General features: G+C 52.1%; 1 protein-coding gene across 3 annotated transcripts; it reads right to left on the bottom strand.

Moving 5' to 3' along the window:
- Nucleotides 1-5,201: 5,201 nt before the first annotated feature.
- Nucleotides 5,202-52,628, bottom strand: LOC125448683 (lysine-specific demethylase 6B-like). 3 transcript variants are annotated; one of them, XM_059642701.1, is made up of 23 exons: nt 52,308-52,628; nt 51,366-51,673; nt 38,383-38,483; nt 37,192-37,321; nt 34,411-34,503; nt 32,244-32,463; nt 31,178-31,258; nt 30,399-30,584; nt 29,297-29,452; nt 28,694-28,987; nt 25,664-27,153; nt 22,597-22,723; nt 18,189-18,294; nt 16,425-16,630; nt 15,553-15,629; nt 15,351-15,419; nt 14,466-14,614; nt 12,774-12,888; nt 11,379-11,566; nt 10,606-10,747; nt 9,620-9,746; nt 7,285-7,455; nt 5,202-6,574 (listed from the first exon to the last, which is right to left on the bottom strand). In XM_059642701.1, exons 4-23 carry the CDS (start codon nt 37,314-37,316, stop codon nt 6,548-6,550), a joined length of 4,149 nt encoding a protein of 1,382 aa, XP_059498684.1. In that variant the 5' UTR covers nt 37,317-37,321; nt 38,383-38,483; nt 51,366-51,673; nt 52,308-52,628; the 3' UTR covers nt 5,202-6,547. The 3 variants fall into 3 exon arrangements, with proteins under 3 accessions (XP_059498684.1, XP_059498685.1, XP_059498687.1); XM_059642702.1 differs by having other exon boundaries at nt 52,354-52,628; XM_059642704.1 differs by lacking the exon at nt 28,694-28,987.
- Between the last annotated feature and the right edge of the window lie 692 nt (nt 52,629-53,320).

The following is a 53,320-nucleotide window of genomic DNA, read 5'->3' as shown; positions in this document are numbered from 1 at the left end:
TTGAACTCGATACCTCCACTAATGAAAGCTAACACACCATGCACCTTCTTAACAACTCTATCCACCTGGGTGGCAGCTTTTGGGGAACTGTGAACATGAACCCCAAGATCCCTCTGCTCCTCCACCCTGCCAAGAATCTTTCCGTTAACCCTGTATTCTGTTTTCAGGTTTTTCCTTCCAAAATGAATCACCTCACACTTTTCAGGGTTAAACTCCATCTGCCACTTCTCAGCCCAGCTCTGCATCCTTTCAATGTCCCTTTCTAACACAGAACAGCCCTTCGCACTATCTACAACTCGACCCATCTTTATATCATCCACGAACTTACTAATCCCACTTCTTCATCCAAATCATTTGCAAAAATCACAAATAGAAGAGGACTGAACAGATCCTTGTGGTACACCACTCGTAACTGCCACATTTCCCCCCATCCCATTTATCTAACTTAAACTCCACCTGCTACTCATTGGCCCGATGGCCCAACTAATCACGATCCCACTTACTCGGAGGAAACCTTCTTCGCTGTCACTAACCACCAAGTTTTTAAAAAAAATTAGGATTCCTGCAGTGTGGAAATGGCATTTGGCCTAACAGCTCCACACCAACTCTCTGGTGAGCATCCCACCCAGACCCACCTTCCTACCCTTTTCTGTGTACCCTACACTTTCCATGGCTAAAGCACCTAACCTACACATCCATGAATACTACAGGCGATTTAACATGGCTAATCCACATCTCTGGACTGTGGGAGGAAACCCATGCAGACACAGGGAGAATGTGCAAACTCCACACAGTCGCTCGAGGGAGGAACTGAACCCAGATCCCTGGTGCTGTGAGGCTGCAGTGCTAACCGCTGAGCCACAGCGCCACCCTGTTGTCATCTGCAAATTTACTAACCATATCTCCTATATACACATCCACATCATTTATATAAATGACAAAAAGCAGCACCTACAACTGCCCCAATCTCACTCTCACCCAGCTCCGACACCGCACCCTGAATCTGTAACTCTTATCAGTCTCTACACCCCTCTCTACGTAACTCTCACCAGCCTCTGTGACTCTCACAGCTCCAACACCCCTCCCTATCTGTGTAATTCTCCCCAGCCCCGACACTCCTGTCTATGTAACTCTGACCAGTCTCTATCGTCCTCCCTACCTCTATAATCTGTTCCAAAATCTCCCAATTCCCATCAGATTCCTATCACTGACTGTGCCATCAGCTGCCTAGGCCCCAGCTTTGGAACTCTTCTCTCTCCTCCCAAGATGGTCCTTAAAGCTGACCTCTCTAACTGGTACTTATGACTGAGTGTTAAAGCTAAAACATATATAACACTCCTGCGGGGCACCTTGGAACTTCTGTTGCGTGAATGGTGCTGTATAAAATATTGTGGGTTTAGTACGTGTTGCAATTACCCAACTAATGACATGTTAAGGTTAGCAGATATGTTGATTACATGATATTGAAGGGATCAGAGAGTTATGTTGACAGTAAAGTCCACAATTGTGGAATTGAAGCTCCAGCCCGTATCATAGTCATAGAGTCACAGAGGTCTACTGCATAGATGAAGATTTTTCGGCCCAACAAGTCTGCATTGGTCAAAAACAAGCAACCAGTCCAGCTCGTTCCCACCTCCCTAACCTGTTCCTCCTCTCACCCATCCCCTCCTCCCACCTCAAGCTGCACCTCCATTTACTACCTACTAACCTCATCCCGCCCCTTGACCTGTCCATCCTCCCCAAACTGACCTATCCCCTCCCTACCTATACTCTCCTCTCCACCTATCTTCTCCTCTATCCATCTTCGGTCCACCTCCCCCACTCCCTATTGATTCCAGAACCCTCACCCCATCCCCCTCTCTGATGAAGGGTCTAGGCCCGAAACATCAGCTTTTGTGCTCCTAAGATGCTGCTGGGCCTACTGTGTTCATCCAGCTCCACACTTTGTTATCTCGGATTGTCCAGCATCTGCAGTTCCCATTATCTCTGATCACAAATCTAACTATTCTAATCCCATTTTCTAGCATTTATATTTGTATGCCATAGTCACAGGTTGCCAGTTTGAAAATGTCCTATTTATCCCCAGTATCTGCTTCCAACTCTCCGCTTGCTCTACACAGCGAGTCAGTTCCAGGCATCAATCCTTCGGGACAATACTTTGGCTTCAGCGGGAACACAGTGTTGATTTCCCAGAATTTTTCCTGAACTGCAAGGGTTTTAACTACAGAGAGAGAAATTAACACACTAGGATTACGAGGGTCCCCTGGGATTGAGGAGGGTTTAGCAATGATTTAATCGAATGTCGACAATATGAAGGAGGATAGACAGTGCTGACAGAGGGAAACTGTTTCTGAGAAGCGTAGGATTAAGGGTCTGAACTCTGTAGCTGTGAAATAGAGAAATATTTCTACAGACAGGTTGAGAGGCATTTGTAACTCTCTTCTACAAATGGCAGTTATTCTCCAATCAATTTTTTAATCGTAAATCTGACACTGATTGCTTTTTGTCCAAAGCTATTAATGGATGGTAAAGCTGTCTCTTATGGAGCTAAGTAATCTCACTGAAACAGCGATCAAGCTCGTGGGGCTGAAATGGCCTCCTGTTTCTATGCTGCATTTGATGCCTTACCCTCCCCTGCCCCTGTTATTTTCATTATCATCCTTTACTGATTTATAAAACTTTCCCAAGCCTTCATAGAATCCCTACAGTGTGGAAACAGGCCATTCGGCCCAACCAACCCTTGGAGCATCCCACCCAAACCCATCCCCCCATAACCCACCTAAGCTACATCCCTGAACACTACAGGCAACTTAGCATGGCCATTCCATCTAGCCTGCACATCTTTGGACTGTGGGAGGAAACCGGCACACCCGGAGGAAACCCATGCAGACACGGGGAAAATGTGCAAACTCCACACAGACAGTTGCCCCCGAGGGTGGAATCGAACCTCAGTCCCTGGTACTGTGAGGCAGCAGTGCTAACCGCTGAGTCACCGTGCCACCTTTCAAGCAGACAATTCCTCTTGAGAGCATTACAAACTGCTTCGTTTAATGTAACATTAGGCTGAGTAGCCTGTTTAGTCATGGCTGTATGGGTGGAGCATATAATTACAAATGATTTCTTTAAACACCTTTCCACTGTCTCTTAGTTTCATATACTTTCTGAATCGACATCTGTTAGCACGCATACCTCTGTAGTTCACTTTAAATAAAGAATCCTAGTTTCAAATTTCAACACACTTTCCAACTCCATGAGATTCAATATCGTGATCACTCTTCCCCAGGGGATCCATCCTGGGTTTACTGATTAACCTTGTGAGATATTAGATCTAAAAAATTCTGTTTACTTGTTGATTCTTTAACATATCACATATCTGGAAAACACTCTGAAATCTCTTCCATTATCTCATCTGCCAAGCTTCTTTGGCTAGCTTGGTTTAGCCAGTTAAGTGAAGATTAAGATCCCCATAATTATCACATCGCCTTTGTACCATGCTCCTCTAACATTCTAACCTATTCCTTGTTCAAAATAATGATTACCAATAGGGAGCTGATAAACAGCCATCACCAGTGCTTGAAATTATAATTTTAAAAACTCCGCTAACCCTGATATTCTGAACTTTATCACTTCTTTTGTTGTTAGGGCCACTGGGAAGGTGATGGCATAGAGCAATTATCATGAGACTATTAATCAGAAATTCAGCTAGCGTTCTGGGTGCTTGGGTTTGGAATTTAAATTCAATTTTTAAAAAAATCTAGAATTAAGAATCTACTGATGACCCTGAATCCAGTGCTGATTGTTGGGAAAAACCCATCTGGGTCACTAATGTCCTTTAGGGAAGAAAACTGCCATCCTTACCTGGTCTGGCTCCTGACGCACAGCAACATGAGACTCTCAACTACCCTCCGACATCACCAAGAAAGCCAATAAGATCGATGGCAGCTCGGGACAGGCAATAAACGCTGGCCAGCTGAATGATAAACATAAACCTACTGCAGCAAGCTCAGCTTTGGCTGCTGTGTCATGGGATTGTTATTTGCAAAGAGTCAAGGCACGGGAGGAAGCTAGTTCACCTTTTGGGATGCAGAAGAGGAGGAACACCCGAAATGTTGACTGCTCCTTTCCTCCAGATGCTGCCGGGCCTGCTGTGTTCTTCCAGCCTCCTGTTTGTCTACCAAACAATTTTGCCCGCCTGCCTCATGGAGCATCTGATCCAACAGTTTCACCTGATCAGTTCTTCAGCTTGTCGAAGAATTTGAACATCAGGGTCACATATTCAGGCACAGTGCTGCTTTAAGTGAGCAGGTTGACAGGGACAGAGGTGGACGTGGGTAATGCACCCCCACCTTGAATCCAAGATTGAGAACATCATGTTTGGCGACACTGCCTTCTTCCCTTTCACCAGCCAATCGAGGGTGAAAAACGTCTCCCTCATCCTTGCTCCTGCCTTTTCACATGAAATTCGGGATTGTCCACCTTATCCGCCCTCTAGCCCAAGCGAGCTGTTTGAGCCTGGGGAGCATTAATGCGCTGGGATCCCTGCACAGCAGGAACGGCCCAAATGATATCCCCTCTGCATCCAGGGCGCAGAGTCTGCTCATGCCAGCTCCCACCCCTATCCCGAACAGACTGAGGCCACTTACCTCTTACTGCCCATTGATGAATGGCTCCAATGTCTGAGGCATGAGGTGGTGAGGAGATGGGCCCTTCGAACCTCGTGACCCAGTGGAGCAAGAACGTGGGGTAAATGGGCCCAAATCCGCACTCAGTGACGGGCCGAGTGCCCAGGGGAGCGGCTGCTCCAGTGAAAGGGGTGGGGGATTGGTAAATGTTCCACTTCAAACCAACCTTTTCACAGCCAACTCTGACCCAACCCCATCCCAAACCTACAAACAGCCCCTGACCTTACCTCAGCCGCTGCTAAAAAAAACGCCCATGTGACAAAACCTCACTGTTAAATCCCCATCCCCTCAAAATCTTCATGTTCCTCCTTTCTCCAAATAAATTCCCCACCTGGTTTCCCTGGGCACTTCAGGCCACTAGAGCCTGTGACTCCATCTTTTCCTAGTGGCATTCCCGCCCATCATTCCGACCTCCCCCTCACCCAACTGGACCCCCTGCAGTTGCAAACTTAGCCTCTCAACTTGAGGAAAACATTTTGCACCACCCCCACCCTCCCCAAGTGAGGGCGTGAGATGAAATAAAGTTTATCAAAAGCTTTATTATTCATGTCACACAAATTCACAAAGTTAAGACAGTTCTGGCTCAGTTTGTCTCAAACAGTGCAGTCAACTCCAAAACAATATTCTCATCATAAAACCCAAAAAAAAACAAAAAAAAGCTACCCTCCAACTCCGTCTTAAAACGTAACCTCGTGTTCTTAAAAAAGCCCCGAGCAAAATTTTAATTAGAATTAAAATAGCACACAATTCAGGAAAACAAACTCACTCATATTGAGTTCTCAGCTGCTCCTAACCACCTGGGAATGGAATAAAGGCAAGGCCAGTGAGGAACAGAAGAAAAGGGGGGAAAGACAGCAGGAGACAGAGAGAGGGACAGACAGACACACAAACAACAAGGCAAAATAAGAGATAGAGGGACAGGGAACAATGGAAGAGAGGCTAGGGGAATGGGGTAAGGGAGGGAGATGCCAAAGGGGAGAAGATAGATGTGACAAAGAGGGACACAGTCAGAGACAGAGAGAGAGAGAAAGAAAGAGAGAGCAGAAAGTGAGAGACAGAATGAGAAAGCGTGAGAGCATGAGACAGACAGACAAAGTCTAGCACACCAACCTTGTAGTTAGAAGCATTTTCCTTAACAAAACAATTTTTAAAAATGTGAAACCTTAGGGGAGACAAATAGAGTGAATAAATAGAGAATTTCATAAATAAAACCAAAACTGTACATTAGAAAAAAAACTTTTTAAAAAATGGAGGTAATTTGAATGATGATGTGATTGATAATTTAAAATGTGGAAATTTCACTGTGGGATCGTATGTCTAAATTAAAGTGACACCATACATAGAAACACATACAAGAAGCTACAACAAAAATAATTCTTGCTATAACCCGTATTTAGCAATCCAAAACCACTTCTTAATGCTTACATTTTTTTTGATAGGAAAAAGTTTATTTTTAATTCCATTTTCTTTCTCTTCCTCTTCCCATCTTCGAAGGCCAAAGTGGTATTTGCTGCAATGTCAAGTGACAGAGGTTCAAGAAAATTAACTGCCAATTGGCCGCCTCGGTGTCGCCAAATGCGGGGAAGGGGAGGGGCAGCCATCTTGTTGTTCCACCTGAGGAGGCGGCCATCTTGTTGTTCCACCTTGTGCGGCCAATCAGCAGCTGCAGCTGCTGATGATAAGGTTGAGTAAACACATAGTTGATTGGCTGATGCAAAGATCCGCATAGTGATTGGGCGAGCCCGGTCGCTGGTTGGACAGTCCATGGCAGGGGTGTTTGGTGGGGACAGAGGGTTGCAGTGCCATTGGACTGGAGAGGAACCTCAAACAGTGAGAAGCATTTGGTATGGCTTTTGAAGATCTCGTCATCTGGAGGAGCTAGACTGAGGCGCCTACGAGAGGAACAGGAATAGAGTGATTGAACAGACAGGCCTGACTCTCTTAAAGATCCCAAACCCCACTCCTGCTGTCCCCAACAACACCAAACGCAATAAATTAAACCTTTCAAATTCAGCCACCCTCACCATCTCTCCTTAATGCTGGCCGAAACAGGTATCCCAGCTAAGAGGCCCTCTTTGTGACTTCAAAGACAGCTCTTTAATCAAATAAGTCATTTCCCACTGCCTGCATTACCACCAATCACCACATGGGGCAGGCCTGAGCCTCTGTGCTTGATTTCACACCTGCATTATCACTGACCACCCCTTGGGGCAGGCCTGAGCCACTGGGGTTGATGACATTACCACTGGCCACCCCTTGGGGCAGGCCTGAGCTACTGGGGTTGATGGCATTACCACTGGCCACCCCTTGGGGCAGGCCTGAGCTACTGGGGTTGATGGCATTACCACTGGCCACCCCTTGGGGCAGGCCTGAGCTACTGGGGTTGATGGCATTACCACTGCCCCGCCCCCTTATGGGGCAGGCCTGAGCCACTGAGCTGACTACTGCCACTGAGAGGTACCATGCAGCACTGCAGCTCCCTGGCATCTCCTGGAAGGTCCAAGCTGTTTACAGCTTCCAAAAGCTCCCTGGGGTGGGGATGGGGGTGTTGATGTGGTCCCTCTGCACCCTGCCTCCCCTCCTGGCCACTCCACAAACTCACCAAAGTGAAATGGTCATAGACCTGCACCAGGTCTTCAATCTTGTACTGCTCCAGGATGACCACATTCTGCAATGGGGGGGTTCGCTGACGGGCACACTCCTCACAGTGCACTATGTAGGACTTCCGACTGCTGTTCTCACTCGTCACAAACAGGATGTTAAACACCTCCAGCTGCAAGGGACACAGGGACAGTCAGTGAGAGAGAGAGAGGGAGGGAGGGTCAGCAAGTGACGGGAGGGAGGTCTACGGAGAGTGAGAGGGGAGGTACGGAGAGAGAGAGAGAGAGAGAGAGAGGGAGAGAGAGAGAGAGGGAGGGAGGGAGGGTCCGTGAGTGAGCGAGGAGGGAGGGAGAGAGAAATATTGACTGGGGTAGTGCAAGTAGGGGAGAGAAACAGCGAGTGAGTGAGGTGGGGGGAGAGAGGAAGACTGAGAGAGAGAAAAAGAGAGTCAGTGAGTGGGGGTGAGTGAGACAGAGTGAGTAATGGAGGGGGAAGGTAGGGAGAATGAGTGAGGGGGAGGGACAGAGAGAGATGATCGGGAGGGCGAGAGAGTGAGGGAAGAGTGGGGCAAGATGTAGAGTGAGGGAGGAGGGGGCAGGATGTCGAGAGTGAGGGAGAGAGAGGAGGTGGTAGGGAGGGAGAGAGAGTGGGGGAAGAGGGGGACAGGATGTACAGATTGGGGGGGGAAGAGAGAGAGAGACAGATGATAGCGAGGGAGAGTGTGAGGGAGGAGGGGGGCAGGATGTAAAGAGTGAGGGGGAGAGAGAGAGGTGGTAGGGAGGAAGAGTGAGGGAGGAGGGAGAGACAGTGAGGGATATGGGGGACAGGATGTACAGAGTGAGGGAGAGAGAGAGGTGGTAGGGAGGGAGAGAATGTGAGGGAGGAGGGGGGCAGGATGTAGAGGGGGAGGGGGAGAGAGAGAGAGAGAGAGAGAGAGAGAGAGAGAGGTGGTAGGGAGGAAGAGAGAGTGAGGGAGGAGGGGGACAGGATGTAGAGAGTGAGGGGGAGAGAGAGGTGGTAGGGAGGGAGACAGAGTGTGGGAGGAGGGGGATAGGGTGTAGACAGTGAGGGGGAGAGGGGGAGAGGGGGAGGGAGGGTCAGCGAGTGAGGGGGGTATGGTGAGTGAAGGGTCTACGGAGAGTGAGAGGGGAGGTACGGAGACAGAGAGAGAGAGAGGGAGAGTCAGCGAGTGAGTGAGGAGGGAGGGAGAGAGAGAGAAATATTGAGTGGGATAGTGCGAGTGGGGGAGAGAAACAGCGAGTGAGTGAGGTGGGGGGAGCCTGAGAGAGAGAGAAAGAGAGAGTCAGTGAGTGGGGGTGAGTGAGACAGAGTGAGTAATGGAGGGGGAAGGTAGGGAGAATGAGTGGGGGGAGGGACAGAGAGAGATGATAGGGAGGGCGAGAGAGTGAGGGAAGAGTGGGGCAAGATGTAGAGAGTGAGGGAGGAGGGGGCAGGATGTCGAGAGTGAGGGAGAGAGAGAAAGGCGGTAGGGAGGGAGAGAGTGGGGGAGGAGGGGGACAGGATGTACAGATTGGGGGGGGAGAGAGAGAGAGATAGAAATGATAGCGAGGGAGAGTGAGTGAGGGAGGAGGGGGATAGGATGTTGAGAGTGAGGGAGAGAGTCAGAGAGGTGGTAGGGAGGGAGTGAGGGAGGGAGCAGGATTTAGAGAGGGGGGAAGAGAGAGAAGTGGTAGGGAGGGAGACAGTGAGGGGCAGAATAGACAGGTGGGGGGGGAATAGACAGGTGTGGGGGAATAGACCGGTGGGGGGGGGGGATTAGACACAGGTAAGGGGGTGAATATACGGGTGAGGGGGTGAATAGACGGGTGAGGGGGTGAATAGACGGGTGGGGGAGGGAATAGACGGGTGGGGGAGGGAATAGACGGGTGGGGGAGGGAATAGACGGGTGGGGGGGGAATAGACGGGTGGGGGGGGAATAGACGGGGGGGGGAATAGACAGGTGAGGGGGGGATTAGACACAGGTAAGGGGGTGAATAGACGGGTGGGGGGGGAATAGACACAGGTAAGGGGGTGAATATACGGGTGGGGGTGAATATACGGGTGGGGGGAATAGACGGGTTGGGGGGGAATAGACGGGTGGGGGGGGAATAGACGGGTGGGGGGGGGAATAGACGGGTGGGGGGGGGGAATAGATGGGTGGGGGGGAGGAGAGGTGGGGCGGGGGGGGGATCAGAGAGCAGGAAACAGAACACATATCAAGCCGAGAGTCTGTGTAGGGAGCGATGTCAGCAAGTGTGGGGTGGATCCTATTCTCAGGATGGGAATCTGTCCCGGCGGGATAAGGTGGGGTACAGGTCTCAGGGTTTCACTCCTACCTCACACTCATTGCAGTAATACGCTGGCTCCTCCTTGACCCGACTCTGGAAGATGATCTTCTTGCCGCTGTTGGTGAGTGAATCCCGCAGGAGCTGACACTGCTTCAGAGAGGTCATCAGGCAGAACCTACAAACAAGAGGGCACAGCTTCAACTCTCCCTTCATCACTGGTCAGGAGCAGTCTCGGGCGGCCTGCTGACCCACCGGCACGCTGCTGGGTCAGCGTGTTAGATATTGCATTTCCATATCGCCCTTCATCGTCTCAGGGAAACCCCTGAAGGACGGCTCTGAAGTGTTGTCACAGGAACCCCCAAATCCCCAGGGGCAAAGGCGGTAAATCTATCGACAGATCGATTGCAGGAGATCAAGAACTTGGGGGGTTGTGTGCAGCAGAACCACCATAACACTGCAGATGGGCCGAATGGCCTGTTTCTGGCTGATACATTGTGAAAGAATCACAATTCACTTTATATTGGGATTTTCAACAGACAAAGAGCTGAAATAAATTAAGTGCCAAACTCACAAAATAATGAGACAGAGTTACCTAGGAAAGGCACGTAGGCGTCCAGAAGCAACGCTTAAACGGCAACAGGCATAAACTGGAAAATACTACACTGTGATGGGAGACAGAAACACAGAGAGAGAGAGAGAGAGAGAGAGACAGAAAAACAGAGACAGTGTGACAGAGAGAGACAGAGAAAAAAGTGAGTGGGTGAGAGAGAGACAGACAAAGAGAAACTGTGTGTGTGTGAGAGAGAAAAACCGTGTGTGAGAGAGAGAGAAACAGAGACTGTGCGTGAGAGAGACAGAAATAGAGACTGTATGTGTATGTGTGGGAGAGAGAGAAACTGTGTGTGTGAGAGAGAGAAAAACTGCGTGTGAGAGAGAAAGAAACAGAGACTGTGCGAGAAAGAGCGAACGAGAGAGACACAGGGAGAGTAGGCTGTTTAGGTGGAGGGAGGGAGTTTGAATGTAGAGCAGCTTACTTGATCATTCGGTACAGGTCGGGGTCAGTGATTTTAACAGTGCGAGCTGCATTCCAGCTGACGTGGATCATGGGTACAATCGACTTCACTTTTTTCACTTTGTTCCACTCGTATCGTTCGAGAGCGAGCTGGTACTGATAGGCTGCGGGCAGAGACAGTGTGTGAGATGGCGAGGACCCAGCACTGCTCACTGGCACTCATTAACCTCACTACCTGGGGAAATCCCTCACAGGCTCTCCCACCACATACACAGTTCAGGGGAATAGTCAGGGAGCAGGGGTCACTAAGTCCCCAAATTCCTGAGAGGGACTGGGAGAGAGTGAGAAAAGTGGGCCCTCCCAATCCATTCACCTAACCCCAATTCCCATTATCCCAGCACAGGGTTAGATACAGAGGAGAACTCCCTCTACACCATCCCCTTCAAACACTCCCAGGACAAGGAGAGCACAGGGTTAGATACAGAGTAAAGTTCCTTTTACACTGTGCGCCAATTAAACACTCCCAAGACAGGGACAGCACAGGGTTAGATAAACAGTAAAGCCCCCACTACACCGTCACCCACCAAACGCTCCCAGGACAGGGTTAGATGCAACATAAAGCTCCCTGTACTCTTATAAACTTAAAGTAAAACTCCCTCCACAGTGTCGATGAGTCCCAGGACAGATGCAGCACAGGATTAGGTGCAGAGTAAAGCTCTCTCTACAACGACCCCATCAAACACTCCAAGAGCAGGTTGAGGTGCAGGGTCGCGTTCTTCGGGCACTGACACTAACCAGTGAGGGGGCCCACGTTCCAGGCGATGTTGTTACACCATCCGGTTGCCTGTACCCAGTGCACCGTACCGGCATTGATCCAGACCAGGTCTCCCGGCCGTTGAATGAAGCGGTAAACGGGGATCTTGGATGCGTACAAGTCATCCAGGACTGGCCACCATGACCCTGTCAGGTAGTCGACATTGTGCCTACAGCAAAGAGAGGGGAGAAGACGCTGTGTGTCACTACAACATTCACATCAGGAACACCCCGAGAACATCACTGCCAACATCAGCCGTTCATTGTCATGCAGCAAACCTGGCACCAACACTGTACACAGCAAGATCCCACACACAGCGATCACACATTGACCAGGTGATCTTGCTTGTGAAACATAAATGTACATACAATGACATTAAGAACAGCCCCATCTTGTTAGTGACTGCAGAATCTTTGACATCCACCCAGGACGGCAAAAATGGCCCTCAATTTAATCTCTCATCTAAAATGAATAACCCCAAACTGTGCGGCACTCCCTCAGCACTGACCCTCTGACAGTGCCCACTCCCTCAGCACTGACCCTCCAACAGTGTGGCGCTCCCTGAGAACATGACAGAGGGTGTGGAGGAGACTTCCACAAATGGTTCCAGGGATGATACTGTATGCAGTTTGTTCTCACGGTGCCTGCTGGGTTTCTACCCACAGTCCAAAGATGTGCAGGTTAGATGGAATGGCCATGCTAAATTGTTTGAGGTGTGTAGGATGTGCAGACCAGGTGAGTTAGCCATGACAACTGCACATATATGCTGGGTGCAGATTCCATTGGCAGAATAGCCTCTTTCTGCATTATAGGCAATCTAAAACAACAGTATTGAAGCAAGAGGCTGGGTTCAGGAAGCTGGCCTTGTTCTCCTCAGAGTGCAGAGGAATGATGGAGACTTGTTCAAGGTGGGGCGTGTCAGTGTGTGTGCCTGTGCATGTCTCAGTGTGTCAGTGAGTGTGTGTAAGTGTGTGAGAGCGAGTGAGTATGCAAGAGTGAGTATGCAAGAGTGAGTATGTGAGAGTGCGAGAGCGAGAGTGCGAGAGCGAGAGTGCGAGAGCGAGAGCGAGAGTGCGAGAGCGAGAGTGCGCGAGAGCGAGAGCGCGCGAGAGAGAGAGCGCGCGAGAGAGAGAGCGCGCGCGAGAGAGAGCGCGCGCGAGAGAGAGCGCGCGCGCGCGAGAGAGAGAGAGAGAGAGAGAGAGCGCGCGAGAGAGAGAGAGCTGCGGCGAAGAATGGGAGAGACTAGAATGGTGTACAGAGAGCTGGAATGAGTCAAACCTGCCATGTTCCAATGACTGTACTGTGAGTGACAGCATGGCATGTTTGAGACTTCAATGCACACCTCCCGAGTGAGGACAGCACAGAAGGTGAGTTACCTGTCACAAAACTCACTGATGGTTTCCCAGTAAGCCTCTGGTACAGCAAACCACTCGCAGTCCCCAGGACCGATGTTAATATTCACTGAACAGAAATTGTTATTCTCCTGGTGGCCTGTGCAGGAGAGGGTACACAGTGAGACACAGTTCAAACGGCCAAGCAACCTCACATCTAGACACTCCCATCGAATCACCTCATAGGCATCATCATAGCCTTTTAAAACCTTTCTTTGTACAAAGCACAAGACATCAGTAAAACAGCCGAATGGAAAAAGGAGAAGGGCATGAGATTCAGATAAATTAGGGGTAGGGGGAGGTTATTCACACCCTCCAGGCAACTTCAGAATTCGGTCAGTTCAACGCTGATCTGGCTGTGGGTTCCATGGTACTTTTCTGTGTCTGTCCCCAAACTCAAATTCTCATTGATCTATCCTACTCGGCCTTAAATATATGCAATGATCCAGCCTCTACTGACCTCTAGGGGCAAGTGCATTCCTAGCACTGAGGGGGGGGAAAAACTCCTCATCACATCTTAAAGACTCCTTACATTTAAACTGTAGCCCCCTCACACCGACCCTCCCACTCCAGATGCCCCGACGACGGGGACAGGCCTAAACTCTCAGCTTTCGCCCAGGATTCAGCCTGAGTGAACCTATTTCTGAATTGGCTCCAACGTGAGTCTATCCCTCTCCAAGTGAAGAGCAGAACAGTACACCTGGGGCACTTTCAGTGAGGCTCTACATTACTTTAGCAAGACTTCCCAACATTTACACTGCATCCCCCCTTGCAAACGAGGCCATTTGTCTTCCTAACTGATGTACACATTGACGCTTCTTTTGATTAATTTACAAGGACACCCAGATCCCTCTGTAACACAGCATTTCAGGGTCTGCGTTGATAATACTCTGCTTTTCCATTCCTTCTGCCGAAACTCTCGTTTTTCTACATTATTTTCCATCTGCCAAATGCCCACTCACTGGCCCAATATAATAGCCCTTTGCAGGGATTTTGTATGCTCTGTGTAACTTGCTATCCCACCTGGTCTTTACACTGTAAGCGAGTTTAGCTACAATCGAACTGGTATATTCACTCAAGGCTCGAATGTGGATCCTAAACAGTTGAGGCACCAAAGCTCCAACCTGAAAACTAACAATTTATTCCAATTCTCTGTTTGGGGTGGCCAGTCCATCGTCTATCCAGACTGACATGTTTATAGAATCACAGAATCCCTACAGCGCGGAAACAGGCCCTTGGCCCCACATGGTGCACAGGGCATCCCACCCAGACCTACTGACACTTCCCTGAACACTTTTGGCAATTTAGCATGGCTAATCCACCTTAGCCTGCACACCTTTGTACTGTGGGAGAAATCCAGAACACCCAAAGGAAACCCATGCAGACACAGGGAGAATGTGCAAACTCCACACAGTCGCTTGAGGGTGGAATTGGACCCGGGTTCCTGGCGCAGTGAGGCTACAGTGCTAACCGCTGAGCCACCGTGCTGCCCCACATCCCCACTAGGATGGTGAGCTTGAGTCCTTTATGTGACACCTTCTGAAAACCTAAATACACCAAACTGATCCACCTTTTAAATGCACGCAGACCTGTCAGAAACTTTAAGGGGGGAAGGGGAAGGAGTAAGGGAATGGAGCTGTGGGGAGGAGGGGCAGGGTGTCCCACAGACTGCCTTACCTGGAGTTCGGCTACCTGGAACTTTCATATAGAGCTGCACAGTGTTCATGCCGTAGATGGTATGTCCCACATGGCTCAACATGTTCCCATTCGACGAGACACGCATGAATGCTGGTAATTTCAGCAGCTCCTGTAACTGCGGCTTCCAGCTGGTCAGGGGGAGCAGAGAGAAACGGGGAGGTAGGGCGCAACAGAGAGACATACAGCATTAACAACGGCATTAATCAGAGTGCTCTGGGCAATTTACCACCTGTTTCTAACCCCGTGCTGTCCCTGTCCCTGTCTCTGGGAGTGTTTGATGAGGGACAGTGTAGAGCGAGCTTTACTCTGTATCTAACCCCGTGCTGTCCCTGTCCTGGGAGTGTTTGATGGGGGACAGTGTAGAGGGAGCTTTATGCTGTATCTAACCCTGTGCTGTCCCTGTCCTGGGTGTGCTTGATGGGTTCAGTGTAGAAGGAGCTTTACGCTGTATCTAACCCCGTGCTGTCCCTGTCCATGGGAGTGTTTAATGGGGGACAGTGTAGAGCCAGCTTTACTCTGTATCTAACCCCGTGCTGTCCCTGTCCCTGGGAGTGTTTGATGAGGGACAGTGTAGAGACAGCTTTATGCTGTATCTTACCCCATGCTGTCCCTGTCCTGGGACTGCTGCTTGGAACACTGGGTGTCTGATACACAGTGCACCCTGTCAGCGAATTCCTGATCCAAACAAGATCATGTTGAAGTGTAAATTCTACATCCACCTCGCTAATCGACTAAGTGTGGCGTCACACTGGGGCTAACTCTGTCCTCACCTGACACTGAGCAGCATCCTCCTGACCCCTACCACACTCCCCTCATTACTTAACTACAGAAAGAAGCCGCAGACGGGCAGCAAGGCTCACTTACAGTTTCGGGTCCGACAGATCGATGTTGGTCCCGAATTTGATGACCTTCAGTGGTACCTTCTGTCCGTTCCTGCAGAGGAGGAGAGAGCGTTAAAGGTATACAGAAACTAAAATGCCGGAGGGAGGGAGCACATCCCCCCCCATTCCTGTCTCCAGGGCACTGTGAGAAACACGAGGCCGCTCTGTAGATACGATGTTTGTACCTGTGGACTGTCTCTGGAACTTCAGTGCATTTCTCTGGCTCAGGCTCCCCGTCATCCTCATCACTCTCCTTGTCTTCCTGTTGGAAAAACGACACCAGGTAAGGGGTTACTCAGTGGTCCAAAGACTGGGCCATAATCTGTGCGCCTTCAGTACCGGTCCCCCGAGCGCCTTCCTCCATCCCATCCCACCAAAGATATCGCCATGTTAACAATGCTCCCAAGATGTTTTCTGGCTGAATATGCACCTCCCTCTAACTTGCTCCTTACTACAAACACCTCACCCCCTCGCATGCAGTCTGCTAAATTTAATGTTAAATTCCAGCAGGGACAGAATTTCCAGCTCAAATACAGACCGTTCAGCCCATCTGTTCCATGCTGGTGTTCCTGCCCCACACACACCTCCTCCCACTCACATTGTCACCTCCCCTATTGGTATGCCTTCCTGCTCTTTTCCCTCTCAAGCTTTCCCCCTTCCATGTGTTGGTGCTATTCTCCTCTCCCATTCCCCGCAGGATCGAGTTCCGCAATTTCCCCCACTCTCTGGGCGAAGATTTTTCTCCTCAATTCCCAATGGGATTTGTTAGGGACAGCCTGAGTCCTGGTCTCCCCCAAAAAGGTGGAAGCATCTTTTCTGTGTCAACCCTGTCGATGCCCCTCTGTCATTTTAAAGACCACCATCAGGTCACCCAGCCTCCCGAGGGAACAGCTCCATGGCTCTTCAGCCTTTCCTAGTCGTTCTCCCCCAGCTCTGCAATCACCCTTGCAAAGTTTTACTGCCAAGCAGCCTCCCTCTCATTCCTGACCCTGTACCCTACAATTTGACCTCTGGCCCTTGTCTGAGGGGCAGGGACTGGGTGGTAGGCAGAGCTAACCTGCAGAGACTCCTGGAAGGACGAGGCCTGGTACTGGGCGTACTTGGCAATGGTGGTGTGGGAACGGCTGCTCTCGCACGGCCAGGTCTGGTTGCCTCCCGAAGGGTCCCAGTTCTCATCTGAGGGCTGCTGCAGTTGTGTACGGACTTCGACCGTATGCTCCCCATTGGCTTCCACCAGCGTCTTCGTTGAGAAAAGGCCCAGATCTATGGGTGTGTGTTGTGGGGTTACGGAAGGACGTTAGTTTCAGGGGTGCAGGAGAAAGGGAGAAGAGCATTTGAAACAGATCCAGGCAAAAAAAATCCAAGCCCGGCCAATTTTAATTCACCTTGCCCCATGCCCAAACCACGCCACTCCCAAAATGGCACAACACTGAGGAAGCATGTCCCTACCCACCCCAGCACACACTGTGAATGGCCCTGCCTACCTCACACACTCTCCCCCTTCCATGCAGTTGCCGCTCTCGGCAGCCTCAAGTTGCCAGAGATCTCTGGGGCACTGGGCGTCGACAACGTCCTGGAGGACTTGAGCCATTTTCAAATTTCTTCCACGGGATGCGGGCATCTCTGACTGGGCCAACATTTATTGTCTGCCCCCTTGGTTGACCTGGAGAGTGCAGTGGTGAGATGCGGACCACATGCTGTAGGTAGGCCCTTTGGGAGGGAATTCCAGGATTTTGACCCAGCGACACTGACAGAGTGACAACATATTTCCAAGTCAAGATGGTGAGTGGGAGAGAAGCTTGCAGGGGGTTGGTGTCCCCATGTATATGTTGCCCATGTCCCTCTAGATGGTAGAAGCATGGGGGACATATCAATGCAGGGCTTTGCTGAAGAGTCAGTACAGAGGAATGAAATCCTATTGTCACAACTATCACCCACACCCCAATCCAGCCCACCCTGCCCTGTGACCAGAGCTCAGGGTCAGGAAACAGGCTGACCTTTCACCTCCCACCAAGATGACCTCCCAGCTATGCCGAAAAATGATGGAATGTGACCTACCCGAACCTCTGGGGACCACAAATCACTTCGCAGCCGAGTGTCACATCGTGGGGACCACCCCCCAATCCCTAATTGTGGTGGAGGGAACGTGACAGCTAAGCAGCGCACAACCAGATCCCACAATCAAACACGCGCCCCGGACCCAGGTCACCTGTTTCTCCCAGGGTTGGTTGAGGGATAAGTATTGGCCGCAGTGGGAAAGCTGACCTTTAGACACACTCCCCACAAAATCTCTCCTGCCTTCTGTGCAAATATTGGCTGTGGGCTCATTTACAGTCGCCCAAGGGGGGATGCAGACAGGGCCTTAGTCACTCGGTCCCTCTGACGGAGTGGCACTCCCTCAGTGCCAATCTTCATCAGGGCCTCAAACAATGCAGTCACAAAGCCCCAAGTTCCTGACTTCATTTTCCGTGGAACCCACCGGGCTTTTTAGAAAGTCTCTTGTTAAGAAAAATATCAGGGGGTGATCCACTTAAAAACCAAAATGAGGCAACATGTTCTCCCACAGACAACCGTGAGAATTTGGAAATCTTCCTGAAATGGAAGCAGATTCCTTGAACATTGTTGGGGCAGAGGTGGACAGATTCTTGATAAGTGAGGGGCTGAAACATTGTCAGCATTAGGTCCAGCAGTCAGATCAGCCACGAGCTGGCTGAATGGGAGGGCAGGCCCGAGGGGCTGAATGGTCTACTCCCACTCCTTACTGTTCGTTTACACACACAAACAAACCCAAACACACACAAGCACACACACAATTACTCACTCAAACGGAGAGATCCAGCTAGGCCCCTTATCACAGTGATTGGTGTCTTCGGGTCTGTACAGAACTGCTGAAGTACAGGTGAGAATGCATCTCGCTTGCTCTCTAACTGCGATAGATTGAAGAACAAAACAGAAATAAATGCAAAAGTCACTAACGCAGCTAAATTCTACAATAATGATCTGCACAAAGGGCTCCCCCTTTCAAACAATCTCAAGGGGTGGGGGGACGGGGTGCGGGGGGAACACCAGCTCCTGTCTCTCTCTCGCTCTCTACCCCCAGTGGAGGCCAGGTCAGACAATGCCTGTTTTACCCTCGGGACCTGTGTCAGAATCCAAGGCAACAAGCACTGGCACGTCTATCGCCTCCCCGAGGTAGTGAAATATTGCCAGGGAGTGTCACCAAACAAGATCTGACACTGAGTCAGAAATCCAATAAGAGGGCTCACCCCTACCGAGGGCAATTAGGGACAGACAACAAACAGTAACCCAGCCAGCAACACAGAGAGAGATAAAAGGAGATCTCAGTGCAGTGTAACAGCTAGAGGGGGTTACAGGGATAGGGAGGAGGTGGAGGGGGTTACAGGGATAGGGAGGGGGTGGAGGGGATTACAGGGATAGGGAGGAGGTGGAGGGGGTTACAGGGATAGGGAGGACGTGGAGGGGGTTACAGGGATAGGGAGGACGTGGAGGGGGTAACAGGGATAGGGAGGACGTGGAGGGGGTTACAGGGATAGGGAGGACGTGGAGGGGGTAACAGGGATAGGGAGGAGGTGGAGGGGGTAACAGGGATAGGGAGGAGGTGGAGGGGGTTACAGGGATAGGGAGGAGGTGGAGAGAGTTACAGGGATAGGGAGGAGGTGGAGGGGGTAACAGGGATAGGGAGGGGGTGTAGGGGGTAACAGGGATAGGGAGGAGGTGGAGGGGGTTACAGGGATAGGGAGGGGGTGGAGGGGGTAACAAGGATAGGGAGGAGGTGGAGGGGGTTACAGGGATAGGGAGGAGGTGGAGGGGGTTACAGGGATAGGGAGGACGTGGAGGGGGTTACAGGGATAGGGAGGACGTGGAGGGGGTTACAGGGATAGGGAGAGGGTGGAGGGGGTAACAGGAATAGGGAGGGGGTGGAGGGGGTTACAGGGATAGGGAGGGGGTGGAGGGGGTTACAGGGATAGGGAGGGGGTGGAGGGGGTTACAGGGATAGGGAGGAGGTGGAGGGGGTGGAGGGGTAACAGGGATAGGGAGGTGGTGGAGGAGGTAACAGGGATAGGGAGGGGGTGGAGGGGGTTACAGGGATAGGGAGGGGGTGGAGGGGGTAACAGGAATAGGGAGGGGGTGGAGGGGGTAACAGGGATAGGGAGGGGGTGGAGGGGGTTACAGGGATAGGGAGGGGGTGGAGGGGGTTACAGGGATAGGGAGAGGGTGGAGGGGGTTACAGGGATAGGGAGGACGTGGAGGGGGTAACAGGGATAGGGAGGGGGTGGAGGGGGTAACAGGGATAGGGAGGGGGTGGAGGGGGTTACAGGGATAGGGAGGGGGTGGAGGGGGTTACAGGGATAGGGAGGAGGTGGAGGGGGTTACAGGGATAGGGAGGGGGTGTAGGGGGTTACAGGGATAGGGAGGGGGTGTAGGGGTAACAGGGATAGGGAGGAGGTGGAGGGGGTTACAGGGATAGGGATGGGGTGTAGGGGGTTACAGGGATAGGGAGGAGGTGGAGGGGTAACAGGGATAGGGAGGAGGTGGAGGGGGTTACAGGGATAGGGATGGGGTGTAGGGGGTTACAGGGATAGGGAGGAGGTGGAGGGGGTTACAGGGATAGGGAGGAGGTGGAGGGGGTTACAGGGATAGGGAGGGGGTGTAGGGGGTAACAGGGATAGGGAGGAGGTGGAGGGGGTTACAGGGATAGGGAGGTGGGGGGGGTTACAGGGATAGGGAGGGGGTGGAGGGGCTGGAGGTGTTACAGAGATAGGGAGGGGGTGTAGGGGCTGGAGGTGTTAGAGAGATAGGGAGGGGGTGTAGAGACTGGAGGAGGTTACAGAGATAGGGAGAGGGTGTAGGGGGCTGGAGGGGGTATAGGGGCTGGAGGGGGTTACAGAGATAGGGAGGGGGTGTAGGGGCTGGAGGGGGTTACAGAGATAGGGAGGGGGTGTAGGGGCTGGAGGAGGTTACAGAGATAGGGAGGGGGTGTAGGGGGCTGGAGGAGGTTACAGAGATAGGGAGGGGGTGTAGGGGGCTGGAGGGGGTTACAGAGATAGGGAGGGGGTGTAGGGACTGGAGAAGGTTACAGAGATAGGGAGGGGGTGTAGGGGCTGGAAGAGGTTACAGAGAGATGCTGGGTGGTTATGAAGAGAGTATTTTTTTCTGTCTGCACCATTAATCTGTATTAGACCAAATGCTATCTAATACAAAGCATCATATGGGCTCATAATTGCTCACTGTGATGCCTTCCTTAGCCGAACAGCCCAACCATACTGGACACGTAGATGCACACACTCTTGATGGATGGTGGATAATGATCATGGGATAGTGTAAAAAATGACGTCTGTTGTAGAGTGTGTGTGTGTGTGTGTGTGTGTGTGAGAGAGAGACAGAGAGAGAGTGTGTGTGAGAGGCAGAGAGGGAGTGTGTGTGTGTGTGTGTGTGTGTGTGTGTGTGTGTGTGTGTGTGTGTTTGTGTGTGTGTGTGAGGTGCAGAGGGAGTATGTGTGTGAGTGGCGGAGAGAGTGTGTGTGTGCGCGCGCGCGCTTGCGCAAGAGAGAGTGAGAAAGAGGCGGAGAGGGAGAGTGTGTGTGTGAGAGAGGTGGAGAGGGAGAAAGAGTGTGTGTGAGGCGGAGAGGGAGAGAGAGAGAGAGTGTGTGAGAGAGGCGGAGAGGGAGAGCATGCACGTGTCTGGCGGACAGCGAGAGTGTGTGTGTGAGAGAGGAAGAATGTGTGTGTGTGTGTGTGTGTGTGTGAGAGAGAGAGAGAGAGAGAGAGAGAGTGTGTGTGTGTGAGAGGCAGAGAGGGAGTGTGTGTGTGTGTGTGTGTGTGTGTGTGTTTGTGTGTGTGTGTGAGGTGCAGAGGGAGTATGTGTGTGAGTGGCGGAGAGAGTGTGTGTGTGCGCGCGCGCGCTTGTGCAAGAGAGAGTGAGAAAGAGGCGGAGAGGGAGAGTGTGTGTGTGAGAGAGGTGGAGAGGGAGAGAGAGTGTGTGTGAGGCGGAGAGGGAGAGAGAGAGAGTGTGTGAGAGAGGCGGAGAGGGAGAGCATGCACGTGTCTGGCGGACAGCGAGAGTGTGTGTGTGAGAGAGGAAGAATGTGTGTGTGTGTGTGTGTGAGAGAGAGAGAGGCGGAGAGGGTGAGTGTGTGTGAGAGACAGATGGAGAGAGAAAGTGAGAGAGACAGGCGGAGAGGGAGTGTGTGTGTATGAGGTGGAGAGGGAGACAGACAGCATGTATATGTATGAGAGGGACAGAATGAGAGAAAGTGATTGAGAGAGAGTGCGTGAGTGTGAGAGAGAGTGTGAGAGTTAGAGAATGTCAGTGAGAGAATGAGAGAGAGTTAGAGAGAGAGAATGAGAGTGAGAGAGACAATGTGAGAATGAAAGAATGTGAGAGTGAGAGAGACAATGTGAGAATGAAAGAATGTGAGAGTGAGAGAGACAATGTGAGAATGAAAGAATGTGAGAGTGAGAGAGAATGTGTGAGAGAGAGAGAATGTGAGAGAGAGAATGTGAGAGTCAGAGAGAATGAGACAGAGAGAATGTGAGAGTGTGTGAATGTGAGTGAGTAAATCTGGGTTTGAGGCAGTCTGGGGGTGAGTGTGCATGTGAGAGAGTGAGTCCGTGTGCGCCAGTGCCTGTGTACGCACATCAGTTGTGAAAATTCCTTGAACAGTCAGGAGCAAACCCAGGACAGTTACAGTGACACCCTCCTGAGATTCTCGTTCCTAAACACAGGAAGAACTGAAGTGAGTCACACATACACCTCCCCCCCAGCAGTGCCTGGGAGAAGGACTGTCCCTCCCATTTAATAGGCTCATTGACTTTACTCAATGTCCACTGAATGCCATTTCAATATGGTGACCCTCAATCACCTGGCTGTTCAGCTAAGGGGACCATCACAGGAGTATCCCATACTCAGTCCTGCGGGAGGTATTGGTGACAGATGATTGGCCTCCTATAAAAACATGCCACATTCCTACCCCACCCCACCCCACTGCTTAGACAGCCCCTGGAGGGAAGGCGATCCTGGTTTTTGAGGATGTGGCTGTGGTGGGGGACAGGAGATTAGGGGTCAGGCAGGAACACGCGAGGCCAGACCCAAGGCACCTATGAGGGGGGCTGGGGGCCTCGAGCCTGGATACACAGCTGGAGTGATGTCGGGGTGGGAGGTGAGAGAGAAGGTGAAGGAGGGTCAAGCAAAGGAGGGACGGGACGTACGTAAATGCTGGGCGTCGGAGGGTTGAGTTTATCACGGACGGCCTGTTGCTCTGTCAGGCAGCCTGGCTTCACTGAATGTGCTGGCAACACAAACGAACTCATGAACTTCCCCTTTAGCTTCGTGGACCTGGAACACAGAGAACAACATGTGGCTAGTTAACTGGGGTAGGCAGCACTGGTCTCAGTACATCTAGATTAGGAACCAGTGCAGAGTGTGTATTTGTACATGTGTGTCCTATGTGTGTCTGCCCATGTGCATGTGCGTATGATCACATGTTGTGTGTGTATGTTCCTGTCTGTGTGCAGTTGCTGTGTCTCTGCCAGTGCATATAGACGGGGTGTAGTGGAGGAGCATGGACAGACAGGAATCAGAACGGGTGGGGAGAGAAAGTGGGTACTGAGACCGGCAAATACAGATTTACTATTCATACGCTCACACTCCGTAACCCCTCTCCCCCACCATCTCCCCGTGTTACTGACTGTATCTGTGCTGATGTTAATCCCTCTCCCTCACACTGTCACTCAGTAACCCCTCTCCCCCCCAGCGCCCTGTGTTACTGACTGTATCCCTACTGATGTTAATCCCTCTCCCTCACACTGTCACTCAGTAACCCCTCTCCCCCCCAGCGCCCTGTGTTACTGACTGTATCCCTACTGATATTAATCCCTCTCCCTCACGCTGTCACTCAGTAACCCCTCTTCCCCCCCCAGCGCCCTGTGTTACTGACTGTATCCCTACTGATATTAATCCCTCTCCCTCACACTGTCACTCAGTAACCCCTCTCCCCCCCAGAGCCCTGTGTTACTGACTGTATCCCTACTGATGTTAATCCCTCTCCCTCACACTGTCACTCAGTAACCCCTCTCCCCCCCAGAGCCCTGTGTTACTGACTGTATCCCTACTGATGTTAATCCCTCTCCCTCACACTGTCACTCAGTAACCCCTCTCCCCCCCCAGCGCCCTGTGTTACTGACTGTATCCCTACTGATGTTAATCCCTCTCCCTCACACTGTCACTCAGTAACCCCTCTCCCCCCCAGCGCCCTGTGTTACTGACTGTATCCCTACTGATGTTAATTTCTCTCCCTCACACTGTCACTCAGTAACTCCTCTCCCCCAGCGCCCCGTGTTACTGACTGTATCTGTGCTGCTGTTCATTCCTCTCCCTCACACTGTCACTCAGTGACCCCTCAACCCCAGCGCCCTGTGTTACTGACTGTATGTATCTCCACTGAAAATGCACAGAACTGACTGCAGTTATTAACAACAAGAACGGACGTTGCTGGAAAAGATCAGCAGGTCTGGCAGTTCTGAGGAAGGGTCACTGGACCCGAAACGTTAACTCTGTTTTCTCCTTCACAGATGCTGCCAGGCCTGTTGAGCTTTTCCAGCAACTTTGTTTTTGTTCCTGATTTACAGCATCCGCAGTTCTTTCAGTTTTTACTGACTGCAGTTATTCTTAGTTATTCGGGTGTTCTAGGCTAGGTTTGCAAAATTAGTGAACAATATTAAACACAACATGTTGCAAACTGTGTGGAAGATACTTTCAAACATCAAAAGGACAGACAGAGGCTGGTGAAGCAAGCGGAGAGGTGTCAGATGAAGTTTAACACAGAGATGTGTGACGTTTCCCATGTTGGTTCGAAAAATATTAGAAGATGGAACGACAGAGGTCGAGGGGGGGACCTGATAGAGGTCTACAAGATTACGAAGGGCACAGACAGACTGGACAGTCAGAAGCTTTTCCCCAGGGTGGAAGTGTCAGTTACCATGGGCTACGGGTTTAAGGTGCGAGGGGCAAGGTTTAAAGGTGATGTACGAGGCAGGTTTTTTTTACACAGAGGGTGTGGGTGCCTGGAACTCGGTGCCGGGGGAGATCGTGGAAGCAGATATGATAGCCACTTTTAAAGGATGTCTTGACAAATATATGAATGGGATGGGAATAGGGGGATACGGTCCCCAGAAGGGGTAGGGGCATTCTCGTTGTGATTGGCAGCATGTCGGTGCAGGATTGGAGGGCCGAAGGGCCTGTTACTGTACTATAATTTTCTTTGTTCTTTAACACAAAATAGGGATACAATTCTATAAGTGGTGCAGGGTAGAGGGAGTGGGGTTGAATATGGTCAGGATAATTAAAAAACTGTGAATAATACCTCCACAGGGTCACAGACGAGAAGAGCAAGGGGGTGATGCTGAACCTGTACCAGATGGTGATTCAGGCCCAGCTGCAAGATTGTGTCCAGCACTGGGCCCTACACTTCAGGAGGATGTGCAAAAGTTCAGGAAAATGGCTCCAGGGATGAGGACAGATTGGAAAACCTGGAACTGTGTTCCCTTGGAAAAGACCGACAGGAAATTTGATCGGGGTATTTAAAATCAGGAGTCGTCCTTGGAGAGAGTCAAAAGGGTGACACTGTTCCCACTGGAGGGAGGATGAAGAAAGAGAGGGTCGAGGTTGGGAATGTGCTGCCTGAGAGTGCAGTAGGGGCAGGGTCAAATGGAGGCTTTCGAAAGGGAATGAGACAGTTATCTGCAAGGGAAATTAGTGCGGGAGAGGTTCAGGGAGAGTGAGCGCGCGCACTCTGGTCTCCTTCCACTGAATCCTCTCTCGGACCTTCTCACACACGTGCTCTCACTCACTCACACACACACTGTGCTCGGTCAGTCGCTGATTTGCCAGCACAGGCTCGATGGGCTGAATGGTCTCCCACAACCTTTCTACTGTCCCCGGACGTAAAGACCAACATTCTCTACGTCTCTGTACACCCGAGGCATCGCAAGAGGGCCCGGCTTCTTATTCTGCATCCTGATTGATCCCGGACAACCCCATCCCCACCTGAGCTGGTTCCAGAGCAATGCACAAGGCTCTGAGCCATTACTCAAACTGGGAGCAGGGCGAACCGAGGAAACTGGGTAAAGACCATCACAAAAACGTGGCTTTCTCCTTCCCTGTGTCACCGTGGCTGGGCTGTCCCTCGCACAGTTGCCTGGAGGCTCTCTGTTTGTTTGTTCCCCTGCCTCGGAGAGCGGGGAGCAGGGGCATAAAGTGGGGTACAGCGGGACTCACTTGCAGGCACGGATAATTTCTGCTCCGGAGTTTTCGATGGTGAGGTCTGACAGCCGAATCCGCTTCTCCTCTACCTCCGAGGCGATGAAGGTTTCGCGGTCTCCGCTCTCCACCTTGACCAGCTTGATCTTCAGCTCCTTGGTGGTGCCCTCCGGGAAAGGTTTGACCCTCAGGATGTTGGAGGTGCTCCTCGGCCCGGCCTCTGGCTCTTTGGCAGCAGGAGGTGGCATCGGCGTCAGTGGCACCACCTCTGGCCTCCGAGAGTCAGCCCGTTCGGGCTCCTCAGGGGCTGGGGGCGGGGGAGCGGCCTTCACCCCCTTGGGCCCTTCGGCCTTGAGTGTGTGGCGGGCCAGGATCTCCTTGCTCTGCAGGTCGATGTTCCCGAGGATACGCCTCTGCTTGCCCTTGCCGGACCGGCCGCCCCGGTTCCGCCTCCGGCTCCTCTCCCGGCTCGAGTGTTTCCCTCGCGGATCGAGTTGCCGGCGCTGCTCCTCCCGGTGCCCAGCCGGAGGCGGCAGGGGGCCTGGCTCGGCCTGGCTGGGGGGGCCTGATGTTTCCATGGCCTCCCCGCTCGACTCCTGGGCTGAGGGCCAGCGCCGGTGACGGTGGAGGTGACGGTGGGCACCGTTGGCCTTCCCCTTCTGGGCCTCGGTGGTGAACACGGCCTTGATCCACATCTCGCCGTCTGGGGGGGTGGCCGGGCCCTTGGCCAGGGGTTCGGAGGAAGGGCATGGTGCCGGCCGGGGGCTCGGGGGAGGGGGAGGGGGAGGAGCCGGCCTCCCGGACAGGGCGCAAGTCAGGGGAGGGGGTTTGGGAAGCCAGCGGCCCTCAGGCACCGGTTTGGAGCTGGGGGTCTCGGCCAGGCCAGGGGGAGAGGTGAAGCCTCGGGTGGGTGCCGCGGGGTGGGCCTCAGCGGGTAGCCCCCCCTGCTCCAGGCCCTGGTTTTCATCCGTGCGGGTGCGGTGGGGCCCAGAGAGGGGGGGCATGCGGGGCTGGGGGGCCCAACCGGCCTCCCGATGGTGGGGGGGCACGGCTGGAGGTGGGGCCTCACGGCCGGAGCAGGCTGACCCCCCGATGCCCTCACCCTCCCAGGGGCTGGCAGTGGGTCTCAGCTCTGCCCTGGAGCCCAGCTCCGAGGCGGTCGGAGGGTCTGGGGTAGAACTCTGAACTGTCGCCACATGCCCTCGCTCCTCCTCCCTGGAAGGTACTGCCTGGCAAGGTGGCTGCCCCTCTGATCCAGGCTGGGCCAAGCCAGTGGGTGAAGCCCAGCCGCAGGGCTCTGTTTCCTGGCCGTTCTCCCCAGGCTCCTGTTGGGGGCTGCACCAAGTCCCTTTAGGGGAGCTGCTGCCGTAACGGGTACAATGTGGGACGCTGGGGGACACTGGGGCACCTGGGCGATGCACACTCTCCTGGTGACTCTGGGACACTCGCTCCAGCTGCCCTGTTGGGCCCAGGGAACTGCCTTGTGGATTCTGGAAACTGTGGGGAAGCTGGATGGGAAGGAGAGAGACAGAGAGAACAGGAATTCACTGACTGAAATAAACAAAGTCCTTACGCTCGTGTAGCACATCTAACAACGAAACACATCACCGTGACACATGGCAAAGCTCAGCGCAAGGGCTGAATGGCCTCCTCCTGGCCCTGGGTGACTGGCAGGTGAAAGGGGCCGAATGGCCTCTTGTCCCAATGTGACAGACTTGTGAAGGGGGCTGAACGGTCACCCTCCTCTCCCTGTAAGACAGGCTTAGAGGTGGTTGGGGGGGGGCGGTGGGGCAGGGGCACAGTGTTAGGAAGAATGCTGAAAGTGAATGGCCTGTCCCACTGAGATAGGCTAGGAGGGATTGAATGGCTCCCTTTCCCTGTATAACAGGCTCCAGGAGCAGCTGAATGGCCTCCTGTCCCTGTGCAATGGATAAGCGGACGGGGCCGAATGGCCTCCTGCCCGTGCGGTGGGTAAGCAGACGGGGCTGAATGGCCTCATGTCCCTGTGCGATGGGCAAGCAGACAGGGCAGAATGGCCTCCTGTCCCTGTGCGATGGGTAAGCAGACGGGGCTGAATGGCCTCCTGTCCCTGTGCGATGGGTAAGCAGACGGGACCAAATGGCCTCATGTCCTTGTGCGATGGGCAAGCAGACGAGGCTGAATGGCCTCCTGTCGCTGTGCGATGGGTAAGCAGACGGGGCCGAATGGCCTCCTGTCGCTGTGCGATGGGTAAGCAGATGGGGCCGAATGGCCTTCTGTTCTTGTGCGATGGGTAAGCAGACGGGACTGAAGGGCCGCCTGTCCCTGTGCAATGGGTAAGCAGTCAGGGCAGAATGGCCTCCTGTCCCTGTGCTACGGGTAAGCAGACGGGGCCAAATAGCGGCTTGTCCCAGTGTGATGGGTAAGCAGACGGGGCCGAATGGCCTCATGTCCCTGTGCGATGAGTAAGCAGATGGGGCCGAATGACCTCCTGCCCCTGTGCGGTGGGTAAGCAGACGGGGCCGAATGGCCTTATGTCCCTGTGCGATGGGTAAGCAGACGGGGCCGAATGGCCTCCTGTCCCTGTGCGATGGGTAAGCGGACAGGGCCGAATGGCCTCCTGTCCCTGTGCGATGGGTAAGCGGACGGGGCCGAATGGCCTCCTGTCCCTGTGCGATGGGTAAGCGGACGGGGCCGAATGGCCTCCTGTCCCTGTGCGATGGGTAAGCGGACGGGGCCGAATGGCCTCCTGTCCCTGTGCGATGGGTAAGCGGACGGGGCCGAATGGCCTCCTGTCCCTGTGCGATGGGTAAGCGGACGGGGCCGAATGGCCTCCTGTCCCTGTGCGATGGGTAAGCGGACAGGGCCGAATGGCCTCCTGTCCCTGTGTGATGGGTAAGCGGACGGGGCCGAATGGCCTCCTGTCCCTGTGCGATGGGTAAGCGGACAGGGCCGAATGGCCGCCTGTCCCTGTGTGATGGGTAAGCGGACGGGGCCGAATGGCCTCCTGTCCCTGTGCGATGGGTAAGCGGACACTGGGGGAGATACCATAAAGCCTTGGGTACTCACCGCGGTGAGGCCTGAGGAGCCTGGACTTTGCTGCGGCTTCCAGTGCTCGGTGCCCCCTGACCTTGTCGGCTGTGCCAGTTTGCTGGGGGACTGCCCACCATCTGCCTTCCGCCTCAGCAACGCCGTCTGCTTCACCTCAGCCCTCGTGCACGGCTGCTGGGACAGAGACTGTTGTTGGGGGGGTGCTGTCGCCATGGTGACAGGACGGATGTTGGGATTGCTATGGGGGGTGGATGAGGAAGACGAGGAGGTGCTGCTGTGAGGGGGGGTGTCGGAGGATGACCTCCTCTGTTCCTAGTGAGAGAGACAGACGGTGGTGAGCTCACGTCTCTAACACCCCTGACGTCAATCCCCCCATCCCCGTCCCTGTCCCCATCCCAAACCATCAGCCACGACCTCATCTCCCAAATCCCACTCACCACTTCATACTACCCAGGGGCACCACAGCAGGTAAATCTCACCCAATCAGGAAATGGGTACTGCCCATCACTGAGCGGGTCATGGGCGATAGTAGAGCCCAAGAGGGGTGGTACGAACCCTGGAATGTCCAGGGGGATTTATTTTCATGACCCGAACCCTATTGCAAGAGAACGGAGGAGGCACCTGAAGACCGAGGCTGAACTCCTTCCTCCCGTATGTCCAGGAATCCTTGTGCGTTTGGGGCCACGAGGGACTCGCTTTCTGTGCCGGGTACTGGCCATTGGAAGGTAAACTGGGATGAGTTGGGTCGCTCGCTTGCTGTGCTCCTGAATGACGACCCTGGCCATCAAAAGAAAGACACTGGTTAGTGCCTACGGTCTCCTGATGCCCTGATCACCAGACACCCCTCATTCCCTGCCCCTGACCCAATGGGCACCGGTCCTCATGGCTACAAGTGACCCCTTCAAGAGGGGTAGTGAGCACCCAAGATGGTAAACTTCACCCTGGATCAGCAAGGTATGTACACACAAAGCTGCAAAAAGGTGTGGGTAAAATCTTCGCCCTCGTTCATTTCAATGGCTAGATAACCAACGTTTTACAAGTGTCTGCCCAGCTACCGAAACCTCACTGTAAACAGACTCTGAGTGGCCCCCAGGGGTGGGGCAGCAATGTCTTTAGTTATTTTCAGTGTCAGTGGCTACAAAGGAGCCAGGCCATCACGTCGCCCATTATTCCGCTGTCCAACAGCTCGTGAGAGATTAATTGGGGCCTTCAGAAAGTTACTTAGAGTCAAACTGCACAGAAGCAGACCCTTTGGTCCGAGTTGTCCAGGCTGACCAGGGATTTGAAGTTTGTTTAGACCCATTGGTCAGCATTTCGCCCATACCCCTCTGAACCCTTCCTATCCATATACCCATCCAGATGCCTTGTAGATGTTGTAACTGTACCAGCTTCCACCACCTCCTCTGGCAGCTCATTCCATACACACGCCACCCTCTGCGTGAAAAAGTTGTTCCTTAGGTCTCTTTTAAATCCTTCCCCTCTCACCTTAAACCTATGCCCTGTATTTCCCCTAGCTTGGGAAAAGACCTTGAATTTTCAACTTATCTATGCCCCTCATGATTTTACAAACCTCCGACGCTCCAGGGAAAATAGCCCCAGCCTATTCAGTCTCTCCCTGTAGCTCAAACCCTCCAACCCTGGCAACATCCTTGTAAATCTTTTCTGAAGCCTTTCAAATTTCACAACATCCTTCCTATAGCACACTTGACGCCAAGCAGTTTACCTGGTGGTTCTGTATCTGGTCCGGGCTCCCACTCCGCCTCCGTTTGACCGGGCTTGGGATTTCACTGCCGTGGGAAGGTCGGGTCACTTGGTGATGAGAGGGGGTGGGAGGCTGGGAACAGTGTTCGCCAGGCACGGCTGCTCTTTTCAGCTGACAGCCATTTCTGGTTGAATTGAAATTTCTCTTCTGACGGAGCGAGCAAGGAACAGAGGGAGGTGGGGAAGGTGGGGTGGGGTGGAGTGGGTAGAAGGGAAGAGCAAGGGAGGAAGTGATGGAAGACATCCAAGAAAAAAAGCACATTTGATGTTTAATATCAGCGTCACTGGACAGAACGGTAAAAGCATGTTTAAATGGAGCATGTTAGTGTAAGATAGAGAGTGAGTGTATCAGAGAGTGAACACAGAACAGGGAGAGCAGGGGCAAAAGGGGGGGAGGGGGCGCAAATGGGGGAGGGTGCGCATACAGGGGAGAGGGGTGCGTGGATGTGAGGGGGGTCGCGCGCGGACAGGAGGAGGGGTACAGGCGCATATGGGGGGGGACGGGGGTGCGCACGGATGGGGGACTGCATGTGGACGGGGAGGGGGCAGATGGAGATGGGTCGCGAATGCGGGGAGGAGGGCGAGTACAGGCAGAGAGGGCGCGTGCAGACGGGGAGGGTGCGTGGGGGGGGAGGGGGCTTGGACGGGTTGAGAGGGGGAGCGCAGGCGGGGAGGGGCGGGAGCGCAGGCGGGGAGGGGCGGGAGGGGTGAGTGTGAAAGAGAGAGAGCGCAGAGACTCACTTGCTGCAGAATGTTCCAGACATCATGTAGAGCCGGCAGGGTCCTCTGGGAGGGATTGGAGTGGAACTTCCAGACGTGGGCCTAAGGATTTTTGTTTTGGGGTTTGGAGAGAGGGGAGTAAAAAGAAATGTGGTAAGAAACATAAACACTTCTGGTGCAGGATCAGGCTATTCAGCCCATCTAGGTCTCTGCTAGTGTTTCAGCCCCACACAAGGTCCTGCCTTGTGCACCTCCCTCTCACTGATGGCTACCACTTCTTTGCTCTGATCTCCTCTGTCGTACCTTCTCTAGGTGTCACCTTTGCTTTAAACAGATGTCTCCAGGGCAATTAGGGCCATGTTGACCCAGTCAGCGAGAAAGAAACTGCAAGTGGCCGCACCATATCACCAAGACAGGTAATTTTTTCCGATTTCTGCCTCTAAACACGGAGCCTGCAGTTTGTTTCGCTTTTACAAAAGGCCTCGTTTAATCCGCTTGCTCAATCTCTATAACAATGTGAGCAGTTTTTGAGATCTCCAACCCAAGGGAATGAAGCCAGTCCCCGCCGAATGCAGCACCTGATTGTGGGCAAAGCCTCCAATTTATGGCGTTCCCCTCCCATCGGCTGCAGTAACACTGTTGTCCTGCTGATGGGGCTGGAGAGCCCCTCACCCAAACAAACTCCATGGTGTTGAGGGGAAAGCAAGGCCTTGGGGAGGAGGGCTGGGGAGGAGGGCTGGTGGTGGGGAGCAGTCGGGAGACAAATCCATTCAAAACTCACTGCCCTTAGAACAAAGACCTGCCTTTGACAAGCCAGGGAAAGCGCGCAACTCTGCGCACAGCAGGATCCCACCGTCAACAGTGCGGCCTGAACACAGCCGAGGAGTAGCGCACTCTGGTCCGGTCAAAGTGAGCGGATGGGGCCTTGGGTCTGAGGACGTGGCCCACCCAGATCCAGTCTCACCTTGAGGTGGATCCCGGGCCAGCGATCAGGTACTTCGGCATTCTGGAGAATGGCCCAGGACACACGCCTTGCCCACAAACGCAGCCCACCCCCACCCCCCAACCCCAAGAGGGGCATCATTACCTGCTGCAGGTGGTTAATTCTGGCCACGAGGTCACTGTAACCGTAGCCGCTGCTGTACCGTGCCGCATTCTGGTAGCACTTGATGGCATCGTCCAACTCATGCTCAGACTCGTAGATCTGACCCAGCTGCTCCCAGACTCGGGGCTGCGGCTGATCGTGCAGGAGGGCCTGCACGCAGCTGTGGATCCCGTCCAGCTTACCATGCAGCGGCCGGGGAGACCTGAGGAAGGAGATAGGGCCTTCAGATGGGGAGGTCTATTCAACTACTTGGGGCTGTGTGGCCGACCTGGATACCACTCTTCCTGAGCGTCCCAACCCCATGCACGAGTCACCAAACATACAGCCATGCCAGAGGAGACCCACACCTCCCCCTTTTGGATTATGTCACCATCCCACGTCAACCCCCAAACCCCATCTCAGTGATGCCTGAGACTACACTTGTGCCCCTGAGCTGTGCATTCATTCACCGAGCCACAGAACGGTGGGTGGGGAGTGGGTTTGGTTGCAGTTCAAACAGACCTACTGCACAGACTATTATCATTCTGCAAATTAACCGACAAGAAACAAAAATTTTTTTCGCCTTGTTGTTTTTCTCCACCGAATCCCTGCCCACGCATAAAAAATCAATCCTGCTCCCAATCAGGTTCCCGGGCAGCTCTGCAACTGCCCACTAGGGGGTGGCCAAGAGCTGCTGATGAGCACTTGCCCCTCTCCCCTCACATCAAAGCCATTTATTACCAAAGCTCAGGTCTGAACCTCTCAATGTTTGTACAGGAAAACAGGCATTTGCTTTGAGAAACAAAAGCCCTTTTCTCCCCTCTCAGCCTAGCCGCATAGGTTTCATGATTTAAAAAGGGGGACCTTGACTGCTAAATGTTGTACAAAAGACTCAGATGTTGGGACATGAAGTCAAATTGCTGATGATTCCAAACTTGGATGGACAGGCATACACAGAGGGTAATAAAATGTGAGGCTGGATGAACACAGCAGGCCAAGCAGCATCTCAGGAGCACAAAAGCTGACGTTTCGGGCCTAGACCCTTCATCAGATCTCTGATGAAGGGTCTAGGCCCGAAACGTCAGCTTTTGTGCTCCTGAGATGCTGCTTGGCCTGCTGTGTTCATCCAGCCTCACATTTTATTATCTTGGAATCTCCAGCATCTGCAGTTCCCATTATCTCTCATACACAGAGGGTGTCTGGGCAGGAGGCGTGGTGAATGGGTTTTAATCCAGGGAAGTGTGAGGTGATACATTTTGGCAGAATGGATTAGGAAAGGCAGATACACAGACAGAATGGTTAAACAGTGAGCAGGAATACAGCGGCCTGTGGATTCATGTATGTCAATCTTTAATCATTGAGACCGCAGTTAGTAATGTACACAAGAGTCTGGGCTTCATAAACAAAACTGAGTGTTCACCAACCTGGAAGTTATACTGAACCTTTATAAAACTCCAATCAGACCATAACTACAGCACTGTGCTGCGTCTGGTCTCCACATTTGTGGAGGGGTGAAGGGGTGCGGAGGAAATGTCTCCCCCACCCCCCGAATGGTCCCAGAGACGAGGGGAGTTTTAGGGATGAGGTCGAAGCGGAGAAGGTGGAGCAAAGGGGAGATTTGAACAGGGTGTATAAGACAGGCCAAGAACAGCTCCTGTCAGCGGACAGTGCAAGGATGAAGGGGACACAGATTTAAAGTTTTAGGGACTGAGATACAGGGTGTGGGGTCTGAGGTGCAAGCAGATACCATGAGCAATTTCAAAAGCAAACTGGATGGACCCCTTGTGGGTAATAAACTTGCAGGGGCTAGAGGGATGGGACGGAGGAGAATGGGAAAGGGACTGCCTCGTTCATTTTACAGACAGCCAGCATACGCTCAATGGGCTAAATAGCCGACTGCTGAGTTGTAATGCAGATAGAGAAGTGGCGAAGGAGTGAACAAGTCTAGCCTTGACATATTTGTACTGGCTCTGAAATATCCAGGAGCATGTGACTTCCAGGAGACACCCACCACCAGAATATAATTAAAAACCCCATTCATGTGCAGTTAACAATCATTTCAACAAATGAGCCTTTCCTTCCGGTCTGTCTCCTTGTCATCTAGCATTGCCCCTGCATCATTACCCGCTCGTCAATCGATGATACAGGACGTCTCAATGGAGTCTCTTACCCAGAGGGACAGTACGGCTTTCCAGAGTGTCCGACACTGGTCATGTGGCTGGGATATGAGTTATACTGGTTCTGACCAACATTGGCGGAGCATCTGGCAAAGAGACAGTGGGGTGGGGTAAATCAGAGGGTTAAAGGGGTCTAAAGTCAATTAGTATCTTACAAAAACCAAACTCTGCCACCTTGGGTCCCAGCCCAGTGAGTGAATACATGGCCCATACAGTTCAGGGTTGCCCAGCATCACTCTCTGCCCTTTGACCTAGGGAAAGCAGGCTCCATCTGCCCAGACACCCCTCCCTATGTTAACCCTACCTCCAGTAAATATTAATGGACAGAGGGGCAGGGTTGCAGTCAGCTACAACCAGGGCAGGGGTCACTGGCACCAGAACAGCAGTCTACTCCTCCTCTTGCTAACTCAAGGTAGCTCAGGAGAATGGCCTGTACTAGCTCCAACTAACCAACTGTTTTCTCATTAAGTATTTATCCAGTGCTCTGTTTGAAAGTCACTACTGCATCTGCTTGAATTCCCAAACATACCTTGAGAAGGTGTAGATGATCTGTCTCCTTGCACAGCAGCAGTCCATGTGCTCTAAGCAGACCGATGGTAGACAAAGCTGTAACTGCTGCTATTGCCCTTCTCGATAGAAGTAGATGAGGGTTTGGAAAGTGTGAATTTCTGCAGTGCATCCTGTAGATGATACACACCGCTGCGACTGCGCAAGGCTGATAGCGTGAATGGATGTTTGTGGATATGGTTCAAGGACACTCGCACTGGGTATTAAATGCCGGGCAGGCAATGGGACAAAGGAACACAGTTAACAGGGGGAGGCCATTCAGCCCCTCGAGCCTGTTCTGCCATTCAATAAGATCCTGGCTGATCTATGGCCTAACTCTAAATGGCCACACTAGGCCCATATCACTCGAAACCCTTGCTCAATAGGAATGTGCCTGTCTCAGATTCAAATTTAACGACTGAAATAACATCGACTGCCATCTGAAGAAGAAAATTCCAAACGTCCATTACTCTTTGTGTGTAGAAATGCTTTCAAACGTCTCTCCTGAATGGCCTGACCCTAACTCTTAAGCTACACACTTGGCTCTAGAATCTACAACCGTGGAAATAATTCATTTTATCTACCCTGTTGTGTCCTGTTAATATCCTGAAGGTCTTGATTGGATCACTTCTTAACCATATAAATTCGAGATGATTAAGGCCTAATATCTAATCTCTGCTTGTAACTTTAACCCTTAAGTCCAAAGGAGGCAAGGTGGCTCAGTGGTTAGCACTGCAGCCTCATAGCACCAGGGACCCAGGTTCGATTCCAGCCTCGGGTGACTGTCTGTGTGGAGTTTGCACATTCTCCCCATGTCTGAGTGGGTTTCCTCTGGGTACTCCAGTTTGCTCCCACAGTCCAAAGATGTGCAGGGTAGGGTGGATCGGCTGTGCTAAATTGCCCGTAGTGTCCAGGATATTTAGGTTAGCTGAGTTGGAAATTGGAAATGTAGGGAATGGATCTGGGTGGGATGCTCTTCGGTGGGTCGATGTGGGCTTGTTGGGCTGAATGGTCTGTTTCCACACTGCAGGGATTCTATGAGTCCTGGATCGTTCCTGTAAACCTACACTGAATGCCTGAGGCCAAAAACATCCTTCGTAACCTGTGGTGCCTAGATGTGCTCTCAGCACTATAAGTAGGGTCTAAGCAGAGCTTTGTGTAACTGCAGCATTCCATTAGACTTCTTGGCTATTCTGCACCAGAACTTCCAAATCTCATTCAACAGCTACTGCATTTAGCTCTGGATATTCTTTAAAAAAAAAGGCCCTGATCTGAAGTGTATAACCTCATACTTACTTATATTAAAATCCATCTGCCCCAGCTGTGTCATTTCACCTAATGTGTCAGTATCCTGTTGTATTTTTTCCACTGTCTACGATGCTGCCCAATTTTGTGTTGTCAGCAGATTTGGATGTTTGGCTTTTTATCCAAGCTGTTACTGAATACTGTGAATATTCTGAGGCCCCCAACACAGATCCCTGCGGGACACCAGTGGTCACGTCCTGCCAGTTTGAGCACTTAATCATTAGTGCAACTGTTTCCTGCTGCTCAACCAATTTCCTATCCATGTCAGTAATTTGCCCTCTGCTTTGTGAACTTCGACCTTAGCTGGCAGTCGCTTCAGTGAGATTTTATCAAAAGCCTGTGGAAGTCCAAGTAAACAACACCCATCAACTTCCCTCTGTCCACTACCTTTGTCACCTCTTCAAAAACTCTGAAGGTTGTCAAGTGTGCCATACCCTTCGTGAAGCCATGCCGACCCTCCCTGATTAACTGAACTTTTCCAAGGTTATTAGATACCCTATCGTCGATTATAGACTCCAGCAACCTCCCCACCACAGACGTCAGGCTCGCTAGTCTATAATTCCCCATCACCCCTCTTAAAGGGCAGTCACATGGGCAACTTTCCAATGGCGTTGTGGCTGAAGTCACACAACATGGAAGAGTCTCCACTGACCAACTGAGTTTGCGCTGGACCTATTGGCACGAGGTGCGCTCAAACCGTGATGACACGTGCTGACGGGGGAAGACTGTGTTATGGGGAGATACTCTCAGACACTAGTAGATGCACGTGCGATAGTGGGTGCCCTGAGACCTCAACACCCGAAAATTCTGTCCAGTCGTCGACTGGTAATGTTGTGGTTCGCGTCACGTTCCCACCAAACCCTCATGCTCCCACCACCAACCCCAAACAAGTCCTCCCCCACGACCTTCAGCCCCTCTCTTACCTGCTGCTCGGGGGCCATGGTCGCTGGGGGCCTGGGTTCCACCCTCCCCCAGCTCGGCTCAGGCTGTCGATCGGGAAAGTTTCTCGCGCACTGCGCACTCCAAACTGTTCCGCTGTGTGATGCATCCAGTCTGCAGCGAGAAGATCAGGCTTCAGCATGCAAACAGGTCAGTCCTACAATGCCCTAAACACGCTTCCTCCCTCACTCTCCCTGGTCAAGGACAGCACCGGGTTAGAGGCACAGTAAAGCTTCCTCTACTGTTTTAAATTGAAAGTGAAGCTCACTCTACACTGACCCCATCAAATTTTTTTTCCTATTCATTTGTGAGATGTGCGTGTCGCTGGCTGGGCACAGCATTTCTTGCCCATCCCTAGTTGCCCCTTGAGAAGGTGGTGGTGAGCTGCCTTCTTGAACCGCTGCAGTCCTCCTGCTGTGGGATGATCCACAATGCCATTAGGGAGGGAATTCCAGGATACTGACCCAGCAACAGTGAAGGAATGGTGACATATTTCCAAGTCAGGATGGAGAGTGACTCAGAGGGGAACTTGAAGGTGGTGTTGTTCCCATATGTCTGCTGCCCCTGTCCTTCCAGATGGAAGTGGTCGTGGGTTTGGAAGATGAAATATTCCCAGAACAGGGATCATGTGTGGTTAGATACAGAGTAAAGCTTCCTCTACTCTTTTAACCTAAAAGGGTAGGTTCTTTTACCCTTTCAAACAAAGTAAAGCTGCCACCAAACTGTCCTCATCAAACACTCCCAGGACAGGGGCTGTACGGGGTTAGGTACACAGTCTTCTCTTCTCAACTGAAAGTGAAGCTCTCTCTACCCTGACTCCATCACTCACTCACAGGACTTGGCTGGAGATGACAATACAGTGAAGAACAGCGGCTGTTTTAATTCCTTGGCTCATTCTAGCGGTGGAAGCAACAGCAGCACTGTTCGCCTGGAGTGGGGGGTGTGGGCGGAATCGCCTCAGTCACGGTTCGCCTCAATGGTTCGGTCAGAACGTTGTTAAGCCGGATTCAGCAGCTGGTCTGAGGCAGTTCCACAGCCAGACAGGAGCCTGCGCTACTCCCTTGGTCTGATGCTGTCCTTTTGAGTTGACCTCTGTTTCCAGCTTAAGGACGATGCTCTGGGTGGGCAGGGTGAAAGATGGCTGGGTGGTGGGGTGTGTTCCTGTTGTGACCTACCTTTTCAAATTTCACAGCTACACAGGCTCAATCGACTCTCAAGCTGTAATGTTCCCTTTAACTAATCCGCTGTGCTCTTCTGGTCTCCTTGGTGATGTTCTCTGTGAGAGAGGCGAAGGAAAATGTACAGTTCAGTCACCAAACATTTTGGGCGGCAATGCCCCATCTTCATATTTCTCCCCCTCGCTCCACACAGAAGGCAGCCCGAGTCTGCTCCTATTGCCCCCAAAGGTTCCACCAGCTGCTCCACTTTTGCACACAATCCCACTTCCACCCATAGAGTGGTGGCTCCACACCAACTGGGATAGGTCATCCTGACCCTGTCTCCACTCAGAGTTACTGATGCTAACTCAACTGGCCCACAGCTGACAAAAATGTCAACCTTGGTTGGGGGGGGTTGGGGGGCGGGGGTGGTCCCAGAGCTGAAGGGGGTGAGAGATCCCAATGCCAAGGGGGGTTCGTAGTTCGGGGTGGGGGGTGGCAGAGCATGGTGCTGAGGGGAGGGGGTTGCAGTGCCAAATGGGGAGGGGTCGCGGTCCCTCTGTCTTTCCCTGTGAGCTGCTGCAATCTTGGCTCTGACCACAGGACACATCCCCTCCTCCCTGTCCTCACCAACCCCCTCCCCACTCATCCCCAAGGCACACTGTTTCACTCATGCTCCCCCGCTGAATCTCCAGGAAGCCCTGTTCTGGGGCTGAACCACTCGAGCAGGATGTGCCCCATCTCTGGTATTGCTCTGGCCCACCTTGCTATGCCTGTTGTGTACCACCCCAACCTGGCCCTCCCCAAGTCTGCACCAGCCTCTACCTTTATCATGACTTGAGGGTCAGCTTCAGGAAACTGGCTGTTCGACACAGAGAGGGGTGACAGATGGTGAGTTCTTACCAGGGGTCTACGTGCTCCTTAACTGCCCCGGCCTACCTGATCTTGAGGTGGGGGGGGAGGGTGTGACAAGAGGGGACTGCCTTGACAAAAACCAACCTACACACCCCAATACCACTTCTTTTCCTTATTCTCCAGGGATCCTCATCCTTCTGTTGCTAATGGAGTGATATTGCTGAAATGTGGGGGAACTGCCCAGAGACCAAGGGGTCTGTCCTGCCCTCAGACTGTGCTCCAGCCTAGCCCCCATGTCCCAGAGATGCTCCCTACCTTGTAACCTTGCTGGTGATCCCCAGCTCACCATGGGAGATACCGAAGAGGAGACTAAGTGTAGCCTACATACACTCACAGCAGGGAGGGAGGTGGGGGTGGGGTCCCGGGTCTGCAGCCCATCTGTCAGAGACACTCCAGACCCCTCACCCTCAGCTTCCTGTCCCCACCTTCAGGGAGTCACGTCTCGCCTGCCCCGACGTTCCGTGCTCCCCTCCCACCTCCTCCACTCCCTACGTCAGGAGGAATGAGAAGAATCGGAGAAAGTTTTGGGTAAATGTGACGAATAGGAATTTCACGGGTAACCCATAGCAACAAGCCTGTGACATGGGCGGCTGGGTGACCAATCAGTGTTCCCGCTGAAACAGGAAGTGATCAGTGTGAGTGAGGCGGGGGTGGGACGTGACTCTGTGAGCGTTGCTGTCGTGTGACAACGATACCCCTGCTCTCCGCCCACAAACTCTAAATTCATCCCGGTGATACTGGTTCAGGGAAAGCACTGCATACCTCATGTGGCTGACTCATTCAGTGAGCACTGTGAGCTGTTCCATTCCAGGCACAAGCAGTGTCAGCAGCTCCCAGCCACACACACAGCAAACAAGGCTAGCTCACTGCCCTTACTCAGCTACTTCCCCGGCCCCGCTCTCCCTCTGCTCTCTACCCACCTCCCCCAAGACCTCAGCAGAAAATTCTCCTTTACAAATACTCACCATGGCTCCCCTTCCTGTTAAATCTGCTTTCCTTTGAGTAGGAAGCTTTCCAGACCACACGAGCTTGCTGCATCAAAACAAAAATTCTCCCTCAAAGGATTTAGGAGGTCAACATGTGACCTTTCGAGCCTCATCTTCATACCACTCCCCCACCCGCCAATTCTCATCAGTGGCCCTCCTTCCACTGGAAACAGTTTGTCCTCATTCATTCCATCAAACATCCTGGTGATACTGAATGCCTCCATTCAATGTCCACTAAACCTGCTCAGCTCCGAGAGACCACCGTCTGGGGCTTCGCCAGACTCTCAGAGTCCCTCATCCTTGGTCCTGTTCTGGTCATTCTCTCCTGCCCTCCCTCTCTCCTTCTTCAAGTGTGGAGCCCAGAATGCGGTATGGTAGAGGGTTTAGTAATCAAGCGTTTGGAGTCAAATCACTTCTTATTACTATCGGTCAGTGAGAAGTTACCTTTACGTGGCACCTATCACACGAAGAGGCTTTGTCAAAGTGCTAGACAGCTGATGAAATACTTAACACGAAATGCAGATCCAACAGTGCGTACTACATAATGGCAGCTAATGTACCCACAATCCTCTGCGCTGCAGCAAGCACCCTATCCCATTTAACTCTGGCCAATGCATCCTGGGGGCCAGGCTAACGGGTTTTGAAAGTTTAACCTTTTCTGGGAAGCTGCTGCCAGCAGATCAAAGACAAATGTTTTTCACAAACCCAGAGCAGATTTCCAGAAGCAAGCATGTGAATCAGATTCTGAAACCAAGAGATGACATCTCTTACACAGAAAAACAGAAGTCACTGGGGCCGGGGCATTACAGGAAATGAAATGTCACAGGCTCTGCCGGAAAGAGCACTCGATTCCAGTCACCCACTGACGCCAATTTACAAGCAGCCACCTGCTGGTGTTCTGCCTCAGCATCTCCATCATACTGTTAACTGCATCTAACAAGTCCAAGAGCAGTTCCATCAACGCTCAGGAGCTAGGCACAAGCCTCTCCCACCATCTACAAGGCACAAAGCAGGAGTGTGACAGAACACTCCCCACTTGCCTGGATGAGCACGGCCCCAACAATGCTCAAGAAACTCGACGCCAAGTACAGGGGCCAGCAGAAGGCAGGGGCACTGCCAAACAAGCAATTGCCAACAGCGTTTGGGATTTTTTTTTTCCCAATTCATTCATTGGATTAACTGTACAAAGAGAATGGAAAAAGATAGCAGAGGAGGAAGGGGAACTGAAATAGGGAAGGCGAAACATGCAGGGGGCGGGGGAGAACAGGGCGATGGCACATCAGGCAATAGGACAGCTCTGGAAGCAAGGACAGCTTGCCTCCCATTTGCCCACACTGTGCCCTCACTCACCCTCCCAGACCCTCAGCCAGTCAAAGGCTGGCACTGTGCACTGTCTCCCCTGATTTGTTTGTGGCTGGGTTTCCTCATGTCAGCCCCAGAACTCACCATCTGTGAGTTACTGCATTCCAAATACAGCTTGCTCGCTCTATCTCTCTCTCCCTCCACCGTCACCATCACCGAATTCCCCACCACCAGCATCCTCAGGGAGATGATCACTGGCCTGAAACTGAACTGATCACAGATCAGCCACAACCAGGCAAGGTCCCAGCGAACTGGAGAACAGCTAATGTTGTTCCTTTGTTTAAGAGCAGCAACTGGGAAAGTCAGAAGCTTATAGGCCAGTGAGCCTTACATCAACGGTAGGGAAATTGTTGGAGAAGATTCTTAGGGACAGGATTTACTTGCTGTTGGAGAAGGGTGCACCTATTAGGATATCAGGTTTCATGCACGGGAGGTCTCGTCTCACAAACTGGGTTGAGTTTTTTTGAGGAAGTGACGAAGGTGATCGATGAGGCAAAGGCAGTGGCTGTTATCTGCACGGAGTTTACTGAAGCATTTGACAAGGTCTCTCTTTAGACCATAAGACATAGGAGCAGAAATTAGGCCATTTGGCCCATCGAGTTTGCTCTGCCATTCAATCATGGCTGATAAGTTCCTCAACCCCGTTCTCCCACTTTCTCCCTGTAACCCTTGATAATCAAGAACCTACCTATCTCAGTCTTACATGTACTCAATGACGTGGCCCCCTCAGCCTTCTGTGGCAGTGAATTCCACGGTCTGGCTGAAGACGTTTATCTCCATTCTAACAGGTCTTCCCTTTACTCTAAGGCTTCATGATTCATATCCCGCTACTCTCTACCTATTCATGTGTCTGTCTAAATGCCTCTTAAACTTTACCTCCATTTCTGTTTCTCCCACCTCTCCTGGAAGCATGTTCCCAGCACCTACCACCCTCTGTGTAGAAGGCCTGCCTCACACATCTCCTTTAAACTTTCCCCTCTCACGTTAAGCCCATGCCCCCTTGGTATTTGACATTACTAGCCTGAGAAAGAGACACAAACACCCTAACTACGTCTCATAATTTTACATATTTCTATCAGGTCTCCCCTCTGCCTTCGACATTCCAGCACAAACAACCCAAGTTTGTCCCATCTCAGGAAGCATCCTGGTTCACCCCTTCTGCACTCCTGCCTATAGTGTGGCAACCAAACTTGCCCACACATTCCAAATGTGGCCACCCAAAATCTTACACAGTTACTTATCAAATTTTATGCTCACTGCTCCGACTGATGAAGGCAAGCATGCCGTACACCTTCTTTACCACCTTATCCACTTCTATTGCCACTTTCAGGGACCTACAGGCTTGGACCTCATGATCCCTCTGTCCATCAATGCTCCTCAGGGTCAAGGCGTTTACATTGTGCTTTCCCCTTGGATTTGACTCCCCAAAATGCATATCCCGACACTTGTCTGGATTAAATTCCATCTGCCATTTCTCTACCCAACTATCCAGCTGATCCTGCCGCTTCCTTTAACATCCTTCTTCACAATCTAATCAGACCACCTACATCTTCATCCAAATCATTTATATAAGAAGGAGCAAAGGTCCCAGCACTGATCACTGCAGAACATCACTGGTCACAGATAGAAAAACGCCCGTCGTTCTGTACTGTGAGAATGCAGCGCTGACTAGGTGCCACACTTTGAGAACTGATGGTAGGTGTATTAAATCAGTCACTGTCCACCCCTTTGGGTGTGAGCTAAAGATTTCACACCCACAGTTTGAGATCAGCAGGGTGGGGGCAGCAATGTGTTGTTGTTCCTGGAGTGGTATTACTCTGTAACCACTGCAGCAGACCATCTGGTCAGTGCCAATGCTGTGCAAATCCACAGACAATACAACGGTGACTGCCCTTCAAACACACGTCACTGGATGAAGTGAGACTGGGGCCTCTGAGCTTGTGAAAGGCTCAAACAAAGTGCAAGCCTTTTCTTTCCATGAGCCAGTGAACTGAGCTCTCTCATTCCACCTCCAACACTCACTGCAGCAACTTCAGCAAGGGCTGTATGGTGCCAGAGAGTGACAGTGTGAGGGAGAGGGATTAACATCAGCACAGATACAGTCAGTAACACGGGGCGCTGGGGGGGGGGGGGGGAAGAGAGGGGTTACGGAGTGACAGTGTGAGGGAGAGGGATTAACATCAGCACAGATACAGTCAGTAACACGGGGCGCTGGGAGGGGGGGGAGAGGGGTTACGGAGTGACAGTGTGAGGGAGAGGGATTAACATCAGCACAGATACAGTCAGTAACACGGGGCGCTGGGGGGTGGGGGAGAGGGGTTACGGAGTGACAGTGTGAGGGAGAGGGATTAACATCAGCACAGATACAGTCAGTAACACGGGGCGCTGGGGGGAGAGGGGTTACTGAGTGACAGTGTGAGGGAGAGGGAGTAACATCAGTAGGGATACAGTCAGTAACACGGGGCGCTGGGGGGGAGAGGGGTTACTGAGTGACAGTGTGAGGGAGAGGGATTAACATCAGCACAGATACAGTCAGTAACACAGGGCGCTGGGGGGGGGAAGAGGGGTTACTGAGTGATAGTGTGAGGGAGAGGGATTAACATCAGCACAGATACAGTCAAAAACACCAGCGTTTTCTCCCCACACATCTGCCTCATGAACCAGCAGCCCTCAGAAGAAAGGTTCACACTTGAACAAGAGAAGGCACTGGAAAGGAGTTGCAGGAGGAAGGGGATGATAAAAGTTGCTAAAGAGGGAGGCTGGAGTGCGAGACAGAAGTGACAGGAAACTGAAGGTCTATTTCTAGAGCGGGAAGTAGATGTCATGCAGACAGGAAGTTTGTACAGTGTGCTCGCAGGGGCCTGTTTCCTGTGGTAGCCAGGCCCCACTACCAAACAATTACCTCCACACTGTCTTTTTAAACGACAGGGAACAGTCTGTCAGAAATCTACGGTCTCAGTCAGAGGGCAGTGGGTACCACCTGCACGACAGCATGAAAACACACTGTGTTACAGTGTGCAGCTCGCTGGGCACAGTGGGTTGGGGATGGGGGGCTGTGCTCTCTAAGTCTCGGGCAGGCACCTCAAAGGCAGAGGAGCCACAATGGAACATTCTCAATTTGCTTTGTGCCACTCTGACACTGAAGTGTGTTCAATCCCCTACACTTCAGCACAATAGTGACAACTCTTCAACCTCCACATTTCCCATCGGCAGCCAGGCCTTCAGCTGCCTGAGGTCCCAAGCTCTGGAATTCTCTAAGACTCTCCGACTCTCTGTGACCTCGATGTTGGTCACCCAAATCCCCATCTGAAATAACCCCTTGACAGCCAATCTGGCCCTCCCTCCTGTGGAGCACCTTCAGGGGGCATTGGCAGTCATGTTCAAGGCGCTACAACAATGCAGAGAGCTGGTTGTCATCGCCATGTTGCTAACTCACTACCATTCCTTCATATTGAACCAGGCTGTGTATTTCTCACACTCCACCACACACCCTTCCACCCCTGCACACAGCTCACGCTCCTTCCCTGCCGGACCCTCTGCTGGAGAGCCCCAGTGCCCAGGAATGACTCAGGCCTTGGCTTTGTAACCATCTGTCTGAGACTGCCCCAGTGAGGCCACTAACTGTATGGGCTTGTGGAGCCCACCTCAATCCCATCATAACACACCAGACCATTCAGCCCATCACCTCAGTGCCGGCCCTCGGCCCCATCCCCTTTCCCAAAACACCGTCGTTGTGATTTCCCCAACATAGCATTCCCCTTGGCCCATCGCACCTTACCCTCTGAAAAGCAGGGATCTTACTGGCCTCCTTTTGAAGGCGAACCTGCTTGTATTCCATGTTTCTCCCTGTTTAATGGCAGATCTCCCGTCTCCCAGTAACACTCAGTAAACAAATGGCTCCTTTTGCTGCAGCCATTAACCATTACTTCCCGCATCCTGCTCACTCCAGACATCGCCTCAGGGCAACTCCTCAAATTGTACGTCTGGATATTCTTAACGACACAGTACAGCGCTCACAAGGCCACACATTAATGCATATCCTGACAGACAGTGGCTCGCAACTGAGCCCAGTCCCAGAGTGTCACCAACCCTCTCCCTTTGGCGAAATCAAACTGATCTATTTTAGGGCCAAGCTCCCCGCCAGGGGCTGGCACCCTGATTACTGCCTCAACGTTGGCTCATGTTCAAACCATGCCCCAGCTCAGCAATGTCCATAAGCCCCAACACCCTGACCCTCTCACTGAAACCTCCTACAGACTCCATACCCCTCTCCTGTCTCTGTAACCTCCCCAATTCCCTCCACCTCTCCCTATCTCTGCACCCTCTTCCAGCCCCTACACCCCCTCCATCTCTGTAACCTCCTCAATTCCCTATACCTCTCCCTATTCCCTGTAACCTCCTCCAGCCTCTACACCCCTCCCTATCTCTGTACCCTCCTCTAGCCTCTACACCCCCTGCCTATCTCTGTAACCTCAATTCCCTACACCCCTCCCTACCTCTGTACCCTCCTCCAGCTCCTACATCCCTCCATATCTCTGAACTCCTCCAGCTCCAAACCATTCCCTATCTCTGTAACATTCTCCATCTCCCCATATTCCTCCTTATCTGTAACCACCTCCAGCCCCCACGTCGCTCCATATTTTGTAACCTCCTCAACCTTTCCCACCTGTCACAGTCTCCATCCCCAACATCTCTTCCTCTCGCTGTAACCTCCTCCTGCCCCACCACCCTCCCTATCTCTGTAACCTCCTCCATCCCCAACATCCCTTCCTCTCGCTGTAACCTCCTCCTGCCTCACCACTATCCCTATCTCTGTGGCCTCCTACAACCAACTCTGTGACATTATGCAGCCTGTACACCCCTCCGTGATCTCGGTGCTCTGCCAATTCCGGCCTCTTGAGCATCTGCTATATCCCATCATTCTACCCATGGTGGCTGTACCTGGGGCTCTGACTCTCCATCATCCTCCCCTGCCTCTCAGTATCTTCCCATTAGCCAATGCCCACCTCTCTATGCAGCTGTCGCTAAAGTTTCCCCAAATGTGGCTCAGGGTCGGGTTTATATTTGATAGTCAATTGTGTGTCACATTCTGGCTCGGTATACCACATGCCCGCTCCTTGGAAACTGAGTTCTGGGTAGTTTCATTGCCTGGTTTATATACCAGCAGAGTTTATTCCTATAGTAACTGGTCCACTGTGTTTTGTTTTCTTTATTTTTTAATAGGATGTGGGCATCGCTGGCCAGGCAGCAGTTATTACCCCATCCCTAATTGACCAGAGGGCAGTTATGAGTCAACCACATTGCTGTGGGTCTGGAGTCACGTGTAGGCCAGACCACATAAGGCTGGCAGCTTCCTTCCCTACAGGACATTATTGTTTGCAGACCACTTGCTGAGGGACGGGGTAGAAACTGCTGTTCACTGACCTAGAACGCTGCCCGGGATCTCTCATTCATCAAACTCCCTTTCTCCTGCATCAGCAAGATCCCAGTGTCGTGGGCGTTATCGGAATCACGACCTGAGAACGTGGGATCAAATCTCAACACGGCGCTTTGAAAACTGAATTTGGCTTTGTGTCAAGAAGATAAATGCGAGGGGCATCATTTGAAGTTGGCTGTCAGGATTGTCATTGGAAACCTAGGCTCTTACAGTCAAAGCCACGGTCACTGAGCTGACTGAACACCCATGTCACAATCATAGGGCCACAGAGATCTACAGCACTGAGAAAGGCCCTTCAGCCCATCAGGCCTGTGCTCGTCAAAACAAAGCACCCACTAATTTAACCCCATTTTCCAGCACTGGGCCCCTGGACAACAAAACTTTTCCTCACATCTCCAAATCTTCTGCCCCTTAACCTATACCCCCCAGTCATTGCTTTGTACAACAAAGGGACTGTCTATCCGATCTACGCCCCTCACAATTTTATACATTTCAATTACAGGCCCTCTCAATCTTCTCTTCCTGAAGGAAAATAACCCCAGTCTGTCCCACCTCTCTTCAGAAGTGTAGCTCTCCAGCTCCAAGACAACATCCTGGTAAATCTCCGCTGCACCCTCCCCAGGGCTGTCACATCCCTCCGATAAAGTGGATTCTAGAACTGCACACAATACTCTAGCTGTGGCCTAACCAACATTTCATACAGTTCTAGCATAACCCTCCTGCTCTTAAACTCTATTTCTCAGCAAATAAAGGCAAGAATCTGTGGGCGGTTTGGTGGCTCAGTGGTTGGCAGTGTTGCCTCTCTGCACCAGGGACCCAGGTTTGATTCCACCCTTGGGCGACTGTCTGCACAAACTCCACACATTCTCCCTGTGTCTGCGCGGGATTCCGCTGGTTTGCTCCCACAGTGCAAAGGTGTGCAGCTAAGGTGGAATGGCCATGGGAAATGCAGGGTTATAGGGAGAGGATAAGGGGGTGAGTCTGGGTGGGCTGCTCTTTGGAAGGTCACTGTGGAATTGATGGGCTGAATGGCCTACTTCCACACGTAGGGGTGCTATGATCCCATATGCCTTCCTAACTACTTTATCCTGATACCTTAAGGGAATAGTGTATTTGCACATTGCTTTGCCTTGTTTGTTCTGCCCAAGTGTAATGATGTTGATTCATTGACTGACACTGCTGTTAATCAAAAGTGCCTCACACACAAACATCCCAGAGCACAGAAAACCTACTTCAGACCGTCTGCATTTACTGAGCAGTTCTGACTGTTTAGTCCCTTTGATTATATAATTTCAGTGCTCAAACTACCTCCTACCCTGTACCACCTGTTTCAGCTACTACAATAACAAGGCAAAGGTACAAACACAGCCACAATGGGGAGCACCAGGGCAGCGAGTTGTGTGTGTGTGTGTGTGTGTGTGTGTGTGTGTGTGTGTGTGTACCTGTGTGTGTCTGCACGTGTCTGTCCGTGTGTGCTGGGGGGGGGGGGGGGGGGGTACGTTTTAAAGAAGGATGCTGAGCATTTCCATTCCTGCACTGCTGTGACAGAGACACAGATAGATGGTCACAGAGGAGAGAAACATAGCCAGAGAGAGAGAGGTGGCAAAGAAGGGAGGGAGGAGGGCCAGGGACAGAGTTGGGGGGGGGGTTGACAGAGAGACACAGACACAGCTAGATGAGGGGAGAGAGAGAGAGAGAGAGAGAGACAGAGAAAGGCAAATTGAGAGCAAGTAAGAGTGAGAGAGAGAGAGACAGAGGGAGAGCCGTACAAACACTGTAGCTTTTCTCTGGTACATTAAGGGTTAAACTTGAACTGCCATCGCAGGCTATCCTTAATTCAGGCACACCCCCCTCCTGATGAAAGAGGAAGTCACCCTCAGCTTGTGTCATTTGCCCTCTCAGACCACAGGCCGACAGCCCCTTCCCGTTCTGCCCAGCTCCTGCTCCAACCCTGTGACATGAGCAACGCGGTGAGACACTAACCCTTAGACAATCTCATTACCCCAAAGCTTCCAGACACACCATCACCAAACACAAGGGGAAGTCTGCCCAAACATTCCCCTGACCTCTCCACTGTTGTGTTTCCTTGTCTTAAGGGTCAACCCTCTCCCCACCCCACCAGGCCCCAACTGCTCCCTCTTCCCAGCTTCAAACAACAGCCTGATTTTATCTCAGATAACAAGGTGCAGAGCTGGATAAACACAGCAGGCCAAGCAGAGGAGCAGGAAGGCTGACGTTTTGGGCCCAGACCGCTTATCTATTGTATTTTTAACTCCTTTCCTCTCAGTACCTCCCACGGCCTGCCTGCCCACAGTGACTGAAATCTTTCCCTTTATTAAAAAGAAACTTCCTGCAAACTATTCCACAAAGTGGTGCATTCCACCATCCGGAACCATCTCCCGCCCCACCACTCCACACCCCCACCATTAATCTTTCAAACCCCTCGTCAACCCCACCACCCCCCTCAGTTAATCTCTCAAATCCCTCTTCAAAGCTCATTTCTCTTCCTTTTCCAACCACTTCCCATTCCAGCTTTAGCTCTTTAAATCCATTTTTAAGGAAAAAGAATCTGCTGCTTTTAACTCCCCCCAACCCCTCCCATGTTGGAGGGTCAGCGCTGAGAGAGCGGCGTGCTGTCAGAGGAGTTGTGCTTTAGAACGGGTAAAATGATAAAATCCAGACAGGCCACCCCAGCAGCAAACATGTCCTGCTTTGGAATGTGAGTGTGAAGCCTCATATTGACAAATAGCCCAACAAGCTCATCCCTGAGCAGGTCTCGGATAGAATCTGCTACAATTCTTCAGTTTCCAACCTCTGCAAAGTTTCGAGACCTGTGCACCTCCCACCCTAACTCTCAGCAGATACAGGGGACCTCATCCTAATCTAGTCCCAGGCTTCCTACCCCCACACAAGGCCCAAGGAGTCCCAACAAGGCAAGCTCCACCAACTCCCAAATCTCTGTCCTCACAGGCTGCCTTTGCAAAGGCCCAGCTCAGCAACAACCAGTGTTTATTCCCAGCTCTCGCACGGTCCTTTGTCACTCCCGCCTCCACACGAACAGTCACAGGGCATTCTGGCCTCAAGGCTGCTCCCCCAACATTGATAAGGGACGGCATCACAGATTTCTGACAAATCCAAATAAAACTGCAACTGTGAGAGAGGGGGGGAGCAAAGCAAGGAGAGAAGGGGAGAGGGTGGGCGAGGGGCAGACAAGAGGGGGGAGGGATGAGGGAGAGAGGAGGGGTAAGAAAGAAGAGGGGGTTGAGGGAAGAGGGGGTTGAGAGAAGAGGGGGGCAAGAGGGTGAGAGGGCTGGGGAGGGGAGGCAAGGAGGCCGATAGGGAGACAATGGGTGGAGTGGGTGAGAGGGCCGAGGGGGAGAGAAGTGGGGGGCAAGAGGGTGTGGGAGATAGACGGGGTAGCTGAGGGAGAGAGAGGGCAAGGGAGAGAGAAGGGGTGTGTGAAGGGCAGGGGGGGAGGCAAGAGGGTGAGGGAGATAGAAGTGGGGGTCAAAGGAGGTGGGGGGGGTGAGGGTGAGGGAGAATAGGGGGCGCGCAAAAGAGGGGGAGGCGAGAGACAGGGGGGCAAGAGCAAGAGAGAGGGATTGTGAGAGATAGTGGGTGAGAGGGCGCAAGAGCGAGAGAAATGTCAAGAGAGATCAGATAAGGGGAAAGAGTAGGCGAAAGAGGGAGAGAGAGAGAAAAACAGATAAAAGGGGAGTACGCGTGCTGGGACCTGGGTGTGAGTGAGAGTGAAAACACTCAGCGCTCACTCTGAGCGAAAGCTGTGAGCTGCTACTACAACAGGTCTAACGTAAACAAGTGATTGGCTGTGGCTGTCTGGGGCAACCCCCTGCCCAGCAGCGTGTCACTGGGAGATTCCAATGACTATCCCTCAGCACAGCACACCGGTCAGCCGGAACATATACTCCAGGGCACGGGGACGGGGACGGGGGTTCAGAACAGCTATCGGGACGGGGCTGACAAGAAACTGTGAATGCAAACAAAGGATCCGAATTCTCGACGTGTTGGTCCGGATGCCAAGATCTAAGTAAAACTTCTCCAGTCACTTGGAAGATACAGCGGGAGTTTGTATGGGGCGGGGGCAGTAGTTGGTGAAATCCGCATGAAAACCAATTGTCCTATGTTAAAAGTGGGAATTCTGTGATGGGCCCCACCTGGTCAGCTTCGAAGGATATTTCCACTTTAAGCAGTCATTCTTTAGCCGCTTTGATTCACAAAAATGTACCTCCCATCCCCATAACAGGCAGTCATGTGCCGAAAAAAACAGAAGGTGCACTTACCCTGATAATTAAACTGCTCGCCTCCAGACATATCTGTCCCTGTCAGATGAGCCCTGTTCTTCCCCCTCTTGCTCTCTCTCTTCCGTACGAGACTCCAAACGTAAACTGGAACACCCTCACAATTTGGAAAAGGCTAAATCTGACTTCCTCCCGAGAACAAGCTGTCCTTGTGTCTCCGACCAGGGATTCACATGGGGCGGTGAGGGGGGAGAAGGGGAGGGGAAGGTGGAGAGGGAGTTTAAAAAAAGAGCAAATTCTCCCCAGACAGATTTTCCTGAATGACTCCAAAAGACTCCAGCAACTTGTACCTGAAATAAATTTTAAAAAATATATAATTAGGGAAAAGGAGAGAGAGATCGAGACAAACAAGAGGGGGGGGGGGGGAGTAAAAGGGCGAGAGGGAGGGGGGTTCGAGAGGGGAGAAGAGAGAAAGACAGGGAGACACAGAGAGAGAGAGAGAGAAGAGCATGTGAGAGAGAGAGAGAGAAGAGGAGGAGAGAAATCAGAGGATGACAGATGAGAGAGACAGTGAGAGAGCGAGAGAAAGAGAGAGAGAAGGAAACAGAAAGTTTAAGAAACAGACAGTGAGAAATATAGGCAGAGAAAAAGGTAGGGAGGAGGCAGATAGTCTGGGAGAGAGAGATAGACACAGAGAGAAAAGTCAGACACATGGACAGAAAGACAGAGAGCAAGTCAGTAAGTGAGTTCACTAAAAATCTTTTAAAAATGGTAGAGCACATGATAACCAAACTGTACATATCATTCCTATTCACGCTTGATTATTTGGTTACAGTGAATTTGCTACATTTAAAGAAATAATGTTTCATTGTATCCAACATGACACACGTGTGTCTCTGAGAAACTTAGAGAAACAATGGAACAAGCTGGAAATAGACACTAACGTGACAAAGGAAACTGACACATTGCTCCCCCCTCACTTACCAATTACAGCCTCATAACCTCACAAACAGGGTCCTGTCTCACATACCCTTTAACGTCAGCTTGTGAGAGCCCGAATCAGTCAAACCTCTGCTTCACCAAAGCGACTTTTCTTTTCAAACCAGGAGATTTGAAACCAAACAGCAATGAAACTTCGCTGGGATCCGGCTGGCTATGCCTCAGGCTAGCTCAAGCTCTGTCTTCTTTCTCTGCTTGGAAAGCTGATGTTGCCTTTTCCCCTCTGCCTGTTCTGTGACTCATCAGAGGGTGGATTAGTCCTTTCTGATTACGCTCTCTCTCTCTTTCACACACACATACACACACAAAGAAATTTAAAAATGTAAGAGTGCTGGCCAGCCCCCCTCCCCCATACAGACACACACACACACACACACATAGCGTCACAGAGACAACACCCACAGTCACGTCAGCACGGAGGGGGGGTTCCCTCAGCTTTCAGTTTAAAGGGCTCTTAAAGTGGTAATGCCCTGTCCTTACTGAGAAAGCAACGTGTCGTGTGGAATCGGCTAGCCCCACAATATAATCTCTGTCTCCCCTTCCCAGCCTGTGACTTTCCCGCATCTCTCTCCTTTCGTTCCCAGTCTGTGTCTCATTCTTCTCCCACTCCCGTCTGTGTCCTTTCCACCACTACTCTCTTAATCTCTCTCTTCTTTCTTGTATCCATCTTCCCCAGCGCACTCTCTATGTATTATATTCAACTTCCTCCAAATCTTCCATCTGTGTCTCTCCTCCATCTCTAAGCCCCACTACTCTCAAGATCTTCCCTCTCCCTCTCCGCCCCCGTGCCAAGCCCCTCTTCCCTCTCCCAAACCCCTCTCCCTCTCTGCCAGTGTCCCTCTCCCCTCTGTGTCCCTCTCCCAAACTCCTTTCCATCTCCGTCCCTGTCCTGAACCCCTCATGAATACCCCTCTCCCCAACTCCACTCCCTGCTCCCTGCTCCATCCCTCTCTCCCCTCTCCAGAACCCCTCTCCCAGCTCTGTCACTCTGTCTCCCC

Source organism: Stegostoma tigrinum, chromosome 45 (genome assembly GCF_030684315.1).
Source record: "Stegostoma tigrinum isolate sSteTig4 chromosome 45, sSteTig4.hap1, whole genome shotgun sequence".
Taxonomy (NCBI): Eukaryota; Metazoa; Chordata; class Chondrichthyes; order Orectolobiformes; family Stegostomatidae; genus Stegostoma; species Stegostoma tigrinum.
The sequence above is the reverse complement of the archived record's forward strand: the minus strand, read 5'-3'. Positions and strand labels throughout refer to the sequence as shown.

Excerpts from the sequence above, each read along its gene's own strand:
- LOC125448683 (XM_059642701.1), bottom strand. The coding sequence starts at position 37,316 with ATGCATCACACAGCGGAACAGTTTGGAGTGCGCAGTGCGCGAGAAACT. Across the intron at positions 31,259-32,243 it reads GAATTAACCACCTGCAGCAG|GCCCACGTCTGGAAGTTCCA; the intron begins GTAATGATGCCC and ends AAAAATCCTTAG. Across the intron at positions 6,575-7,284 it reads TCTATGACCATTTCACTTTG|GCGCCTCAGTCTAGCTCCTC; the intron begins GTGAGTTTGTGG and ends TTCCTCTCGTAG.